This window comes from Centrocercus urophasianus, unplaced genomic scaffold (genome assembly GCF_019232065.1).
Source record: "Centrocercus urophasianus isolate 14NV4802_14NV808 unplaced genomic scaffold, USGS_Curo_1.0 seq_3, whole genome shotgun sequence".
NCBI lineage: Eukaryota > Metazoa > Chordata > Aves > Galliformes > Phasianidae > Centrocercus > Centrocercus urophasianus.
In genome coordinates this window covers 2,364,861-2,436,949 of record NW_024884866.1, presented here as the reverse complement: position 1 = coordinate 2,436,949, position 72,089 = coordinate 2,364,861, and the positions used below count along the sequence as shown (strand labels likewise).

Sequence of the window (72,089 nt, the reverse complement as noted above, 5' to 3'; positions counted from 1 at the left end):
CATCAAATGTCAGAAATGTTGTTAAATGGAAGGTTAGTTAATCATTTCAGATTCCATTTATCTTATCACATGCATTTACATAAAGGTAATTATTTATATGGTACACTAATTTGTTTGTATTCCCTATGGAAAAAATTCTAGTTTAATAGAATGAAACCAGCGGTCACCCAGAAGGTGAATTAATGCTCCAGTGCTACCTTGTGCTGCAGTTTCCAGTGGGATGGGGAGATGCCCTCTGACCTGTCCTTGCTTGCAGGTAGGAATCAAAGTGATGAGGAATTCACGGAAAAAAAAGAAGGAGAGAGCGAGGAAGAAAGAATGCACTCACAAGCATCCTCAATATAGGCTTGTAACCTAAAAGCAGAGTTCAATCTCTTTGTGAATCCTTTGCTATGGAAACCACAATTGAGCTGCTTTCTGTATTTCCCATTCTTGATGGAAAGCCTAATTCTTGTAAGTTACTTTACAAACTGACCTGTCTCTTTGAAGCAGAACCAATGAAGACTACTAACACATGGTAAGTTAAAAAAAAAAAAAAAAGAATTTGATCAGGGACTTAAGTCCATAATGCAAAGATAGAATGTTCTTCATTGTGCAGGCAGGTAAGACGAACAAGTACCCTGGCAGAGCAAGCCTCCTGGGCTGTGATAGTTGAAAAGCCAGGTCTCACTCCAGTGGAATCAGACCATACTCTCAGGAGTGTGGTGATGAGACTTTAATAGCTTGATAAATATTTGAACTATCATTATTAGTAGTTGTTTATACAGCAATAGTCTGCAAGCAACCACCGGTGATTTGGTTACAGATGTTTCAGGTAGCATTTAAAGACTGCTGCTGCCCACTGCCCACATTTCTGAAGGGCATTACCTGCTGCATCTGTGATCAGGTGCCACAGGTAGATGCAACCAGCATCCCTAGGAAGCACCAAGGATATGATTAACCTTATCAAAATTAGTCGTCAAGGCTGCTTAATCATACATGTATTTGGCAGGAATCTTCATGGCTTCTCTCACTTCCGCACACCCCACGTGCCCTAGGCTAGATGTCTAGATAGACACTGAGCTTACATCTGCAGGAGAGCAGCACCCTGGTGTTCAAACACACAGAGAGCCTAGCTGCCTCTCTTATGTGTGTGCCAAACAGCTATGGCTGCTTCATCATCTACACAGCAGCCAGGTCCTAAGGCAATCCATCTCCTGTTTCACAGCCTTTATTCCTTGGTCGCAATCCACTCGCACTTACATGTGTGAGGTCTGGGACAAATCCAGCTGCACACCTCTGGGATGAGGCTCCCCGGGTGTCCCTGTGGAATGTGGCAGGAGCAATGAGAAGCTGCAGTGGGGTACAATTGCCTTTCTTTTTCTTGCTGGCATGATCACGTGTGTTTTGTGTTGCTTCAGGGAGAATGAGGCACGTTCAGGCCTACTGGCTGTACGGGAAGCAACAAACCAGACCCATGAGCCAGCAGGCAGCCAGAGCTATAGCTGCATGAGCCGATGCTCATGTGCTGTGAGAACAAACGCTGCCACAGGCTGCCTACCTGACCTCTGGGGTAGATCAACGAGCACATTTCCCTAGAGATATGACAGGAACAGATAAGGTTCTAAAGAACTACCTCTACTGCAAGGGACTTAGCATGTTCTAAACCTGGAACTGTTTGGCAGGACTGCCCTGTCTTTTCCCCAAGACTTTTCTTCATGAAGTTTCCATGACTCCTTTGTCCTTGGCATGGATGTAACACTTAGGATTGTTCTTGGTCAAGAGCTGCTGGACAGACTTGCCCTTCTGAGATGGATGGGCTAAGGAGAGGTGGGGGCAGGCAGACATTGCACACTGACTAGAACAGGATAGGCTGGTGGCAGGAAACCTGTATTTTGGTAAGCTGCTGGAAGCTCCCAGCTGTCCTTCCTTCCAGCTTTACTCTTTTTTTCCCCCTTTCTGCACTGTGTTGGAGGATGCTCCCCTGGACCAGGCTGTTGGTGGTGGTGGTGTGTGCCTGTGGTGAAAGCCTGCAACATGTCTGAAGAGTGATGGTGAAGTGGGGATCCGGTGCTGGCCAAGTAGCATGTCCTGGGTGAAGACTTTCTGTTAGGACAAAGGTGCACAAGCACACTCACCCTCCAGGTAAGCAGGAGAAGGGGATTAATATGCTTGTGCATTCCCTTTGAGCTCAGGATGGTGCCCTCTTTTCCGCAAGCAGGGGAGTTTGCAACCAGACTGAAAATGGTTGAAATGCAACCAGTGCCTTGTTACCTTGTTTGGGAACAATGTCTGGCTGGACTTCAGTGCTTCAGACGAGATTAATTATGTCCAAGCTGACAATGAGAAGACAAGAGATTAACAAATCTCCTGGTAATGGTAACTGCCAATAACATCAAGCTACAACGTGTCACTTGTCATTAAAAACATTTTGCAGGCTGTAAGGAGTGTTTCCATTCAGGCAGTACTATGTGATCCAAAGCAGAAGCCAAAGTATCCTGAGGTACCTTGGAGCATCACATAGTGCCCACTGAAAGCAGGTCAAGGTGAGGGCTGTTTGCTGTTGGACTTTCCATTAAGCAACTGGTGTGCCTTCTAGCCAGGCAGCAGAGCAGCCTGGCGGGAGGCAGGAGAGAAACTGGATCACACAACTGAATGGGAAATTTACCGTGCTCACTCCCGACTACTGCTTTTCAATGGAGGGGCAAATCACAACTTGCCTCTGCCACCTGCAACTCCTTAGACTAGTCCTGGCACACTGCTGGAAATTCAGTCTGAATTCCAGGGATGTGTCTTTCTTCCTAAAGGCTCCACCTGGCACGTGACAGCTTGTTGGAGCACAAGCAGAATCGCTGTGAAAGTGACCCTGGAGAAGCTGTCAGCATAGGAAAGCTCATAGTCCCTGTGCAGAGCTGAAAAACAGTTGTCAGATGGGAAGGATGGGTGCAAAGTCCTTCTGGGTTCAGCTAGGTGAAGAGGCAGAAGCAGGCTATGCCTTCCTAGCCAGGTGAGGCGGTCATCATCACAGACTGTTTGCAACGTGACTACAATCTCTGCTGGGTGACAGACTGGCTAGCAAGAGGTGACCAATGGTAGGACAGAGGAAGAACTCAGCCACTCTTGCACAGTCACAGAACTGGGTGGATAATGGCATAGATATAAAAGCCTCTCCTCCAAGGTCTTTTCTTCATGTGCAGTTATCAGAACAGGTGTGATAAGGTGCTCTTTTGCAGCCAAATACAATAAATATGAAATATTGCTGTATGTTTGTTTCTAGGAGCACTCAAGTGAAAACACAGCTCAACCACTAGAGAATTTAACTGAAACACTATGTATTTCCCTAAAACTTCCTCAAAAACCAAATGAACCACCATGAGAACAGCTCAGACTGCAGCTCACGTGGGGAAGCCCAGGTTATTCCAGTGACCGTGTCCCTGCCACCCTCAGCTTCCCCTCCTCTCACCCCACCCTGCAGGAATGAGCGATCAGCTAACTGGAAGCAGACACTTATACAATCTCTGCAGCAGAGGTTGGACGAGGCTGTAACGTACTACTCTTAATGAGGTACTTTGATCTTGCCTCTCCCTCTTTTATTTGTTTTACAGTCCTCTGCCTCACTTTCATCCTTTAGCAGACAGCCATCATGGCCCAGAGATCCTCCTTTCGCAAATAACTTTACAAGGAAGGAACCTGTGAAACCAAGTTACATTTCAGGAAACTCGAACTCATGTAAGAAAATACATGTGAAACATCTATAAACTGACAATTCATAGGATTCACGAGAAGCCATTCAGACATTAGACTGCAAAAGTCCTAAACAACACAACTAACTAAAAAAAAAAGTAGTTTTGCCCTGATTTTTCAGAGTTACTGAAGTGTATAATCATAGCTTTACGTAGCCCAAAGATTCCAATTTGAGTGATAATTCTACCATGCAATAAGGACTGAATATAGCCCATTACCTTCTTCATGTGTGATTGAAGATATTGATGTTCAATACTAATAACATTAAAAGCTTGACTGTCCTTTAGCAATTTGTGTTAAATTAAATGTCTCTCATGGGAGCTATAGCCAAATCTGAGATACTATAAATTTAATCTGTCTTAACATCCCTTCCTACACATTTTTATTTACACCTTTATGCTCAAAAGATAATTTTAAGAGAAGGACTAAGACATCTTCTTGGATATCAGCAGGTCTCCAATAGGAGCATTTGCACTCACCATATTGCTGGAACAGATTCTGTATCTTCAGAAATTGTTAAAAAAAAAAAAAAAAAAGGAAAAAAAAGCCAGATCTTGTGAAAAAGACCTCATCAACTACTTAACAGCTCTAGCAGATGCAAAGGCATTGGGCAGTTGCCTATAGCAATTTCATACACATAGAAGTTTGGGAAAATTGAGATGAGACTGAAATGCTAAGTTATCAACTTACTAGGAGGGGGGACGACGAAGCATCACTTATCTTTCCAGACATTTCAGAATCACGGTTTTATAAAGATGTAATGCTGTGTCCATGTGCTTTCCCTGATTGGTGATGCACACAGGTGTCTGCCACCAGCACCAATAAACACCCACTCCTTTGTCAGCATTGGGACACACGCACGCGCCATCTAAGTGATCCTGGATTTGTCTTTCAGTCATACCTAACTGAGCAGCCACATGAGATCTGCGGCCCGTGAGTCACTGTCAGACATCAGATATCACATGTGGGAGAATGGCAAAGTATGACAGATACTGTTACCATTATGTAAACTTCCTGTCATAATCGTTCTTGGATGTTCATATTAATCAGTTACCTTCTGTACACTCCGACATGGAGGTTTGCTTTCTATGGAGGCACAGGCGAACACAATTGTTCCTGGTCAGGAGCTAACAGCTGTCTCTTCCTACCGCTTGGAGTCCCAGCTTTACTTTTATCAAACAAGAAATGCTCTATACACTTAGTTATTGCATGTTATGTTTCTAATGCTAGGATTGTCAAAAGGCTCAATTATTAATTTGCACCTGCTAGTATGGAGACTACATGTGCAGACTGGATATTCAGACTTGAAATCTGCTTGACATGCAAGTGGTTGAGGGGAGTTGTCCTTCATTTTGTGATATTTGTCTGACTTCATCATATTGTGCAAGTTTTTTCCCCTGCTGAATGAAAAGATCTGTAATGCCCTTTGGCACTATTGTTTTCTCACATTAATAAGGAGAGCATCTGTGTGTCTCAGTTCGGAAGATAATCTATACACATTCAGCCTGGTAAACAGAAAAGGAAATTGAGAAAGCCCTGTTTATCTGAAAGACTGTGTTGTATAAGCAACACACGCTCTGAGGCTGAAATGATATTTTGGGGCAGAGACGGATTGATCTGTTACATGGACTGAATGGGGCCAAAATGAGGAACTCTGGATGGCCTTCCACCCTGCAAAGTGTGTACCTATCCAGTCACGCACCATCAGGGACAACCACAGAATGCTCCTGGACCTTAGCAGGCAGACCAGGTAATGCCGAGTGAGTTTTGCAAGCTGGCAGCTTAGGACTATAGAGTCTGTCGAAAGGTTTTGCTCTTAGAAATAAAGTGAAAGGTGTTATCCAATGCCACCAAATGGCATGGAGAAAGGCAAAAACAGCTTTGTTCCTGCAGACAGTCTGAACAACATGTTAATCCTTACCTTTGAGATTCACCTCTAGAAAAACAGAGGAGGCTTCCAATCTCTCTGTCGATGTGAGCCAGTTTTTCTACTATTGGAGCCAAAAAAGGTGCCAAATGATGACAAAATAGGTGTAGTTTTGTGATGAATAGGCTTGGGCAAACCTTGGCATTGTGCATCTCAACAAAATCAGAGAGGTGGAAGCAAAACATTGTTTCTCAAGTGAAGGTGGAAGAAAAATGTATATGGAAAAAAGTGTGGAAAAAAGCTATTATTGGTTCTCTGCTAATGGATGGCACTCCAATGCAGCTATACCAGAATTAATGATGCAAAAGAGGATGCTGCAGCCCTGCCTTTGTATTGGCATCCAATTTGGTGCAGGCAAACAAAAGCTGCCTTAGGAAGGCCACCAGAGGCAGGGAGCTGGTCACCAAGGGTCTGCAAAGTCAGAGAAGGTAAGCTCCTTGCCCCAGAGGAATGGGAAAGTGTTAGGTATCACCTGCAATGTTTTTGATATGGAGGCACTCAACACCCTGCCCACGTTCCTCTCAGGATATGTGGAAACCTGCACTGCTGGAGTGTTCACGCATTTTTATTCCAAAGTTCTTATCCCTAAGGAAGGTATGGGAGGAGAATAGGGTTGTTTTTTTTTTTTTTTTTTTTTTAAACACAGAAATGTTTTGAAACAGAAAGAAAAAAAATCTTTTTGAAATGTTTCTGTCCCATTTAAATATAAGTGTCAAAGAATCTGCTGTTAATTATCCATCCAAGATGATGGCATCTGTTATTTCTTTTTAAATGCTCCATTTACTCTAACTTTATAATGAAATGCAGTAAGTGCATTTGCAGTGATTAACTCTTTGAATTATTGTTCCAAATATTTTGTTTGGTGCAATATTTTTTTTGTATACTTTCGCCTCATATTGACCTGTTAATGGGTTGCCAAAATGATAATCTTTAACATTTCACAGAGGTTTAATTCTGACCTGTTATGAAATTTCTCCTGATGCTTCCTAGCAAAAGAAGAGCTTCAGAAGTTTTGAAGCAAACAAACTATGCCATTCCTCTCAACGGCTTATTTTTTGAATTGCCAACATTTCATACAAATTTGCAGTCCAAAATCTTTCTCTTGGAAGCTATTCACATCAGAAAGAAAGAATGGTGACGCTGGGGGCAGAAAAACAGAACTTACACTTTTTTTCCCTAGCATTTCACACATATTTAGTGGTGTTTTTTTTTTTTCTTTTTTTTTCCAGGTCTTTGTAACACTCCGTGTTTCAGATCTCAAGCTGGATAGATCAGTGGCATGCCCTCTATCTGACATGTCAAATTTCTGTTACTGCTGCCTGCAATACATGGGAGCAAATGGCACTAGTATTTCTTGAACATATGCAACAAATTTCAACCTAGAAGTCAGCTCATGGGTGTCTGCTTTTTTTTTTTTTTTCTTTCCAATCTAGCAATGCCAAAAGGCCTTAGAGCCAATCTAAATGTAGCTGACATCAGGTCTGTGGTTCCTTACTCAGAGCATTTGCAAGGGAACTTCAGTAAGAAAGAATTTTTCTCTATGGTGTGATTCTCTTAGCATATGCAGCCCAAGAGAGCTCAAAAGCTGGGAGAGCTTCGTATGTCTGCTTAAGTAGGCTGACAAAAATTGAAAATCTTACCCTTTGTAAGAATGCATATTAGGTCCCAGCTCTGCAAGCTGGGTAACTTGGTCAAATTCAGCAAAGCTGTTGAAAGAAGCAGGGCTGCTTTTCCCCCCTTGAATGCCCCTTACTTAACATGCCCACTGATGTGCAGGACCGTGCAGTGGGAGATGGTTTCTGAGGGGTTAATATGAAATGAATGCCTGCCTGGAGCAGAGTCTGGGAAGCAAGAACTGGGACATGGACAGGAGCACTGGTTTGAAGGGTTCATAGTCCCCTCTCTTACGGTTAATGATGAATGACTCCTGAGAATGTATATGCTTTCATTACTTCTCTTGATCTAACAATTTATTTTGTTCTCTTGCAATAGCTTGTGTTTTATTTTAACTTCACAGGGCTATTCCAAAAAATATCTCAAAGATACGAATGCTATTGCAAAATCTTGCCATCCTTTTAAATTGGTACCATAAGTTATTTCCTTCTCAAAGCCTGTTGTTATATGTAGGCTGCAATTAATCAAGGAAATAGGTTATCCTTTCTAATGCCAAACCAGTTTAAAAATCCTTCTCATGGGTTTAAAAAAGGATAGCACAAAAAATATCAGTATGGTCTAAGAGGCAACAATTGTGCAGCAATTCTTCTACTTTCTGACTACTGTGAACTGATAACATTGTCATAGTGTTTTGCAGAAGTTCAAAATATACAGGAGGAAAAAGTCTATACTGGAAGGAAAGAAAAGAAAAATAAAATCAATTTTTAAGTTCATTTTTCATAAAAATATTTAACTTGACAATAAATAATTTGTTGAAGTGCCATAAGTGGTTGACATTCACTATGTACTGTTGCATTTTTGCAGTACTGTATAAATCTGAAGAAGAAAGTAAACCTAGCAAAGAGGGTTTTTCTTTCTAAGCAAGTATAAACGATAATTGTATACCGTTTCATAAATAATTTGGAAATTCTCTCCTCACTATGAAGGAGTGTTTTGTCTGGAAAGACGTAGTAGATTGGAGATACTTATGAATGCCTTATCTCCTGCAGGAACAAACCGAACCTGTATTTATGATTACTGGGTGACCAGTTCCTTTGAAATTTCCTCTAGGGCGATGGAAGAACTTTCAGATGTTCTCCCAGTTTTGCTGCTTAGCTTCCAGAGCAGGTGGAGGATGGAGGCTTCTTTTTTTCCCCAGTACTTTCAATTTTCTCCTCCAAAGATTCCTGTTGCACAAAAACTGCAAAGCCAGGGAGATTATTTATTTAAATATGAAAGCTAATCCTACTCAAAGTGGAATTAACTGCTGTGAAAGCCTCTGATTAGCAGCTTGGTGTCTATGCAAAGACAGAAAAATCTCTGATAATTAAAAAAAAACTTTATCTCTCTTAGCTTAAAGCAATAGAATCTCTCCTAGCACACTGAGCTGTTCTTTAAGGCTTTCCCTTTTCAATTCTCTCTCACTCTCCCACCACTCCCCTGGCAGAAGAAGAAGAAAAAAATTTGTTTTAGCAGACATAAACATTGCATTTCATACAATTTGAACCGCGCTATTCAATGGAGGAACTCTTATTTCCTCAGCCCCAGCATGCTGCCTGCCCGTGCTCTGGTTACCCTTGGCTTTCTGCTCAAAGTTTAAGTACACATTTAGTATCTTTTGAATATTTCACGTGCCTCCCATCTGGTGGGCTATGTTCTAGTGTCACAGGAAATGGGCTTAATGATCTAAAGTTAGGTGGCCATTTTTCACTACATTTTGGGCTTTATAACCTGGTCTATTAACATACTGAGCGACTTTTTGTTAATAACTACCTGGCTTTCTTCTTTCTCAGGGTACTGTATGATCACTCAAGTGATGCTACAACCCACGTTTGGATTATTTTTCTTGCAGTAATTATTCTATATTTAGCTGCACTTAAGCGTATTTTTAGCCCATATCTTTCATCAGTTAGAGGATCCATGTCCCTTTAGACCTATTACATTCCTCCCCGCCATTTGCCATATTTAGATAACTGGCATCTCTATGCTACGACTTTTTATTTCAGAAATTGTTACGCTAGTGCTAATGTTTTGCCGATGAACTGTAGCATAAATTCCCTTGCTCATTAATCAATATCAAGAATTATATTCTACGTCCAGTTCAGGATGAAAAAGGATTTCCCCTTCCTACAAAATACGTCAAGGATATATGGATTTTAGAAATTACAGACAGGCATGCATGCACTCCACATAAAAAATGTATTCCCAGGAACCAATTTCCTGGTGGCAAATTATTGGCTGAATATATCAGTACAGATGGCTGTCTAAAATGCAATAATGCTAGGCATGTGTCACCATGATGTGGGAACTCATTCAGAAATGGAATGCTGCAGCATTGGAATAAATAGATATGTAGCTGAAATTACAGATTGTGAAATACAGCATGGGCACAGGCTGCTGCTGCTGCTGCTTGGTACTGAAGCTGTGAGTTTGCTTCCCAAGAAGTGTAGCTCTCTGTCATGGGCATTTTATCATACGTTTGCTGCGATGCCTATTAATTATCTATTATAAAGAGGAAGAAAATAAAAAAATCAAACAACAAAACATCATAGTTTGGGATATACAGAAGCTGATGCTCAAGAACAGTCTTCGTAATTATCAAATGAAATATTTACACAGGTAGATAATGATAGAGCAGTGAGGAACGATTTTAAACTAAAAGAGCGTCAATTTAGCTTAGACGTCAGGGAGGTTTTTTTACTAAGAGGGTAATGAGGTAAAGGAAGAGGTTGGCCGGAAAGGCTGTGGGTGCCCCATCCCTGGAGATGCTTAAAGCCAGGTTGGACAGGGCTCTGATCAGGTCAGCCTGTTCAGCTGGGTTGCAGCCCAGCCCAGGGCACATAGGCTGGAACTAGATGATCTTTGATGTCCCTTCCAATTCCAACTATTCCATGATTCTATTAACTTAGTACGAGCAACACAGAACCAAGCCACGTGACCTGGGATAAGCAGCCAGAGCATGGCACGCCTTGTGATTGGAAAGAGATAGTCTGCTGTCCTGTGGACACATGACACCCACTGTGGTATAAGGCAAGTTTCTGTTGGTGATGTTTTCTATTGTGAAACCGTCTTGAGACGGACAACTCAAATATCCTAAATGCTGATGTAAATGGGGGTGGAGCAGTAAGTAATCATACAACATCAAACATTTGCCAAAAATGTCCTTAAAAACTATTGTAAGAGGGCATGCACAATAAAAAGAACTGTCAGGTGTTGAGAAAGTATTCTAAGATGCCTATGTTCATGTGTTACCTCAGTATGAAACTAGAAGAGCATTAAGTAGTCATAAGTCGAAGTGTGAACTACATTCCTGTCTGGAGAGCAGTCAGAACTCTAAGACAAAAATAAGTACGTGTCATGCGCATTTGTGTGCATGTGCAACCATAGCACAGTGGGGGCACAGGTTTTTGCAGAGCAAGTTTTCTCTATGCACATAACACGGGAGAAGGCAAAAACTGCATCTCACATAACTGAAAGAATGCAAAAATCCCATCATTATTCCTGGCCCCAGTACTCACCTGGGACCCTTTTTTAAAAACATTCGTAACCATGTGCAAACAGAAAAAAGTGGGATGTTCTCCACAGTGCCATGTCTTATAATCTCTAAAAAAAATGTATACATGCAACACTGGTTTTATTTTGAAAGAAAATTAGCTGGTGTTTCTAGCAGCTTAAGCTACCTATGCAAATATATTCCATATATCCCTAGCACAGGAGCGAGAGTGTGGGTGGATGAGGGCTAGTTTGATGAGCACTGTTCAAAACAGGACTTAGTTGAGGAAAAGGTGCTTGGGACACGAACTTCTGTAAACTACTGCTGTATGGCCTCCGAAGGTTTCAGATGATCAGATAGTTCAGCAGTCAGGGATAACATCTGATATGCTTCTTGCATGGGCAAGATGCTACTGGCAGCCTCCACATTCAAAATTGAGGATTATGGTAAGTGTTAATGCCTTCCAACGACTTCTCAAGCAATGACCAGTCAGTAGCCATGAAGGCAGGTTTGGTAATTGTTTCCTTTGCCATTGACGTCTTTCACTTCAGACAACAAGCCTGAAAGTATTGTGGATGTCCTGCATTTTGAAGAAACCCTTCAATTAGGCTGAGTGTTTTTGGTTTAGAAATACAATACTTTCAAAGGCAAATACACAAAATCCTTTAAATGGCAGTGTTTTAAATAGAAAGGGAAAACAATTATTTTCTCAATCTCCAGGTGCTTATACTTTGAACACTGGCTTTAATTTTATGCTAGTAGCCAAAGAGATCAAGTCCTCACGTTGTATTTCTGCTCCTTAACACAGCACTGTAAGCATCTATAAATGCTGTGAACCCTATAAACACAGAAATAATTCCTTGTTCTGAAGGTCAGTAATGAAGCAACTGTTTGTAATCTTGAAAGGCATGCTTTAACAGCTGCAAGACAAATTTTGAGTTTACAAGAAACCCTCTTATAACTTCAGTAAGAACGATTAATGGGGCTCTTACAGCTTTTAGACTTTACTGCACTTCATGCTCCTCAATGACACCACACAATTGGTCATCATCTGCTGCATGAAATGTAATGATTTTACTTTAATTCTTTTCTATTGAATTTTTGTACTCATTCTGTGCTACAATAGAATTAAAAAAAAGACAGATCAGACCTTGACAGCTGTGCCACACTAGTACATGCATAAAATTTCTTTCTTGCTTTTTCAAGATGTGTAACAGTTAATTTATAAAAAAGAGGGTAGCAATTCTGATTAACAATAACTTTTTTTCTGTCTACCTTCGCCACATCCAAAAACAATGGGCAAAACAAGCAAGGAAGGCACAAAGCATGTACATTGTCCTCAACGAGTAAATTGGTGATAGTTACTTTGTTTGTATGCGTACATGGTAAAGGATCTAGTTCGTCTATGAAGTAGAAGTTAAACACCTAAATACAGGATTTGCTTCAATAACTTTTGAACTAGTGATCAGAGGAAATCAATTGTGTCTCCTTAGTATGTGCAACTCACTGTAATATCCTCCTAGTAAGCTATCTTTCTTAATACTGTTCAAATACAAAAGCTCCCTAGTGTTCAAAGATCAGACTATTCACTCCGTATCGGACTATTTTGATATGTTGCTTGTAGATCCGTAAATGGAAGGTGAAAATACAAATGTGTCATCAGATTCAACTTCCATTGACAGATTTATGCTATACATGGGCATCCAAAGTGTTCTGTCAAGAGCAAAATTTTGCTGTCCATCTTTGCTTAGAATAAAATTTGCTTTTTTGAATTACTATACATTTTGGAAAGATCACAAGCTAACTGCAATTCAATAAAGAAGTTCTAAAGTACTTTAACATTTAAACAAGCAAAATGTCCTGTTGGAAGCAGAAACTTTTTTTTTTTTTTTTTTTTTTTCCCCCCCTCTCTCTATGTCCTATGAAGGTTTGTTCTTGAAATGTAGAAGTACAATATGAAAATCTGAGAATTCATGATATATATTTGGGAAACAGCAATTATAATTGCTTTTCTCTTCTTGTATGGGTATACTTGTATACGCATCTGCTAAATGGGGTACATATATTTCACTCAGATTAGAAACAAGCTTGACCTTCATAATCATGTGTACTGCCTAAGGATAAATACATTTTCCTTGAGAACTCTTGGAAGACTTCTAGTTAGTTAGGTAAAGACAATTCATGCTGTGAGAAATGTGCAATTTTATACTCATCTGGAACTCTTTCCACGTGAAATGAAAAGAGATTAATCCATTCAGAAACTCTACAGTTTATTTTCTGTCCTAAACATAAGAATTTGTTCTACTGTTGTTTTTTTTTCCCTCCATTTTGCAAGTTAAAAGTACTTCTAAGTATTAAACCATCAGACGAAATATCACTTTCATTTATTACATCACCAAAAAGGTGTTTCACTAGACCCTTACTTTGTAAGCTGAAAGCTAATTCAGTTTTTTAAGTCTAAGGGTGGGATTTACGGGTTATGAGACACCCTGAACTGAGTGAAAGCAGCCTTAGTAATAAGGACTAAATAATACAAAGGCTTTAATATATGGGTCAGTGGGTCAAAAGACATTCACTACTATTATGAAACTGCTACTCTTCCTCATCCTAGAACACTCCTGATTTTCAAGAGCTGCCGCTAGAACGATTTCTGAGTTGGTCTCCAAGTTGGTTTACATTTTATTAGATTCTGGGTTACTTCGGAATTAGTCAAATCTCTTTTATGGGGCATAGGCATCTTAAAGGTTATTTGCAAACCTTTCAAGTGTCTCTCCAAAAGGTTAAACTTTTAAAGAGAGCTTTGAAAGAGCTTTCACTTCACATGGGTTGGAATAAGAAATTTCTACAAATAAACGAGTGGATAAAACCAGAAATCTGTGCTTGCACATGCACTGTCCTTCTCCCATCCCCACACAGGAGCACACACTGCAGGGTGCATCTTCATCTGCTATAAAGTTAAAAAAAAGTTAAAGTTACATTTTAAGTGTCTCTAGTGCTTTGTTGCTACATCTATAATGATCACTTGGAAAAGCTTCATAACACCCTTTCTATATCACAGCATACAGCACGATGAATAAAGTAAAAGGAATTTAAGGTTGCTGCATCTGGTCCAAGGCAAACTTCCTCCCCTTTCTTAATCGCAGAATGAAAAGGTTATCAGTCAGATATAGCTCCATATTTCTGGGAGCAGTGGCTACTTTTAAGTAGGAAGCGTATAATTCAACTGAAGAATGAATTTGTAGGAAGAAGGGAATAACCTCCTCTGCATTTTTTCTGAGCTTGGCAGAGGTATTTATGGGCTTATTAAAAGCAAACAAAACACCAAACTGCATTCGCCACCTTACACTAAAGAGCTTGATGCTTTCCTCTTAGCTTTTGTAGGCATTTTGCCCAACTACAGAGCGCTGAGGTACTTACTCGTGAATGAAATCTAATTAAATTGTTGCATGTTGACATACCAGAGATTCCGGTTCCAAACTATCCTCTAACGCTTATTGTATTATTGATTTCCTTCTGTGCTCAACTCTTACTGCTTTGGAAGCCATAGGTGTGTGAGTCAACTGGTGACCATTTTGATAGAGCTGATGGAGTATCCTGCTATACCCTATCCCACTGCTGGAGCGACTTACTGCATGTTAGGATCTGTTACATCAATTCTTACTTTTGTCAAATTATCACAGTTACTCAGGTTGGTGGACTTACAGAAAATTTTTTGCACGGCATATTTCTGGATGAAAACATGCTTACTTAGCACATAAGAGACTGCAGAGCTCTTGACCCAGGTACAAAAACACAAGCAATTAATAATGAGAAGAAATACCTTGCTCTCAAACATTATCTAAAAATTGTAATAACCATCAAATATGAAATAATTGTAATAAATATGAAAAAATTTTAATAACCATCAAATTTCTGTGCTCGTGTGACAGCAATTATATATTGCATATTATAACCTACCCACAACATGTTCTCATTCTCTTTGGTGTGCACCCATCATCTCTCATTAATTCTGTAGTCATTATTTCTGTAGGAATCTTTATCCAACACAACAGCGACTGGTCAAATCTCTTACCTTGACATTACAGGTCTTTCAGCAGAAGGCAAAATTACTCTTTGGTGCCTTTTCAAATCTTCCATCCTCAGGGAATTTTTTTTTCTGACTTCATTTTTTGCCCTGAAGTGCAAGGATTGACAGTCATTGTCATTTCAAAGTAACAGGTGTAAGTGAAAAAAACCCTGTTTTAATTCACACCCAGTGCGGCTGTTCCCTGAAAATGTAATTTATGTCAGTAGTATGCTGAAGCAGTGAAGATTTTTTCTGGTTATCCAGTGCAGCAGGAAATTTTTCCTTAGATGTACATCTTTGCCTTTAGTACTTACATTTTCAGAAGCTGTGGGGGCTTCCCATCTCTAAACAGATGCCCCAAGCAATGAGCAATAAACATTTTAAATGAAGAGGTACCACACTCTACATCATTTCTTGAAATCCTTCAGTGGTGGCAAAGGGTTCGGCATATACTGATCTTCATTGATCCTGACTATAGGCCCCCAGATACACTTTTTTTGTGTTCGATTTGTAGGTGTCACTGTGGCCCAGTATGCGTGCTATATTCACAAACAGATTATCAGTATATCTTAGGAGTAGACGGGCTTCCTGTGAGGTCAGGCACCTGGGATGTGCTCAGGATCAACCTTCTGCTGCTCTGCCAGCCCTACAACAACTCAGGATGTGGCCCTAACTCACCACTTCCTCCTTTTCCAAGTAAACAGGAGCCAGGGAACTACAAATCGGATGATGTGACTGCAGACTTAAGTAAACCGAGCTGAAAATTTGGACCAATTTCCAGAAAAGAAGGAATGAGGAAAAGGATTTTTGATTTCGAATTCCATCAAAGGTGTTTTTTGGGGGGAGAAGCTTGGGCTAAAGCATTTTAAGATCTCCACTGTGAGAGAACACTAAGATTGCTGACATAAGTTGTGCCTATGAAACTCCATCTCCAGGCTTTGCAGAACATTTTAGACAGTGCTACATACATGTTTAGTTTTAGTCACTGGATGGTACGCAGAGACAAGGCATTTGTTTTTAGACAGCTTCTTTGAAAAGAAGAGGAAAAGTGCATGCAGGCAAATTTTACTCTGGCAGCACAACATAACAATAGTTTGCTTTCAGTATGCAAACAAATTTTAAACCCTATTTTGCAGTATTAAAAATAATGTAAAATGAACAGTTAGCACAAACAAATAGCCTTAATGGCCTGTGGGACTCTCAGTTGCATCTGATAAAGAATGTAGATGCCCATATGTTTAGATGCTGCAAAGTGAGTATTTAGCCAACTGGTCCCCAAAATAGAAGCAAAAACCTGAAGTTCTTGGCCCATTCAGGCAGCACATAGGCACATCAAAAGAGCTTGTAAAAAAAACCTCAAAACCACCTCACATCTAGCAGAGCAGAGAGATGTGTCTTGAGATAGCAAGCTAAAATGCTAAATATAGGGCTTGGCTGCAAAATTAGTGTACTGTATTTCACATATATGGGTGCTGGGCGTGATGCTGTGGTGCTTTGCTGCGACCACGGAAGCACGTGGCCGCAGCAGCAGTTTCTAAGTTTCCATTCTCCTGTGGTCAGAGCTTGCTAAAACATTCCCCCAGCTTATGGGAGCACTAGTAGGCAGGTTTGGAAAGGAAGCCTGTGTGGTTTCGCAGGATCTTAAAGCTAATAAAATGATAATAAAGAAATCAAGAGAGAAAGATGACTACAGATGTGACATGACTAATCTGATCACTGTGGGAAGACGAGCATGATTTGTGGTTTAAGGTCAGAGGTAATCTTTGTTTATGATAACTGAAAACAAAACTAAATTTTTTCAGAATGAGAAAGCGGGTACTTTGCTGGTGGCATTCAGGAATCATGAAATACAGCACAGAAATATATTAATAACGTTCTGGCCATACTGCTATCAAAGAAGGAAGTACCTGAGTCTCACATCTTAGCACAACTGCCATGAATGAAAGAAAACATATTTACTACGTGCAAAACAACGGCAGCATCCATAGCTACTCAGCATTTCCTTGAGTCCAAAAATTTTTCTCAGCTATAATCACTGAATTACCACTTTCTGGTAAATAGGAAACACATTCTGTTTGGTATTAAAGACTCAGTTCCCTGCGTTAGAAAAATAAGTATTTTTGGTGAAGAATTGGAATATTTCACATTTCCTGAAAGCAGAGCTTGAAGCATCTACGAAAAAAAATCAATATGGCTTGAAGAAATCCCCAAGAAATAATCAATTTACACTGAACTGCCAAGCTATATCTGGTACTACACTGTTTGCTTCAAACAAAAGGATATTCTAGAGAGCATAGAGGCTAGATTTTTGAAGTTTTTTAGATGTGTACTTCCCACTGATTTCATAAGAAACATCTGAAAGTCTTGATTTCAAAGGGAGATCAACACCTTCCTGCTTCAACCAGTATGGTTCTAAATTTCCTGCACATGAAAGCTTTGGCAGAGTTGGGAAACAAAGCAAAACTTCAACCTTCCTGAAAAATCCTTTTGAAACATTCATTTTTGGTCTTTTAATAAATAATTAGAGAGAAGTAGCATGCCAGAACCCAATAACCTGCAGATGTGATGGTATCAGAAGTACCCTGCTGAATCTCCAGGCATTCGCCACATATTTGAACAGCCTAGAAATAATCACAATGTGCTACTTTCTTTCATAGAATTCATGCCACATTTTTCTCAGATTGAGAAGGTTTATTAACAGAAATATTTACTACTATTGTAAACATATTAATGGCATTCTTTCTTATGAAGAAGCTATGCATCTTCTTGTAACCCATCTATTAGTGGCACTGGGTTACACATTAAACAAAATACTTAAAGGCCAGATTTTTGGGGATGAATTTGAAGTACAGAAACATGTATTCATCCTTAAATACTTGTGCTTTCAATGAGGCAAACGTTGCTAAAACTCATTTCTGTTTCTCTGTTCAGCAAAACCAGTTTTTAATTCCGGAGAAGTTCAACTGTTCTCAATCAAATGCATCTATAAGCAATTTGCATCTCACATCTCCATGCATTGGGAAGAAAATCCCTAGCTACTACTTATTCAAGACTTAGTAAGCTGAGGTAATTCAGGGCAAGAAGGAAATATACGGGACTTACACAAATATTCCAGGCACGTGGTAATTAGATTTCTACTCTCAGACATGGGGAGAACGATAAGCTGTAGGCATTTTGAAGTCAATCTGTAGGGGTCAACATCCTACTACTTAGATGCATATGCATGCATGGAGCAGATGAGCAATGCAGTGACACACCGCAGAAAAATGTTACGCTAGATCTCTTTTTTAATTACATACTGAAAAATAGTTACGTGAGCCTCTGCAGGGATTTTTTTTCCCCCCTCATAAATTATTGAGAAATCAGTTTGTTTAAACGTTAAGCTGTTCATGGGAAAGTAAGACCCTGGAGGTTAGAGAAAGTGTTGTCACTCAAATCTGTTCTCCCAAAGAGCAATTACTGTAGTCATTAATGTGCCTTGCTCCAAAATCTAGTTTGACACTAAATACTGCTTGAAATGTTCGACAGGCAGTTAAAAGGTGGGGATGGATCCTTTTCTCATGTAACATGTTGAAAAGCTTCCCTGTGCATTCAGTAATCTGGCTCCACAAATCCTACTGGTACTCTTATGAAACTGTTGTGGAACATATTGGTTGCATATTTCACTTGTTTCTGGCAAGAATAATTAGATGAATGTTTAATTAGCCGTGATTTTCTTTCATGAATCGCAGCCAGCTGACTGAAGGGCTGATGACAGTCTGTAATAACCAATAGTGTGAGTATCAGAATAACTCTAACTTGCTAGTGTAACAAAAATATAGGCACTTTAGAAACACCTCCAGCAACAGCATAAATCCCTAGGTGGCATAAATCAAAGATTCACTGAAGTTGACAGGACTATTGTACTAGAAATGTCTCAAGAATCTAGGCAAAGTTAATGAAACAAACTTCTAAAATCTTTCTGCCTCACTGCACTTCCCAGTATGGATAAAAACCCATGGAAGTCACCAGGTATCTTTCCCCTTTGTGTCACCAGCCTCTCCCTATGCACAGCTGACTTGGACTAGCTGTGCCTGCTCCATTAGTCCTGCTCACCTTTCCCACGTTGGACTGCGTTCCCTTCATCCACTGGGGATGAAGCACATCAAAACATCATACATCAAAGAGCAGACACCTCCACCTTCCTCCTTTATACCTACATATGCCCATAGAGCAGCATGGCCTGGCCATACTCTCCCTCTAAACACCTTCTGCCCATTTGCTGTCACTACTTGCAATTGTGCCTGAAGAACGGCCAAGAAGCTGCATATTGCAAGGGTATGAGGGATCCGCAGGCAGCTAAACCTCTCCTGCATCCCCACGCAGAGGTATTCATACCCTTTTTAATACATTACACGTGGAAGATGGCCAACTTGTCAAAACTGGTTTTGTCTTACTTCGATGCATTAATTTGTTGATTCAGATGTTATGTCTGTATCTTTTAGAGATCTTCCGAAACCTGTTACTTTTTATTTCTACATTTGTAATATGTAGAACATGTATATGTGTTGTTGTAAGCTGGTAAATTCATATTCTTTCATGAAGAAATGGGAAGTTTTTCACTCCATACTTTTTCTTGTTTTTTCTATTGAATTTATTAGTTGGTAGCACTGATATCTACAGGCTTTTATCCAGCCATTACCAATTATTTTGGACCATGGAAAACTTGCTTGTTCTGGGGGTACCAGCAAGGAAACAGTAATTACTGAGATAGTTGCTACTTCCCCTTGAAAGCTAAATAATAGGATTACGCTCTTTTGATAAACTAATAAGCCTGAATCAATTTAATATACTTCATAGGAACCCTTGATAACAGGAAGACACCTCAAAGCTTATGCTGTGAACTTTTCCCATTACTTCAAAACTGCAGACAACGAAGATAAATGAAATTGCACTTCATCAGTTTTAGTAGAAAGGGTAGAGGAGGAAATCTGCCTAGAATCAAAGCATAAGCTGAATTGTGATTTTCTAATTAATGACCATTATAATTCTTCTGACATCTGCAAAACGCTTCACAAACGTCAGCTCTCCCGTGAGTTACGAAGTGGTATTATCCCACTTTTACACGTTAAGTGCAAGCCACATTAGTCTTTAACCCGCTCTTTTCCTCATGTTTTTTTTTTTTTTCTTTCACCTGAAACATTTAATTCCAGATCCAATGAAAGCAATAGGGGTGGCAAATGTGAGGTATTGGTCCTTTTTGCAGAACACGGTACAGAAATAGAGTCGTAGTTTCTGATGAAGCTTGACTGATGTTTGCAGGCTTAAGGCAGTGACACATTTGGCTCAATAGGATCAGTTGTGAAATCTATGTCTTGACCAAGACCTTAGTGCTCGCAGCAGGATTAATTCTAACTGTAAACATTACAATCCAAAACCGTCTTTTATTTTTAGTGTTCACCTGAAAGTGGAACCAACTTAAGGCTTTATGTACATGTGGTTTTCTATTGTTAAGACAGCCAAGATACCTGCATTTACTCCTCCTGCAAACCCACAGTGGACTTGGTCTGAGCAGCTTCTGCCTATGTCGTGTCCAAGAGCAGTCAGTATCAGGGAGTGGCATTTATTTGACATTTTCTAAGGGCGTGCCTCAAACACTGAAGCAACAGGTACCTCACAAATAAAAACCAAAACAAACAAAAAAGTCAAACCAACATAATACAACCAAAAATCCCATAAGGCAAAACAAAAACCCCAAAGCAGTAGCTGCTAGTGCTCTCTCTAGCCTCCTTCATTAGTCAATCAACTATGAAGAGCGGTGAATTTAGTGCCCTTCAGTGGGAATCCCTCAGTCTGCCTCCAGCAGGCAAAAACATGTGAGATTCTGGATGACTCGCTGGCAAGTCTCCTCTTGCAATGACCGAGACTTCAAGAGTGAGTGGTCCTCCTCGGGTAGCTCGTGTTCTTTAAGGCTGGCCTCTCCCCAAGACTCTGAATCCTGCTCAGAGCACATTAAGAATCTGCTCAATTAATGTGGGGCAACATTACACATGGGCTCTTCTTTTACTATGTACTTATTAACCATAGACATAAATCTTCAGATTTCTGTAGGAGCCGGAAGTGGAACTCATATCTCTAATACCCTGAATAAGTTGTCTGATATTCAGAAATACTAGGTATTCACTTCACTCAGTAATTCTCTGTATCGTCTCTTATTCAGTTGCATGTCTTTGTTTGTTGTTATATCTACCTTTATGGTAAGAGCTTCCCCCTCCTTCCTTTTATTTGCCTACTGACTGCCTGTATTTCAGTATTGCTAATAGTTGGCCAAATCCCATCTGACCATTCCAAGTCATTTTAATCAGTATGCAATACTGGCAGAATCTGGAAATTCACTCAGTTCTCCATAATACTCTAATAATGTAGTGCCTTGTTTCTCACAAGTTAAATCGAAGTAGGAACAGTTTGTTACTTCAGAGAAATTTTGTGAAGGTCAATCAGCAAGTGGTCTGAGAATCTACAAGCTGGTGGGACAACACTGATGAGACTGGAAGAACTGAAAACCTAATACAATAGTCTGAATGCTGGGACAAAGCCAGGGAGAAGAGCTATGTGACCCTGAGATCAGGGAGAAATACAGAGCAGTATTTAAACATTTTTGGAAGGATATTTTATCCCTCATGAATAAGCAACAGTGTTGCCATGTGAATATGGGTGGAAAACAGATTTGCTAGGTATTGCACTTTGTCATCTGCAGAAGGGATGGGTTAGATAGCTCCACACAGTGAATTATAGCTTCTGCTTAATTTTGCTGATCATGAATGGGATGAGGAAGAGAAATGATCTAAAAGACAAACAATCAGAACAATTACATAGCTTTACAAGGTTAAGCTAAATGCCTTCAGACAGGAGGGAGAAAAAAACCAACTTATTTATTGCCTTGGATTGCTTCTGTCTACAAATCCCAAGCGCAGTAAAACTCCACCCTGTCTTCTGGGTGAAAAGTAACTGGCATTAGGTACATAAATTTAAAGCTTATGTCAAGTTAAACCCAGAAGTCACTCACTGGTGGGGGTTAATTTCTACTGTGCGTTACTAGGAATAGGACTTTCTCCCTTAAGAAGTGTAAAGGTCTTTCTTTTTTCAGTTCGTGTTTGTTTACTTGTTTTTATTTATTTTACTCTTACTAATATGTAGTATTTCTTGCACACTATAACCTGGGAAAAAGCAGTTCTACATGGTGAGCTTTAACCTGCCATGACACATGACCACATCACTGGTGTTTCTTCAGTCTGCTAATGAAATATTGTTTTAAATTCTCCAAAAGAAGATGCTTTAGCTTATAGTGTCTGAGTGAATTAATATTGTTATGGCCTCCTTTTCCCCACACTATCAGAATCACAACTATCTGTAAGTGAAGTTGGCTTGAGTGGAAAGGAATGGTTGCTAGGTAGCCACTGTCATGATAGTTAAGGTACCAGTAACTCACAGAGAGATGAGTCCTTCATAATTGCAAATATCCATTTTTCACTCTCCTTGAAAAAGAGCCTTTTTTTTCCCCTATACTGATGACAAGATGACCAGATCAGCAAGAAGTCCGCAGAAAAGCACAAGGCTTTACTGCATCTCCTCACAGAAACATGAAGGTTTTCAGATGCTTCCTAGATGTGGGTGGGGAAATGAGGGAAAGAGTCCCTGCATTTCAATTATGATAAGATACAACACCAGTGAGTAACAAACAAGAGCTGCATCTAACTGCTAGCAATGCATGATTATCACTATGAACTGCTAGACCATGAAAAAAAAAAGATAGCTAGAAACTTCAAGAGCAACAAAAGCAGCTTCAGTCTGTGGCCCTCAAGCAAATCCCAGCTTTGAGGTTCTCATTTGGCCGTTTGGACAGTGATGGCTTTAAAGGACATCGAGTTACCTAACTAGGAAAGATGAGAGGAAATGGCCTTAAGTCATGCCAGAGGAGGTTCAGTTAGGACATTAGGAAAAATTTGTTACCTAAAAGAGCAGTGTGGCATTGAAACATGCTGCCCAGGGAGCTGATGATGTCACTTTCCCTGGAAACATCCAAGAAACGTGTAGATGCAGCACCAAGGAAAATCAGTTAGTGGGCAATATTGGTCTTAGGTGGACAGTTGGACTAGGTGATCTTAGAAGTCTTTTCCAACCTTAATGACTCTATGATTCTGTGAAATGAAGTGCTGCTAACCAAGGCATGCCTCAACTTGAGCCTCTGGGCTCTCTGGTGCAAATGGGTAACAGTTCAATCACAGGTTGGCTGGAAATCCTCTCTCTTTCTTTAAATATCGCATTAGTCACGCTAGGCTGGCAACCTTGAAATCACTGCTGGCTATTTACTTTGGTCCTGCTCGAGTCCTCCTTGGAGCAGGGGTTACTACGCCAGGGATTTCAGAGCTACTCAGCTCATACTCTGAAAAGGGGCATTTGGTTCTGCTGATTGTTCTTAAAGAGAAATGAGCTACAGAGAAGATTAGTTCATTCGCCCATATGCAGACAGAAAGTTTGCAACTAAACAAGGAACTGATACCTGCCTAGGACTGGATCTACTAGTACAAGCTATTATTTCTATCTATTTACAGTTCATGTGCATATGTCACATTTTATGATATGTTTTTAAGAGACAGCTGCTTTTTTAAACATTCACTAACTGAAACAATAAACCATAACTGCACTGTCTGGGAACTCCTTACAATGAAATTTGCCATCACACTTAGAGTTTGAAAGATTCAGTCAGATTTCAGCCTTGTAGAAGATAAAAGCCATATATTGATAGCAAATGCAAGGACTCAGGATCGCCTGTGCAGCGTGCGTTTTGTAAAGGTAAATACTATGTAGCCCAAGGGCAAGATGTTGATTACTCAACAAGACAAATTTATCAAATAACTTCACTTTGCAGTGAATGCCTTAAGGTTGTGGGGCTTACTGCAGATCCAAGACTACACTATATTAGAAAAGAAAGCAAAAGCCCCACATTTTCCTTTTCGTGCGCAGAAGGAGCAATCTTCAGAACTTGCAGGACTCAGCTGGGCAGGGATATCTATATCTTTCCTCCCTCAGCACTCAGTTCATATCATGACTGATATATGTTTTTCTTACTTGAAAGAAGAGAAACCAAGAAGTGCAAGACAATAATACATTCACACAAAGCTGACTGCAAGGCTTCTTCAAAAGGCCAGGCACCAACAGTGCCTGAAGTGACAAAGTTATGGGGAGGATTAGGTTGCATATGCCTGCACAGCTCACAAGGATAGGCAAATGTAGGGTGTTAAGGCTGATGCAGTGTGCATAACGCTGGCAAGAATTTTACTCAATAACCATTCAGAAACAGCTGGAAAGGTGTGTATTTGAGGTGGACATAGGACGTTGTTCACTTGTAAGTATTCCAGGTTGATTGGCACACAAAGAGTTAATTAAGTTATCAATCAGTTAGCTTAGTGGCTTTATCAGTTTTATACTGAACTTTAGTTAAGACAATGGTTAACCACTTATCTCACTACGAAGTGTGAGGTGTGGCCTCATGAGCAGTTATTTTCACTGGAAATAGTGTCTAGAGCAAATACATTGATTACACATTTCCAGCAGACAATTCAACAAACAGAGTTAGAACTCTCGCTCTGGCCACGTCACAAAAAAAGAGGAGAACCTGGAGCTCTGCAGGTGGCATGCTGAGCCATGTGCCAGTCCAACACACAACTTAATGGTAAGGTAAAACGGTTTATCAATGTCATTGATCTCTAGCACAGCATTAGAACAGTAATGCAGAGAATATAGTTTTCAAGACACTGTAACGCTCTCATAAACAGTACTCACAACATGACTAAGAGGAGCTAAATAAGCACTATCCACGTTTTATGGTAGATGAACATAAATAGGAGCGGAAGGGAGATACGCAGCACGACACTTCAGGGTCAGAGCTAGGACTGAGGAAGAGAAGAAATTGGCTCCCGCCTTACTGCTTGCCATTTGTAGTGCTATAACATGATAGAAAGTACAACAATAATAGGAGGGTGGCAAAGTCCATAGCTATAGCAAATGAGGACAAGTACAAACGTAAGAGCATTGGGAGAAAAAAGCAGCTTACTTTTGGTAGATCTCAGTTACACAGGAATCTCCTGCAAAATACTTTTGCCTCCACTGCCGACCCTTAAATGAGGTCTGGGAACAGGTGGATCCTGTTGCATCCATTGCATGCACCTGAGCTCCCCTGGGTTGGCCCTGCCTTCCCACCAGGTGCTCAATCACTGCTTCAGGCCATGACTTAGCATTTCTGCCACACCATTCATATCTGCAGAGGACTACCCTCTGCTATCTGCCTTTTGTTGCTTCAGAAGATACAAGATACAAGTGGGAATAGAGGAAGGAACCTCTTGGTGTGACTCCCAGTGTCATCACCATCAGCAGTAAGGGTAGATGGGCTATCTACCATTCCCTGCTTGCTGTGGCTGTGTGTTTCAGCCCACATGGTAGGGAGAAGTTGGGGAGCTGGGGGACACTTATACCACTGGGTATACTGTGCGTGCTGTGCTGTCCTGGTGTCTTTATGTGGTAATGGGAAAATTCACTCTTCTGATATTGCAAAAACTGACTGAAACATCTTACAGTGGGACGCCAGCCTTTTCCCCCTTGTTCTCACATTCCTAGTAGATGAATCTCATTTCCAGAACTCTGTGAAGTATGATATGAGTGTTTGAGGAAAGCGCAAGCAGATGCTGATAGCTGAGGATCCCACATGTAGCAACTTCATGTTTGTCTCATGGGTAAGAGGGGGCATGATTTCTGGTGAGATCAGCTTTTGCACATTTGTGTTGAGTGCCTGCAAGCAGCAATGGCCCAGCTGCTGAGGCAGAGCCTCCCTTTTATGTCATGTACCCGCTGTGAAGCAATGGGTTACATCATGACATCTGTCCAACTCTCTCCACCTAACCACGTATTTTGAAGAAGGCATCCTTTTGATCAAATAGAACCTCCTTGGATTACTGTTGATCCATGTGTGTTTCCTATGAATGAGACTGATGCTATCCAACACAGAGAGATCAAACTTCTCTCAGGGTTGGACAAAGCAAAAAGCATTGTACAATTGGCCAGCAGCATGAGTGCCAAAAGGCATATTTTATAGTGACTTGTTAGCCATGCTGAGTCCTTGCTGAATGGAATCATACGTGATTGATTCTAGCCACACTCCCAGCAGTCTTTGTAGCTGAGGTATGGAGATTTCTGCTTAAGAAACAGCATACATTATGGATATTTGACTGTTTAATCTTCAGAAACAATTATAAAATGTAACAGCAACATTTGACTGTGCTTACTGATGGATGACTAAATAAAACTGAATAACTTCTGTGAGTCTGGGTAGGAAGAACCATAGAAAAATAGTACTGTTAATTAGGACAAAAAATTAGTCTGCAGTCATCACAACATCAATGATTCCTAAAGCTAAAATCTGAAGCTGTTGAAATCAAGTCACACTCTCCTTTAGGAGTGTATAAAACCGAAACGTTTGTTTTTTTTCCCCGCTGGTTCTGTCACAACACTGGGAAATGCACTAAGGTACTGAAACTTTCAATCAAAATAGGAATATCACAGACATGTTCCTCAGCAGCTGGACTCAGAGCAAGAAACTCACTTCTCAACAGAAAAGAGTGATTATCAGAGAATACTAAAGGGTTATAAGTACAGACTTTCGAGATGACGTCCCTCAACATGAAACTTTGTGATAGACAATCTTGGGCACTAGAAATTCATGGAATTTGAGATGAACAAACCTTCCGCAGATGTTGAGCAAGGAAGGTCGTGATCCTGCAGTTATAAAATTTGTTGATTTTCTTGCAGAAAACATGCATACCCCATTATAAAATTGAGGCAGCCAGTAGTGACTGGTGGTGACAAAACATGGAGAGCTCTGAGGGAGTGCCTGCCAAATTTTTTCCCATTGATGTTATCACTTTGAAATAAATGATAGTTTAAAAAAAAAAAATCACAGGTTTTGAAGAACTGAGTTGCTGGGAGATGCTTAAATTACAAATTGAAAAAAAAAAGCCTTAGCAGCTGAAGGATAGAGGAGTTCCCTGCCCCCGGAATACTTATTTAACATTATTATGTGTGAAGTGTGAAGGTCAACAGCTTAAGAGAAGTCAGTGAGCAAGTGGAGCAGGCAAGTTTTGCCTTCCAACAACAGGGAAACTCTAAAGAGGCAGTAAATGATTGTGAAAGCGTTTCATGCACTCCAAAATCTGAACATGTAATAAACCAAATGCATGAAAACGGCTTCTGTACTTTCAATATTAGTGCTATACTCTTAGATATGAATGTGGAAATGAGTCATCATACTTGAGCATGTTTCCCCCTCTTAAAGCATTTTACGTACATTGATAAAAGAAGCCTATTTTTATTAGCAGAAAGGCATGTAAGTTCTTTTTAACATAGCTGGCACTTCCAGGCTGCAGGTGGCCGTGCCCAGTGGCCTCACAGGGGCTGCAGCCACTGGCAACTTTGCCTTGGCTTCCTTGTGCCCTTCCCTGGGGCATCTCTCTGATGCAACAGCATGGTGACAGCGTTAGTTCTTAGATCTGATTAAGCTGCCAGACCTTCAAGCAGTGCAGTTTGGTAGTACAGCCTTCTTTATAATGGTACACAGCACCAGCGTGGCTAAGGAATGCCATTTGCCCACTTTTCAACAGTAGCAACTTCAGCAGAATACAGTGCCTTAAGAATAAATGCTGCACACGGTGCAAGTGGGACGGTTATGCTCCTCCTGAAGTTAGCTGTCATTACTAGTTCCTTCTTTGTCTTGAAACTTTGTAACGAGGCAGGTGGAGATTGTCTAGGACATTCTGTCACATTTTGGACAATATGTATATGCATATAGGCTTCCCTATGACTTTGGCAGCAGTTCCAGCACTGAATTGCTGTGACTAAGTTCAGCACCTAACATCTACTGTGCTAAGGCTTGGAAATCTGCTCCTGGTTACAGTGTGGCTTTTACTGTTTTATCTTTTTCTTTGACATTCCCTAGAGAGAATTATATCTTAGGAAGATTACTGCATAGCATGGAGTACAATAGGCTGAATGCAATCCTTTTTTAGGACAAGGGGGTCCACTCTGCTGTCCCTGGCAACCTCTCAGGAAACTGTACTTAGATGCATGCAAAGAAGTGGATTTCCAGAACTGTTCAGCATCAGCAAGGCCAGTTTTTCAAATGACCTTGCATTTCTTTTGAAAAATGAGGACCTAACAAAAATCATAACTGGAACTACATGTTGAGGGCTCTGCAGAGAATTGCCCGCAGAGTATTGAAACAAGAGGTGAGCTCATCTGAAAGCTCAACTCCAGATGTGGGGCTGAATGCTTGAAAATTTAACCCGGATCTCCTTTGAAAATCTGGTTCTGTGTTGGAACATCTGTCACTGAAATGGTAATCAGACTATTATTTATGTACAATTTTACCACTTACATATTCTAATTTGTCTTGACTCTTTCAAGCAACTTTGAGAATGTATTTTCTTCAGGCGCAATGGATGCATTTCCAAAGGCAAACCCAGGTCAGACATTCAGGCTTCCATCTTCCCCATGGACTTCTGCAAACCAACAAGGGGATATTGCTGGGCACTCTCTGGTTTGCTGATAAGGCATGTGGAGATGAGAAGGCCATATGGGATGTCTTGATATCATCCCTACTCCCTCCATGCCAAATCCCCACCCCGTGGGGATCAGTGGCAGAGCTGTGCCAAGGCCCACCAGGGACATTCCCAGCTTCCTCAGGCTCTCATGGAAAGAGACTGATTCTTGCTTGGTGCTGAGGAGGAGTGACTGCAGAAGGAGTAGGAGAGATTAACCTCATTTACTCCTCCCTGATGAGGTTTTTGTGGATCTCTCCCATCCCCACATGTGTCAGCAAGCAGAATATCAGGCAGCAAAGAGAATAAACTGATTCCTGGAAACTCCTCCCTGTGCATTTCTCTGTATGGGCTTTATATCCTAGAGGCAATCTGGGCCCTGTGTTGGCAACAAATGAGGAAAGTCATCACATCACCTTCCTGAGATATCTGATAGAAACCACAGGCAGGGCTGCCTTTTTTGGAATGGTCTATAAAGCACTGACAAAGCCGAATGCTTTCAGCTGTGTGAAGAAGATTTGCAAACAATGTTTGTTTGTTTAGTTGGTGATGCAAAAAAACCAAAATTTGCATAAACAATTCACTTGTTAAATGCACAACTTTATCCAAAAACGGTGTGCGAATTCCATCACAGCAGGGGATAGGGACATATGGAACAACTTCCATTACTGGCCAGGTCGGACATGGAGACGTCCAATTCTCAGAGGCCAGCTGGTGGGTTCTGAGCTGACGGTTCATAAATAGCACCTTTTTATTTATAAATGCAAAAGCATATTATATCTGGAAGTCATTGAAATATAAACATTAGAACACTAATGCCATTTTTACAATCACTTTTAACCACACTTGAGAGTAAATGATGGATGACTTGCTTCTGCCTAGCTATAAAACAAAAACAAAATGTGAACATATGCCAGTTCTATATGTTTGTTATTGCCCTACTCAGTCAGTGTATTAACTTCTTCAAATGTGCAATTTCATTTATTTTAATGCTTCTTTCATAGTTTATGTTCAAACCAACAGCAAAATTCCCATCAGTATAAATTTGTTTCTTGCATTCACATGTATTTACCTACATCTGATAACCAGCCAGGTGCCCAAATTTTCCCTCAGCACTGGTGTGAAGCCCCATTGCCTTCAGTAGGGCACTGAGCCACGGCATCAACATCTCCTGCAAATGGGTGTCCAGAGAGCATTTGTGAGAGATGATAACCCAGATTGTTGCCAGCTCCATTATTGATGGCTATTGCCCTGATGTAGGCAAGGTGCCAGTCCTTGCTCCAGAAGCTGTTTCCCTGTTTTAAATGAAGTCTTCACCATATCTCCTCCCTGACTTGAGCCTGAAATCCTAGCTTACTTTTGCACACCTCAGTATATTTCCAGCTGAGTTGTGAATGGGCTAGAACTTCTTAGAAACAGGTTTTTCTGTGTGTTTCTTCAGCTTTCAATGGAAGAAAATAAGTTAAAATAACAATATACTTGTGTAGTACAGCAGAAGACAATGGACGACAATAATGAAATGAAGCTCTGCATGAGGGAGTACAAAAGAAAAAGGAATTTGTAGACAGTCTTCAAAATGTGTTAACAGCAAAGAGCTCATTAATTTCAAGTTATCACAGGTCCAAATAGCTGAAAGCTAATATTCATATTTGCACTGCTTTCTCTGAAGTGGTAATATTATTCCTTGATGGCTATTGTTAATAAACAAGCAAAGCCTGGTATTAGTTATGCAATCAGCATGCGGCTGCTTCAGAAACCAAAGCCTCCCAAGTACATTACGTGCAGTAAAAAGAACCTACGGCATTTTTCTTTTGTGGAAGGAAACCCTAACATCCCTGTTTTGGTTTTGTCATACATGACCTGCCACTTGCCTGACATTTCTACTTGAGCGGCATTTACTGTGTAGTCAAAATAACATGACTTGGTCAGCTAAGATGACAGGCTGTCAGAAAATACTGTGAAAAACTACTGCCATTTGATAGGGTTTTATGGAGGGACCTGACCAACACAGGTGCAGAGGCTGAAGAAATATTTTGATCTTAATGAGACAGTATAAGATAAAAGAGTTACAATTCAAGTGCATTTTACAGGAGGAAACACAAAGGTTGCTGGATGCTTAAAAGGTTTCCCTAACACAAGCAAATCTTGTGCTAACACAAGTTTTTCATGAATTATAACGTTTCTATAAATGTCAGCCTCTTGTTATTGATGAGCAATTCAGAGAACAAATTGGCATGAAGCAGAAGCCATGAAGAAAGCCATCAGTACAAAGTACAGTGCAGATCAGCACAGAGAAACCAGGCTGAAAATCTGTTGCTGGTAAACATGCGAAGGAGGTCTCCCATCTCAGCAAAACCTTGGAAGTTCAATGCAGTAGGAAAAGATGCAGCAGACTAAGAGAGTAGCAATAGAATGTTGAAGCACAAAAATCACGCGACCAGCAAAGAGTTGGAGGCAAGACTCCATGCGGGCAGACATGTATTGATCACAAGAAAAATATCTGTGCTTGCTCTGAATGTAGACTTGGAGACAATTAAAATAGAATGAGAGCTCAGGCACTACTTTCTTTGAGGAAAAGAAAGAGCCAAAAAAGGAGTACACCTGAGAGAAAAATGAGAACAAAAAGAGAACACTTGCAAGGAAAGATACAAATGATACTGGAGTTGGCTGACAACTTTTCAGTCAAACAATTTTTTTTTAAAATGTATTTTTCTAATTATGTTATATATTACCCTGTGCACATTTTCCTAGAAAAGTTTATTTTAAAAGCACTTCCTTAATTAAAAACATGCTCTGTCTTCTCCCAGCCAAAATGAAACACATTTTTTAGCAACTAATTATTCCTTTGTGGTTGAGTGAGTAGGAATAGGGAAAGTCCGTGAGGAGCATGGCATGAGAGAAAATACCTTTGTTGAAATTTTTCCTGCATTGTTGATTCTCCATGGTCAAACCTAATCGAAAGTTAAGAGAAATCTTTTCCTCACTGAAGAAAGCAAAAGCTATTTATAAATTTCAAGATCTTTTAGTATTTAAGAAATGTTTTTAAGCTGAAAACAAAGTGACTGAAGCTTTTCAAAGGCAGCTTTTTTTTTGTGTCAATCACACGGTTGAAGACAGACATACTTCCATACCTTTTCCCTGCTATGCACACAACATTGTGTATCTTATGTGAGGTGGGCAAGAAGAATTTTATATCCATTTTTCTTAAGTCTAAGTGCACAGACTAGAGGATAAGCAGAGGAGAGAGAATCAGACTCACAGTATTACACATCCATCCTTCTCATTTGTGTTAGTAAGCCTGTAATGGTGAGTATGTGCTATTGCTAAAACTGTGTAATGGCAGAATAATTTCCGTTTGACTGGTGACGGAGAACACCACAATAACTTATTTATCTGCTCTGTGCACAAGTGAGAAGCAAAGCATATCTATCTGAAGCCGTAAATGGTTCTCAGACTTCAGCAAATTTGACACTCTGTTAAGGTGCTTCAGTACCTCTTGCTGCTCAACAGCTACACAAATAGCCTAAATGCAAACATGTTACATAATCAGGTATCTGTGTACTCAGAGATATCAGAGCCTACAAATATATGCTTTGATAAAGGAGGGTTCATGGTCCAGATATTCATTCTTATAGAAGTGCATTAAATGCAATTGGAAATGAAGAAATAAGCATGTGACCATGGCAGCAAATAGACACAAACAAACGTGGCCTTGAATATACAAAGATGTGTGGACGTGCATGTCTTCCAAAACAGGTCTCTGCTTGTGCTTCAAAAAGGAAACAGCCCCCAGAGGGCAAGGAAGAGATATCCAAAGACTCACAAACAGCTTTTAACACTGGTAAAATCTTCTGGCTGATGGAGAAGCACAGCAGAAATGACGAGGCCATGCATATGATAGAGGAAAACAAAAAGGATTCTTTAGGAACGGATGGAAATTTCAGGAAAAGCAGGAGACTGATACTGAGAGCCACACAGCAACTTCTGCTGTGTTTCAAAGCTCTCCTTCGGACAGTATCTAATCAATTAGGGGCACGTCAGTCTTTATTAATCATTTTCTATCTTCAGCTGATACTTAAACAGAAATGGAGGCCTACAGTGTATTGCTCTTTGAACAAATAAATGCTTGTACCAGCAGAAATGCACATGAATTTCCGCACATCCTTGGATATCAATATTATTCACATTAGATTATTAAAGTGTCTCCTACAGATAACCAGACAGAATATTAAAAGATTGCAAGCTAAATACAAATATAAATGAAGACTGTAACTGCATACAAGGTGAATCTTTCTAGAAGTGTTGTGGATCAAGGGCATTCTATTGATGTTTAAGAAGCACAGAGATTGTAAGAGAAACAGAAGAGCTATTCATGTTGTATCCACTTGCACACAGGACACTGCAGCCATCATCAGGATGTAGGAAGTTCTGTCATTCCTGAATAACATGGCTGCAGTACAGACAACCTTTACCCAAATGCAGCATGTCAGAAAGCGGCCACTAAAAATGTAATCTGAAATAACTATTTCTCCATCACCAACTAGCATGTGACTGCTAGCTTAAGCAGTTTCCGTTTTCTAGCTCCTCATATAGGTATCTATTGACTATCCCTTTCCCAAGATGGATTATTGAACAACATAAAATAAGCACAAATATATTCTTTTCCTTCCACACACACAGACGAGAAACCTTTCTCGGTTCGTTGTAACTCATATTTCTTCTCTCTTAAATAGCAGTGAGCTGAAGAGAACAAAAAAGTGTGTTTTTTCCTTGTTCTGCTTGGCTTTTCTCTGGACCCAGTAAATCCATTTAATACTTTTCTGGGCTCAAAGGCTTCTTTGGCTTTTTTATCCAGGCTTCTGGCTCCAAGACATTTAGCCTCAGGGCCCTGGATGAGGGTTTTCCACGTTATATGACCCTTGGCTTCCTGTTCTTTGCAGCAAAAGGCATCCCAATTCCAGGGGAGTGCTGCCAGCTTGCTCTGTGAGCCCAGCAGGAGCTGCACTGAGTAAAGGGCTGGGTCAGACACCTCCAGTCTGCTGCCCCTGGGACTGCCCGTGTGGTATTCATGGGTCAGGGAGTTCTGGCAAAGCCTTGAGCATCCATGGCTCTCAGATGACTAGGATGCATAGGTGGATAAAAGGCACTGCTGTTTCTCTGCCTGTTCAGGCTACTTCTACTGTCCATAGTGCAAGTGAGGAAAATGTTCTCTGATCAGACTGCTAGTGCTCTTCTAATATTTTTGTCGTTAAAACCATTTTTATTTTTGTGATTCAAGCTAATTTTATCTTTTGAAATGGAAGTCTGAATGATGAATGAAGAATAGAAAGAACTTTATTTAAATTTAATAATTCCCAAAAGTTACAGTTCTAGAAGTTAGTAGCCTAAGGATAAATCTGATGGCTGCAAGCCTTGCTGATGTGTATACAAGTTGATGCAATCAGCCTGCGGCATTAGATGAGTTGTAATGGAAAGAAAGAATCAATGTTAAATAGATTCTACATTAATATACATTATCTTGTCTAAATATTTATTTTTAATAAAGTATTTGTGATACTATTGGGAAAATTTTAGTTACAGAAGATTAAACACACTGGAGTCTGAAGTACTCTGTTAATGTACAAATTGAGGGCTTGATCCTGGAGGACTGAATCTTGCTAGCTTCACTGGGGATAATTCCTACGCATATGAAATGTGTTAGAAAGTACAGAGTTTTCATACACCATTGTGAGATACAGGCATTTTTTATTTCCTGATCAGTTCCTGTAAAATTATAGGACCACACGTGTATGGAACAGCTATTTCACTGTAAATAATTTTTACATTCATCTGTTTTATTTTCTGAAGTACATATGTGTTTTGGATTTGCCCAATGACTACATATCCATACAAACGCATAACGAACAGCCAACTGTCCATTCTATTTACATTTTTGATACTGTGCAAAACGCCTTTCAGCTGGCTGATTTTACTAGACAGCATTATTTTGAAAGCGCTTTGTTGGATTCTGGCATGGCACATGGAAATATTCCTGGTACAAATCATCTCTTCAGTGAACTCCACTGCTGCTGTCAAACTGCCTAGTGGAGGGTGAGTCAAACTGCAGCACCAGGTATGAAGGAGGTACAGAGAAAACAAGGCCACAGCATGCTTGTGTCACCTGGCGTGGGGACATCTGTGGCCACAGCTCCCCCTGCCTAAGCCAAGCAGACCCTGGGTACAGGTCAGGGATGGTCTGTGCAGAGGAGCAGAGGTGTGGAGCTATGAGACCTCTGATTATGTGCACCTGGAAAAGATGCTCTTTGTTACCCTGCCTTGCTGCTTTCCTTCCCTGTCTTCAAGGGATTTGTGCCAAAAACTTCTGCAGAGTGCAGACAAGAGCTGTCCTCAGCTGGGATGCAAGTCTGCAAAAGCAAATGTTTCACATTTGCACTATTTCAAATACAGCTGGTCAAGGTGCCTAAAAATTTTGAATGTGTTTTTACAACATAACTGTGGTTATCTGTCCCCATTTGGATTAAAACTAACTTTTAGATAAAGAACTATATCTGACAGCTTGATTTTACTCCAAATGCAACAGCGTCCGAGTGGAACTGCCATCACAACAATTTTCTGGTAAGCAGAATGTATGTTTGTAACTATCTCGCTGACAAAGTGATATTCTATACCACAGATCACAGAAGCTGCTCATATCTCTGAATACACAGGATAATGGTATCCCCTTACCCAGGCTCTGTGTCCCAAAATATCCATTTGTATTAGTGGTAGGTGATGGCAGTTCACTGCAGCTTTGACGCAGCAAGGTCTAGTTGTGAGACAAAGGAGCTGAGAGCAGCCAGTCAAGAAGATGGGCATGCCTGAAGTAAGGGAGACATGCATTATATAGTCTTGTTTAGTGAGCCTGAGACATAGTATTTACAATGACTGTTTCTCATAATGCAGCTATTTTCACTGCTATTCTTTCTACAAGTTGACAAGAACTTCATTATTAGCTTCCCTAAGAGGAGCTAGCTTTATGTAACATTTAGCTTCATCTCAAATCAGTCTGTGTCCTTTCAGATGAAAACCCTAACTTTTTAGCCAAATTCCAGACGTACAACTAGTAGGAATATTTCTGAAAAACAGAAGAAAAATGTAATGCTTGTTCACACAGCAGGAGCCTCTGGGTCTATATAAAATAAATTTAATTAGGATAAATTCTGAAAATATAATTAAGACGATGCTTAAAGCCCCTCTGACCTCAAATTCAGCTTTATATGACTGTCTGTTGGAGGACAGAGTTACAAGACTTTGGATGAGTGAACAGTCCTGGCTAATAACACTTTGCTAACTATGCAACAGCAGGAAGAGGGCAGCATCCTTTGGTGCTTTCATTGATGAAGGTGTTGCCTACAGTCAAATGACATTTTACATGTCTTTAAACTTGCTGATAATTCTCTGATTAGTTTCTATAGGTCTAATACTAATAGGATTGGATAACAAAATCTTTTTTTTTTGTAATTAAGATTGTAAAAGTCTCTATGATTTTTTAAAAGTCCTTATATGTGTTTCGCTTATTTACCACTGTCAGCAATTAGGGTCATATGCAAAGACATGATGTAAATAATTAATCATAAGATTCTATTAGTCTATTATTCATTCACTTAAGTGAAGCTTCTTTTGTTATGTTTATGGGAGGGGACCTCTCTTAGGTCCTATTGAAAACAGTGAAAAATATTTGAAGGACTCCCTATACAAAAATTTCAGATATGCCACACTACCTCTTGGTTCTGCTACTGGGGAAAGGGAGTGCGTGCAATAGCCAAAGTAAGCAATTCATTTCATATCCTCTTCTACAAGGAGTAAGACTGTGTCAGCCCTTTTTGAGAAGCCCTTTTGAAATCCTTCACAATATTACACAGATGTTGTTTCCACACTTAATTCCTGTAGACAGCAGGGAACTTAAAGAATTAAGAAAAAGGTCTTAATATATTTTCCAAATTCTGTACTAACTTTTTTTTGCCTAAAGCCCTACCTGGAGGAAAACTCTTTGGTAGATATTTGAATATGCAAATCAGATGTTAAACTTAAGTAAATTGCAAAAATATACTTTCATTCAACTTAAATACAGTACCTGCAGAAAGAACAAATCAGTACGACAACAAAAAGGAAACAGAAATGGCTTACTATGGTTGCATGCCATTGCAGTGCTTGTAACTTGGGTGCTGGACATCATGTTTTCTCTAGATGTGAGACAAGTGCACAGTGAGTCCATCTATGTGAAGGTGAGCAGTAGCTCAGCTCTGTACCTATCTGGAAAATCCCTTTGCTCTTCTCAAAAGAAAGGCAAAGTGACCTTTGTTAATGGCCACTGCATTTCCTAAGCAGAAAGTGATTAGCTCTCTCAGCTGTCTGACACACGCATGAATGTGCTGACTCTTCTGCTGGATGAAATCACAAAAAGACCAATGTCTATTCCTGTCATTTGTATGTGAAGAACCAGGCAGCATGTTCCCTGCAAGCCTGCAGGTCTGCTCTGGGCTTCCTACATGGATCTATGATTGAGGGAAGCCAGTGCAACTGCCTTTGCAGACTGAGCTGAGCCCCAGTTCAAGTCCCACCTCACCAAGGCTGAATTTGCAGCAGAGCTGCAGGAAAGAAAGAAAAAAGAATCAATCAATCATATTTTCAGCATGAATGTTACTTGCCTGCTTCTGGCTATACTCTCCTGCTAACACAGCCTTGCTGGCAACTGCTGAGTTACTCTTTGTAGTTTCACCCCCATAAAAATGTTATCAAGATGGAGTTTTGGCTGCAGTCTCTCACAATACCTCCTTCAGCTCCTGGGATGTGGGAGAAAAAAAAAATACCCAAGCAAACATTAGAAAACCAGGAAGCGCTCAGTTAAGATCTCCCCACAAAACCACAGGGTGACTGAGAGCGGGTGCTGCTCAGGTTGGTTTCCCCTCCTAGCTGCAGACATATTCTGATATACGTTCAGTGAGCTGTGGGATCCCTGGGGAGAGATAGCATGGGCAGTGACCTTCTGTCAGTGGGGCTGAAAGCTGGCGTAGGCCATGCTCTGACTGCAGCCAGCAGCGAACAGGGCAGGAATGGGGCACAGCCTAACCCAGAAATTAACGCATTACTTTCTATGGCGATAGCACCAAAGAAAAAGACCTGAACAAACTGTTTAGCGATGGTTTTGCATCCAGCAATCATTAGCTCTATTCTAGCAGGTGAAAGCCCAAGGGTGTTTGGGTGGAAAAGTCCCATTCCTGAGGTCTTGCTCTGTTTGCCTTTGTTTCAAGCTTGCGTGAAGTTCATAGGAGAAACTGTCTTGATGTTTCCTTTCCTTCTGCAGCCTGACTAAGGATAGGGTAATAGACAACAAATGGACAAATGTATATCAAACACCATCAGGAGATGAGTATCTTCAAAAGGATGTTCTGCTGTTCAGCTACTTGCCTGCTTTTTCTTGACACAAGGCAAAGGTAAAAACATGACAATCCAAGAACATTAAGAACAGCTTTGGGCACACTCATGCTATCCCACAGAGCCCAGCTGGGGACAGAGGGGGAGGCCAGGGGCCTTTGCCAGGTCACCAAGTAGGTCAACAGTGAGGACCGAGGGAGAACGAGCTCTCAATCTCCTGGTGAGCCGCTGCTGTTGGAGTGATTTCAGACCTTGTCTACAAAAGCCAGTCCTATGGCTGGTTCAGGATCCAGTGAAGTCATAGAATCATTAAGGTTGGAAAGACCAATAAGATCACCTAGCCCAGTCATCTCATACCTATGAATGCTCCAAACCACGTTACTCAGTGCCACATGTACATGGTTACCGAACACCTCCAGGGACAGCAATTCCACCAGCTCCCTGGGCAGCCTGTTTCACTGCTTCATCACTGTTTCTGAGAAGAAATTTTTTCTAATATTCAACCTGAACCCCTACTGGTGCAACTTGAGGTCATTACCTCTCATCCTATCACTTTTACCTGGGAGAAGAGGCTGATTCCCACCACACCCTCCCTTCAGGTAGTTGTAGAGAACAATAAGGGCTCCCCTGAGCTTCCCCTATTCCAGAGGGAGCAAACAGTTAGCCACTCCCCATAAGATGTGTACTCCAGATTCTTCTCATCTTCATTGCTATTCTCTGAACACACTCCAGTATTTCAATGTCTTTCTTGTAGTGAGTGGTCCAAAATTGAGCGCAGTCACATCATGGTACTGCAGGCTAGGCAAATCGAGGGAAAGATAAACTTTCCATCCTGTGCCTGCTGCAGAGAGGTGACAGGGAAGCAGTATGAATACGTGGAAATGTCTGAGTCCAACACCAGTAATGCTGGAAAGGTTCAGACAAGCCATTCCTCAAGTGAAGGCAAAAGAACGTGCAGATTAGCAACTGGAAGAAGAGCAAGTGAAAAATGTTCTCCCTGGCAGGCACAACTGTAGTATAAACACTGACCTCCCACAGGAAGAAAAAAAAGAATATGGTATGTTCTACTATCTGAAAAAGCATGTATTCTGGTCGTCGGCAATGGTCACATCATTCAGCACTTCACGCATTTCTGCAGTACTGCAGTCTCTCGTACCTAGACCTCTACTGATTGCTTGGGGGGAAAAACATCAGGCACACTTTCTCTGGTGTACGACTGTGCTTCTAGAAGATGCTTTGCCATGGACTGTAGGAGGAACAGGAGTTGCCCAAATGGTTTATCTTCATCCATTTTAAAATGAAAACCACTTTGGCTTTTTGCACTTTGTGGATGCAAAAACCTATTTTTTTTTTTTTCCCAAAATTATGGAAGAAAACTTATTTGGCCTTCAAGACACTGAAAAGTAAATATCTACTGTAATTTTGCTTTCTATTGTAATAGTGTGAACAACAGTGAAAAGATATGCAAATCTATATTTGAATTCCCCTATCAAATGCCATATAAACAGAGAAATTTCAGAGAAGTCCAGCTGTGTTATTTCAGAGAAAAATTGCACTAAGTAATAAGAAAATCAAGTCTGATGGAGTCTGTTTACCATCTTTGTTTACTCCAGTAGCAACACGAGTCATATTCGTACTGATTATTACACTTCTTGCATTGATCAGTCCTTCTTATTTTACAATTTCTTGGAAAACGTACTAAAACCATAGCCTTAATTCCAATACTGTGATATAAGAGCAGCTGAAAATTTTAGACTGTGCTCATTGTCACAGATATTTGTATCTCAGGCTGAAAAGCTAATGCTAATTTATTCTTCTTCACAGAAAGCACTCCACGACCTCAAATTATTTTTCTTTGTAGCTTCTCTGCCTTTACAAATGCATTTCAAAATCAAGAAATGTCACACTCCCACATGCTTCAGGTCTGCTCCATGTCTCAGTCCAGTAGCTTATACTGTGATGGCAGTACAGAATGGAGAGTTCTCAGGAACTGGGAGCTGTTACAACACTGAGAGAGAGGAACATCACCATGGAAGCACTAATATTACTGACTTAACTGGGGCCAGCATCAGGGTGTGAATGAGAAGCCCTGAACCTGGGGCACAGGGCACCCTGAGTTCAGAAGTTCTTCAGGGGTTTGCTGCTCCAAAACCGAGTGGCATGCCACTGGAAGTTAATGCTTTGGAATGCGGTAACTCGGAATCATGGATTCAAGAAGATTTTCTGTGTGTGAGTACAAATACCTACTGATTTACAACACTGTTCACTGTGTTCATTCAAAGTGAATGAAAAAGAGACAATATTTTGCACTGAAAACATCCTACTCATACACAAAAATGTAGGTTAGGTCTTCATACTAATTACAAATACTAGGATGAAAAATAAAGGAAAGGGTTAGGTTTTGGGGTTTTTTTTTTTGCAAGATTTTTTTAGAAGAAGTTATTTGTAGATCCACAGAAATTTGTACTAATATTTGTTTCTGAAGAGACAACAATTTCTGTACAAATTACAATGCAGTTAGCATAATGACCTCTGCTTCAGAAACCTCAACGGCTGTGGATCAGACACTCTCACCAGGGAAAATGGATTCTCATTGTAACAGATCATGCAATCTCTTCAGAGTGGCAAAAAATTATCAATATAAAGTATGGAATGTAACCTCATCGTAGCCGGATTTCACCGCAGTTGAGAAAGTCTGTGTAGGTCACCAAGAAACAGACAATCCAATTTAAACAACTTATTAGTTTATAACTAGAGTCTAACGTATGTAAAGCCAGGTTTTCACATGAGTTAGGCTTTTTCTTTCATGTGATTACATTCACGAAAATATTTAGTCTGAAATATATATATATATAGGCATATCTAATATTTTAGGAATCTTTTGGATCATCTCACATGATCTTGGCTGTTTGCAGCTGAACTGAAATTGCCAGAAAGCTGTCTGAGCTTCATGTGGCTTGGAAAGAAACTGACCCATTACTAAAGTCAGCAATCCAGAGAGAGATAATTTTTTTTTTCTCTGTTCTATGATTTTCCTTCGACAAAATAGGAATTGGGAAGCCACGCAAAAGTTAAAGCTAACGAAAAAAATAAAAGAGAAGAAATTGAACATAAGGCCCGTCCTTCAAATCCTGCTATCAGAAGATTAAAACATTCTATAGAGTACTATGCTTAAGATGTGTATACATAAAGTTGTGCAGTGATTGCATAAAAAAGAAAAACTTGCATTAAAAAATATATTTTTCTTAAAGTTTACAACAATTTTCTGTTGTAAACAGAATGAGGACATGCATTTCTGCCTGCTCACTGTCCTATTTTTTTCCCCACTAAATACATTTATGAGTAATAAAACTATTAGTCTATACAGGCAGAGAATCTAGTCTGTTTCTAGTAGAACTGCCACATGGATGGTGTGTTTCAGTTCCACAGTAAATCCACTTGATGGAACAGTAATTGCTTACACAAGTTAGGAACTCGGATTTATGTATTTTATGGTATATTAAGATGGTGAATGCAGCTGTGCAACTCTTCCACTTAAGTGAAATCTTCCATCATATAAAATCTGCCTGCTCTTTTCTGTGCTTGCTGTTATCCAAAACTGTCATTACCAAGGATTTTATGTCATTCAGGTCCTACCTGAGCAATTCTTGGCCCTAATATTTCATATATTTATTTCATATATTTCATATATTTGTATTTATGGTTTTACTTTGAAAGCCATGAGAACCTGGAACTACATAGTTTCATGGGGCTAGCTTGTCAGGCAAAGAAAACTGATGCTAGATATTGCTTCAGCTACACGGAACTAGGAAACTTGATGCTTATCTCAGGATTTTCCAACCAACTGCAGAAAAGGAGGAGCAGATTCTTTGCACTGCTAGCAGTGGATAGCATTGCTCCATCAGTGGCGCAGTATCTTCTCTCAACAGTGAGAATGGGGCTTCCTTTCTCCTGTGTCTAGAGTCTGTTCTCCAGAGAAAAGGGACAGATGCTCAGTGCAGCTCTCATTGCTGAAAAACTTTGCTTGTAGCTTACCAGAGCCTACTGCCCATTACCTGAGGCAGCCTTTCTCTGTATCAGCCTGACCATCATCTCAACAGAACCCAGGATGCAGCTCAGACAATAACCTATACATTCTTATTTCCTGGCTGATTTCCCTCTGCTGCATGGAAGTTATTTGGCAGGAAAAAGTACTACTTTCTCATTTTGTCTCATCTGACCAAAATTTAAAATGATGTGCTGCTAGTACATGTGCTTTTAAGCATTCAGCAACAGAAATTCAATTTAAGCTAGTTTTGATCTTGCAGATCACATTCATTCCTCTCTTGAATGGATGAGGATACCTGTTTGGAATAAATTTCTGGAGCCAGCACCCATATTTCCAAATTAAAAATTCATTTCCCACATACATTCTCTAATACTTGCTTAAAATTTGCTGTTTCTACAAACATTCTTGCCAGAAAATGCAAAAGCTAGAACATGCACAGTAAGCAATCACAAAGAGGGCATTGAAACAGTTGAAGAGAATATGTTTATAAACTGAAATGAATATTCATTGGAAACTTTTTTAACAGTGCTCACCAGTTCTATATTGGAATACTGTGTAAAGTTTGCACTCCATATAAAGAGTTGCACTGTTCCCTTGTGAAATCCATCTTCTCTACTACCTCCATATTGGATATTTGCATTTTTAGAAATACCATCTGCCAAACCCCACACAGACTGCAAGTGATTTCCTGGTTATATATTTTGGATATTCTGTGGTTAGAAAACTATGGAGCCATATTACATGTCCTACCCTCCAGAACATCTGTGAGACTAAAACCACATGAATGTAAACAAGTCAGCATGATAAAAATGATGAAGAATTTCAATTACATTGCATAGGAATACTTGAAATTTTTTTCTTTTTCTTTTTTTAATTTATCTTTATGTGTTGCTTTTTACTTGTGTGTACAAAATAGCTTTTCCATATTATTTTCTGGTATTGCACCAAAACAGCTTCAAAACTTTTCTCTCTTGATTCTTCTGCACCCCATACCTTTCTGGCAGCATCAGCAAAGGAGAGTACTATTAACGTAGGACTTGGGCTTTTCATTGCCCCATAATTGATCTGACTTCCAATTTGTCTTTTTACTTTTCTACAGATGCAAATAAAAAGTAGAAAGCTTACATGTGTGAAACTGAGCTTCTAGTAGATCTGTTTTACTATGAAAAGTGATGTGACACAGCATTTCAACACACTCTTCAACCAGAACGTTTGCTTTTGCATGAACTGGGTGAGCAGCTGAATGGTGTATATGGGCAGCTAATAGAATAACTATGATGCTTCAGATTCAGTAAAACCAGAGACGAACTTGTATGCTATGCCATTTCCTCCTTATAAGATTGAGAAGTTAGACCTAGTTCCAGTTCTATCGTGACATTGTTGGGTATTCTCGTCAAGTACTTCACTTGTCAAGCATTTTTTTTCTTCAGCTTCCTCATTTACAGGACTTGGATAATATTTATCCTTTTCATAAAATTGCTGGGCTCAATCATCTAATATTTCTCAGTCACTTCTGTGAAAAGATTTGCTATGTTTCTTTGTCAGTTGAACACATTATGCAGTGTCTTGAAGATGGCAAATCGCTAAGGCATAAATAAAATGGTAACTGCAAGAGACCCCATCCTGATGCAAAAATCCCTATTAAAATCAAGTAAACATATGCCTGTTTAAAGATCAAAGGAGCAATACAGTAAAAGTAGCAAAACAGCTAAACACAAGAGCTGCTCTGAAAGTAATGCCTCCTTTTCATTATTTTGGCCCACAACATCAAAGGTGGATGTTAGTGGTATGGCATGCAGGCTCTTGTCCATTGCTGGGGAAAATGCATAGCTAATGATGGTGACTATGTGGAAAAATAGTGTTTCATAGTGAAAAATTGGCTCTATCAAATTAGCATTATTGTGTTCTTTGTGTCTGTGTAACTTCCACGGAAATAAATGGGAGACATCAATTCTGGAGCAACCTACAGATTAAATAAAGGGTTGCTTCTCTCATTTGCTTCTGGGAACATGGTCAAAAAATACCATTGAAAGGTAGGTCATGAAGGCTTTGCAGAAGGCTATAGTAATTCATTATAACAAAGGATCTCCACCTACAAACATGAATATTACTCATTTCACTAATGTGATGAGTCTCTCTGGAATTTATGGTGCTTTTACCAGGGCCTTAAGCTATAATTTTTGTCATGACTGGTTTGTATGATTGAGCCTGCGACCACAGAATAGTTCCTAAAGCTATCGATGGCCATTGTGGTCTCTCCTTGCTTCATTAGAACTTCTCCAAAGAAGTTACGGTACTCAGTGATTTTTTTTTTCTTTGTATTTTACTATCATACACATACTTATGTTTATATGTTAGAGAAAGTCAGAGACATCAGGAATTCCCGCTACTATATATGTACAAACATTGTAAAAAATACACATCCTCACTTTTTAACTAATTTATCCTTAACTGCTGTGGGAAAAAAAATCCCTTTTATTAAAAAAAAAAAAAAAAAAAAAAAAAAGTTCAACCATAAATGGAAAGGCTATGCTCACATGCCTAGATTTCTGTTAAATGTAGTTAAGATGAGAAATATATTTAGTACACACATTATTTTTGCATATTTTGTATTTATATACCTGTCTGTTTATAAATACGTCGAAATAATAGAAAGCTAGTTGCCTGCAACAGGAGTGAAATAGCAAAGAAAGTCAAACCTAGCTCTAGTTAAGAAAGAAAACACCTTCATTTTGACAGACTTTAAAAAACAGTTATTGTTAATAATTTGCTACCCTTATCAAATGGAAGTGCATAAATTACTGCCCTACTGAAGGCCATGGAAAGGCTCCCACTGTCTTCAAAGGGATCTGGATATCACCCGGTGTATTTTCTCAAAGAGAGCTGCCAGTAACATCTGCCAGCTGGAGATCCAGTTAGATGTGGGTTAAGACAAAAGAAATGCATGTCAGCATTTCATTGTATGACAAAGGATAGAGGCTTTGAAAGTCTGCTGTGGTAGATTATCACAGAAAAAGTACTTTTCCCTTCAAATGGGAAGCATCTTCCCATTTGATCTTCCTGGTTTTGTCTATCTTTGTAAGTGTATTCATAGAAGGCACAACCGTGAATTGACTGAACCTCATCAGAGCTACCACATTTCAGACTATTCAGTCTCGTTTCAAGCACAATCTCCATCTGCCAACAATCTTTCCTTTGTTGTGCTCTTCCTTTTCCAGGGCAGCATCCTGTACCCTGCCTCTTACTATCTAGATTCTCAGTGAGTAAGGGTGTTTGCTCTCCCTCATTTTTCCAAGACCACTGGGCGTCCTTAAAGATAATGCTCATTTCCTATCTCCTAGCTGCATTATACCTACTATTCTACCCATCTCCGTTGTTGTTCGTTAAGTAAGCAACATATAAACTTCAGTTGGACAGTGCTGGAACTGCAGCAGATGCGCTCTTGAAAGGGCAATCAGCGATACCCATACTGGGGATTTGGATTTTTCAAGATTATTCCTGTGTGCTCACGGACAATGCTCATGGTGGCTTTCGTATATTTTCCGTTCATTCTCTTTTAAATTCTACACATGGGTAGGAATAGCTTTAAAATATTATTTTTTTTTCTGATTAAGAGGCTACATATGGGTAGGAAAAATTGGAGAGTGTAAAGTCTCTATTCCTATGGGCCATGAATTAAAAATGAAAACCACAGGTGGTTTGGGTTTTCTCCTTCTAAATCAAAACACGATGATTGAGGCTTAGCCAAAACCGAAGTATGGCTGCCCATTGCCATTTTTCAATAAAAGTCTCCCAGATTTGTTATACATTCCAGTGAAAAATCTGTTTTGTTACTGTGCTTGTGTCTTGCCCAGAAAGGAATTCCTCATTTAAATGTTTGTATACTTCTTTCTGCATAGCATTACTAGCATTTTGCAAGCACAGTACTTTTTATTTAAATAGGGTGTATCTATCAGATTGCTCTCTGTATTACATTCTGATATTTCTTTAAGAAAGAGATCCTTGTTTTGGCTTTTAATAAGTGTTATATTATGATAGCCTAAGAACCCTGAAGTCATGCAGCTAAAGCATTACAAAGATAAGAATTCGTTCTTTTATCTTCTCTTTGTAATATCAAAAGATGTTTTGCTTAGTTTATTGTGTCAAACATTTAATAAGATTAATCATTTTCTGACCTTGGAAATTCAAACACTTCAGTACATTGGAAAAATGATCAGGCTTATAAAATGTGGAAAAGATCCACATTGTTTGTGGTGTCCAAGAAGATATAGATCTGTGCAGCAACAAATACCCAAGCTATTTCTCATCATTATGAACAGTAAACTGTAGGCTTTAGAGGGTCAGAAAAAGGTGAGTGTTTACTTATTAAATCCTGCTCCACTGTAAAAAAAAAAAAAAAAAAAAAAAAAAAAAAAAAAAAGTAATCAAGAATTAACTAAGTAATAATCCTGCCTAAGCTAATAAAAAGAAAGAAAGAAAAAAAAACGCTACAGACATTGGAAAAAAGGCATTGTATATATTCCCCTTCTTATTTTTTTTTCTTATTTATTTTAATAGCTCTGAAGGTTTATTTATTTCAAAAGGCCTAGAAACAGAATTACAGTTTTCTGAAGTTTCTCTGTAAAGACTGTAGAAAAATCTGTCAAGTATCTAATAACTGTCCAAGAACGTCAGTGGCAACGAAATAATAAATGAATGAAGAGCCTGAAAGATAGAACTGGCAGTATTTACAAACTGACTGCCTCATTTGGGTTTCTGCAGTAATATTTGGACACAAAAATAGAAGTGTCCTATTTCAGAGAAGTGCCAAACATTGCTCAGTGCAACACAAATGAGATGCGAGAGTGCTCAGACAACTTATCCATCAGCCATGAATTAGGGTCTGTAATCTTAGATGCATGGACATGGTGAGTTTTTTCTTTATTTATTTATTTAGTTTTCAATCAAATTCCTTAGCTAAAGAAAGCAGGTATTAAATGCAAATTTAACCGGGAGAAGTAAAAAATTTTTTGTTTCTCTGAATCCTTTTCAAAGTCAGAGGCTCTCTTGAAACTTGAATTACTGATTTTGTGATCCTGTGTGATCACACTAAGTCTTTATTTCAGAAATCATAATCAGTGTTACACTTTGATACTGATTAAGTAACCAGCCTGTGTTTGCAAAACCTCAGATAGATCACCAAAAATACGAAAGAACTTGTATATGCCCCTTTTTAAAGGTTTCACCCGCATTCTGTATCCCTTAGGATCAGAGCTACTTTGCAAGCAGCTGCCAAGATCTATTCACACAACTTTGTCTGAAATTAATTTCTTGCTACAGGGTCAGCTCAAAAACACACACAGAGTATTGGTTTTGTTCCACTGCCTGACAGCAAATCTAACTTTTTACAGACTTTTAAAACCTCTTTGAAAATTTATCTCTCTGATTTTAGTATGGAGTTTAAGAGCCGATTTTTGCACACAGGCACTGTTTTTGACCTTACTTCTTGCAGGGAGAACTGCACATATAGCATGATGGAAAGTTTCTAGCTGGTGAAATGGGAGAAAATATTTTGACAAAGCACAACTAAAAAATCTGTTGCCATGTCAGTGTCATACAGCTCACTTCGATTGCAAGTGACCACTATACTCAGTCTCCGTATTCTGAATAAATGAAAGTAATTAAAGCCAACAGTTAGTAGAGGGACAAGGAATATCAAAGGGCTTGCAAGAAACCATATTTAGGTTGGACACTGCTAAGATTTGAGGGGGCATGAGCGTCCATCATTGTTAATTGTTATATCTTCTTAACACACTGCATAAAAGATGGCAGTCTTTTGCAAGCATTTCGCTTGTACTGTGATCTCTGACCTCACTGTCACTGAAGAAGGTGCGTGATTTGCAGATAAAGAATTCACCTGTGGTTGGAGCAATAACAAAACACTTTTTTTTTTTCCATTTTATTTTCAGGGTTTAAAAATCAATAAATATACCAAGCTTGAGCCATCAAGTCTCCTCTGCTTTTTAAAAATTAAAGGAACTTTCAGCCAGGAAAAGGTAGGTTTAGAAAACTGACTTTCTTTTCTAATAAATAATTTAAAATCAGCCAAAATACCCTGATGTTTTTCAGATTTTATTTCAAACCGCAGTAATTTGGAAGACAGTGTGCCCAACAATGTATTAGCAGATTTGGGTGGATTAATGATAACCTCTCTTGCTAGAGAAATAAATAATATTTTCTAAACACTGGGTGAAGTTCTTTTTATTTGTCTCCGGTAACTGAATTTTTAGGTGTTAATACTGATACCAACTCTTCCTCTGTAATACGAGGACAAATTGCTCCTATTTTTAAAAAGCTGAAGTTGGAATTTCAGGAGTAGAAACTTCAGAAAACAGCAAATTGAGAGACCTCAATGAAATCCTGGGAGTTGGCAACACCATAGACTTTGATTTAAAAAAGCCTTCTATTTATGAATGTAATGAAATTTTCAAGACGGATGTAGCTGAAACTTCTGTATCTTTTTGTCTGGTGTCTGGTAAAAAATAAGAAAATATTTTTATATATAGGATTTGATTGGTTGTGTTGATAGATTATGTTGTTGCAGGTTTATACAAGTATATGTAGATAGTATAATCTTGTGTTTTAACTATACTGTATATCTACTAACATATGTATTTTTATGTAGTGAGTAATACTGCAGCATATGTTCATGTTTTAATACTTTGGAGACAGTTCAACTGAAAAGGAAATGGGATTTTATATCTCCTGGTTGTTTACTTTGACCTTTATATGTACTTCTGCAAATCTGGGGGGATAAAATTAAAGTTAGATGGGCAGTAGCAGTTGTCTGAGTCACGAGCACCGCCTGAGAGTTAAGAGCAGCCTGTGTCTTGTTTCCATATCTTAGAGTGATTAAGTTTTAGTTTCTTGCATAATATTTTTAAAGCCAATTATCATTTGCAGAATGTTTTAAGGTTGGCTGGACATGGTTAACCTGGTGTGCACGCATCCCTGTATTCTCCTTGGCTGCAGAGCAGGCTGCTGGAACTGCTCCTGGGGCAGGACCCCACACAGCCTTTTCAGAGCCACAAGGACTACATACAACATCCCACTGCTGCTGAAGTCAGCCACATCCTTATGAAATAGACTTCATATTCGATGCATTACTTATATGGAAATGCTGACCAGGAAGACTGCATTTTTATTAGTCACTCAAATAATTTACATTTAGTTGCCTGACATAAAGCCCAATAAGAGAGAACTATGCAGTGCTTAGCTACCTGCTGAAACAAACCAGAACAATATTCTGAGCGCAACACCTATATATACTTTGATGTTGTAATGCTATAACGTGAAGGAAAGCACAGTTATAGTAGTGGGGTAGCACAATCCCAGGTGCAGCAACTGAAAACAAACCCAAATGTAGCACCAAAACGACAAAGAAAAAAAATCTGCTTACCTTTGGAAGAAATCCAGTAAATAAGTAGGGATCTCCAACAAGAAACACTTATAACTACTGCCAACCCTTAAATGAGGTCTAGGAAGGGGTGGACTCTGGCTTCACCCCTTCCTGTCTCTCAGGTAAATTGCATGCACCTGAATACCCCTGGGATGGCCCTACCTTCCCACCAGGTTTTCAATCACTGTTTTAGTTCAGGCTGTGAGTTAGCATTTCCATTACAAATGCACACATGAAATTTATGTAGAAATAGTATCCTGGTTACGTAGTGAAGACCTACAACTTTTTCCAGTTCAACTGTCATAAGTAGGAGCCAATACATTTTAAATTTTTTCAGCAATCCTGAACACATCAAATTATAGATGAAACCTTTTACACCTATTTCTGATCTGAACTCGTAGCTTCACAGCTGAAGAAATTTGCCATCCCTGGTTTATCAAGAGAACCAACATCATAAGTCAAATGAGATATTACTTTGGTTAGCCTCTTTTCCTGGGAATTTTTACAGCAGTGATTTAAAGATTTTCCTTGAGAACGAAAAAAGTTGGTTACTAAAAGGCAAGGTAAGGACTATGGTTAAAACCAAGGCAACCTATATCCCTTTTAAGAACACCTAAATCTTGCATCTCCATCAGTGGTGAGTTCCACTGTCAGGATGTCTTTGTTTTAGGATAGAGAAAGAAGATGCTTTCTATGATCAATCTCGCTGCTGCTAGCAACCTTCATATTCTTTTTTCCAACAACTCAAGCTTGTATTTTGAGAAGTAAAAGTTTCCAAGATGCTTGGGGCCAGGCAGGGGAGTCCACTAGCAATGTTGTTCTTCCTTGTTGTTTTTCTGGCAATCCATGATATGCCCATCATGTTCCCTTAACTTCATCCTAATTTTCTTTTCTTTTAGCCCTCCTTTTTTTTTTTTTTTGACTGAATGTAATTTACATATGCACATACTCATAATGATACAATGCAGAATGGTCATAGTTAAAATGAGATAAATTGAGGTGTATAATAGTGATAAAAATACAGGTATTCTTTTAACATACTGCAGTATTCAGTATGTGAGTTGATTGGCATTCAGTGTTACAGTCAGGCTGTACTGGTTTCCATTGGCAGAGCAAACATCTGCTATTGTTATCTAATTCAGACTTTGGACAATCATTCTTGCACATAAATCATTTTTTGATTAATTTTTTACTTTAGCTTTCATTTTTAATTAATGTCACCACATATTTTACAAGAAAGACAATCGCCTTCAGGAAAAGTCGAAACCTAGTGAAAAACTTAGTTATTGATCTTGTTAAACAAATTTATATAAATGTTCAAATCTAATCAGTGCGACTTTTATATTTCCTGTTCTGATCATTAATGACATTGCTAATACTCTCCAGACAGCAGAAGCAATAATTAAAATCACTTTCTTGATTTGATAGTATGAAGGGGATGTAATGGAAAATGTCTGAGATAGCAAAATGGAAAATGCATTAATCACAAGAAAACAGAATACTTACTGTTCCCTCACTGTGCAGATCACACTATTTAATCTTTTGCTACATGTTGGAAGGGAAGGAGGAGCTGGAATAGAAATTAATCAATTAATTGCTGCCCATGTTCCTATCTGACAGGAGTACTGCTATCTGATTTGGATTTATACAGCTGAGTCCCCTTGTATAATTAAGACTGACAGCACTTGGGGGGGGGGGCTTCTCTCTGTCTATGGAAATCCTTTTGTGATGCACATTTGGAGCTGCAGTTTAACATGTGCATCAGTATTCTTGCTTATGGCCAGTAATATTCTGTATTTCTATCACCTCATAGTAGGACTGAGTCTTCCTTAAGTTAGTGTACCTCTCTGGCTTCCTTTCACCCAGTTTTGTAAGACCTTCCTACTTAACACTGTTGTGATTGGTAGTGAAGAAATTATTGACAAGGAAAAATGTAACCAGGCCTACACTACCGATGTTTTACTCCATGTAATAGTAACAGGAGTGACTGACTGACATACCTGTGTCTGTAAAAGCCCTACCACAATTGTATTTGTCACAGAGAATCTGCATTTCAGCTGCAAGCGATTACCTTGTTCAGGGTGGGCAGGAAGATAAAGTTTTGCTACTACAAGAAATTTTGATCTTGTATCATGTGGTCATAAGCACCCAGACCTGGCCATGGGGGAGAAAAGAAACCAGATGAGAAGTTAACAAGTAGTTGTTGTGACAGACTGGAAAAAAAAAATAATGAAGTGAATAGCTAATTGAACTAATCCTTATTTCAGATTGTTTTTTTCTTTCTTCCCAAATATCATCTATGACTTAAAACTGCTCAACACTATATGCATCATTTTTTTTCTTTTGTTGAAAGAAACTACTTTATGATCTGAAAGCTGTGCAGTTTGTTCACTGCCAAAATATAGAAAACAACAAACTGAGATTAAAAAAGGCCAAAGCAGACTGATTTTCTTTTGATGTTATGCTCAAAATGGTGCTGCACGATGGGATGCTAGCCCTGAAAACAAATCCACTATTCAGAAAAATCAACAGGACTTTCAATGTTGGTTAATTCTTTCCTTCTTTGAAATAAAGGGGATTCCATTTATACATTTCAGTACTGAATATCATGAAACAATGGAATGTGTGTACTCCCTGTGCTACTGTGGGAACTACAATTTAAATAGTATAAGCAAAGAGAAGGCTCACTTGAGTAGAGACCATCTGTAAGAACTGTCATTTTGTTTGGAAGAGACCCCTAAGATCACCTGGTCTAACCAACAGCCTGTCCCCATCCTGCCCACTAACGCATGTCCCTCAGTGCCACATCTGCACATTTCTGGAGTATCTCCAGGGATGACTCCATCACCTCCCTGGGCAGCCCGCTCCAGCACCTCACCAAAAGAGGTACCAAGAGAGAACTTCTTAAGTACAAAACCCTTTGAAGAGGTTTGCCTTTGCAGAGTTCTGCTGCAGAGGAGCTTTCTCTGCAGGCCAGGCCCCTAGAACTGTGCCCTGCACAGATCTTGAGTCTTCACCTCTCCACGTCCAGCTCATTTCCTAATGCAGTCTGGACTGGTTTCTGTTTCCAGGGCAACCACAAATACCTTTGTCATTCCTTCATCTTTGTCATCTAGGTGCACAATTCTTCAAGGATCTGCGCAGGGGATGACTTGAGACCTAGTAAGACTCCAGACAGCAGCAATGAGGTGGAGCATCTCACTCCAAGGTTAAAAGGAGGCCCAGGAGTGGCAGAATTTCTACATAAAGCTCTCAAGCTTCAGTGGCTCTCAGCTGAGCAATAATGGGGTCACTGCATAATTACGGACAGGAGTTGTTATTTGTGCCTTCATGGTGACTGGGAAAAAAAAACAACAAGAAAAACAAAGAAAAAACAAAACCAACATAGAATCATAGAATTGTTTGAATGGGAAGGGACCATTAAAGGTCACCTAGTCCAACTCCCCTGGAATGAAAACCTACCCAAAGCCATAACCCATACTGAGCGCTTTAGGACTATCAGAGAAAGAAGGGATAAAGCTTTCCTATGGCAGCATCCATAGCAGGCAATGAAAAAGTACCTTGAGTTTGTCAGCACATCTGAGCACCAATTCACTATGATACTTACTGCTAAGAAAGCAGCATCAGCAATGGGGTAAGCACAGGGTGGAGACAACACCAGTGATATCTCTGCAGTGTCAGTATTTACTTAAATGCTGTTCTAACACTGTCCTCATAGCACACTTTGAAGGACAACCAAGTAGTTGGGATAACAATCAGACAAATCTGGGAAAGTAATTCTGTACTGCTGAGGTGTATGAACTCTTTCACAAAGGAAGAACGGGGAAAGAGAAGAGGAAAAAAAAAAAAAAAAAAAGACTCCTAAATTTTAGCATTAGTGGTATGCAGCCCAGTGCTGAGATACAGCCTCCATACATGAGCTCCCCACATGTTCCCTCTATAGAAGTAAGCTTTAGCAGATGCGTAACTAAGAAACAACATCAACAACATTCATCGCTAATACCAAAGCTCACCATAAATTACTTTGGAACTTATTGGAACTTACACTAATCTGGAACTCTATTAGAAAACAGGCAAGGTTTGCTTGCCTCTGCAGGACGTGGCAGAAGCAGCAGAGCCTTGCGTGAGCTCCCAGCAGACTGACTGTGACAATGACTGCAATTAGCGGGCAGGGCGCTGCAGGTGACGCTGCATTGTAATGCTGTGTGGGAGGATGCTCCCACTGCTCTAACTGTTGCCTGTAGGAATTGAAAGCAACGCTGAGGAAAGCTAAATAACAAGGTCAAAGATCACTGTAGCACTCGGGTTGGTTGTTTTTTTTTTATTTTTAATCTTTTTTTTTAAAAAGATCTTTTTCTAACTAGTCACCTAGCACTAAGACTTCGAACTGTTCACTTCCGTGGTTAGCTGCCTTTCTAAGAATTTCTGCTAGGAGGAATAAGTGGTGGAAGGGCAGGAGAAGCACTGGGGGCTCACAGAGCAGCTCAGGAGGCTGTGGTGCTCCTGCACCTGGAGGCATTTGGGGCAGGTGGGGTAAGTGCTGCTTCCAATACTGGTAGCCTTCTTTGGAAGCACTCACAGTGCTTGAAGCACAGCCTTGGGTGATCTCAGGCAACTTCAGAGGCAAATTTGCTTTAAAAGGATTAAGGATGTTAACTAATGGAATTATCCCTTTTCTCACTGACCATCTTGGATCCAGACTCTTCTCAACCAAAAGCATCACTGTACAAGCAGTTGCCTTCCTCACCGGTGGATTTTGATGTGACATTCACTTTCCCAGCAACCTCACTCTTAGTGCAATGACCATGTTCCTCAGGCTATGAGGGTCAGTAGTGCAAAGGGAGCAGGAATCTGCAAGACTGTTTTATCGTTTTATTGTTACCAAGAACTTTGCTTCTCACAGATCTGGGATTCACCCCTCTGACTTTCTGACAGGCTTCCAACTCCTGAAACATTTGAGAAAGGTTTTATTATTAACTTTTATTCCTTTAATGAGTTCCTTTAATAAGTTGCTCCTCAATAAATTGACAAGTCTTCCTGAGGTTTAACATTTAACTTGTCAGAATTTATGTGCCTCTCCTTTTTTGGACATGATTTGTCGCTTCTGAAATCATTTTCCCTACGTCTACTTATCCTCTGCCTCCTAAACTCTCCTCAAGCCTTCATGCAGACGGTCACATTGACAGCAGACACAGATTCTGTGCCGTCATTAAGAACATCTCCCGATTGCACGCATTTCACTCTTTTTTTTCACTGCTCCTTTCCCTTCCTACCTACTTTCACTATTATATATAATACTGAGATACTGGATTAGGGAGTGTTTCTCACTTCCTGTGACAATGCTGAACTTGAACTCAGTGTGGCCATTGCAGATACTGGAGTGTATCTAGGCACTTCACCTTCAGCATGGATCTGAGCACTGTTCAAGGCCTAAATCAGGAGAGGTGGCTTCTGCGCTAAGAGATCAGACAAATATCTCCAAACACACAGATTGTGTCTGAGAGTTGTGTGGATACTGGGGATCTTTCCTTCGCTAGGTACAAAACGGTACCCATATTTTGGCTGCAGCCTGGGATGGCCACCCCTACTATCAGATGGGTGGCTTTTGTGAAGGTGGATTCTGCTCAGCCTCCTGTCCTTATGTGCAGCTTTGGTTCTGGAGAAACAGAGCTCATCTCCCTGCTTTGTGCAGTTTAAACACCTAGAGAGCATTGCCAACCTGGTGTGGTGGCACGTAAGGCTAATCCCTGCATGACATGAACATCCCTAAATGACAAGGCCCAGTGCTTGTGCTGAGGTTCTGCCGTTCTCCATCCCTCTAGTGCCAGCAAGCAGCATCTTCAGAAGACAGCTTCTCCTCCTCGCTCCAACCGAAAATTGTTCCCATTTTATATGTCATTCAGAAAATTGAAAAACAGCCAAACTTTTTTTTTTTTTTTTAAACTGTTGGTGATAAAAATCTGTTCCAGGTTGGGATTTCATGCGCCAAGTTTCAGCATAGAGTGAGTTTTTATGGTTGAGTTATAAACCCCCTAAAATATGGTTTTATAATGGAAATGCTGACACAACCTTTATACACACCCGGCCATAATTTTAAATGATGTAAAATACCTTAAATAGAAAGCCAAGATAAGTGAATTTTTGCTATAAAGAGCAACTAGGAGATGAAAAGTATACCTTTTAGCTAAGTATTTTCATTCTTTGTTTTAATTTTGACAAGAGAACAAACCATACATCTAGAAAAGTATTTTTTTTTTTTAAGTCATACTTTATGTTTGTAGAAGACTAAATTATGTTTTTAATCTTTCTAGCTACATAAAGTAATTCTTCCAGGAAGTTTGCTATTTCCCAAGGCAAAAGCAGGTTCGTGTCTGTTTCTGATAAATAGGCATTTTCAAAGGAATTTTATTAAAAATCAGGAGGATATCACAGCAGAAGTAACATTTTCCAATACTAGATACAGCGCTCAGAGGAAAGTGTGTTACAAGTAACAGACTGGATATAATTGAAACTGACCTCATAAAATCTACAATGTATTTTTGTGATGCTGCTTTTCCAGGTCACTTCAGGATAAGCAAGTGCCTGGGAAGTAACAATACCCAACACAGATCAACACTGAGATTAACTCAGCCATAGCATCCAAAACTTGGGTTTTTTGCTTAATGGCTATGTGCATTACCAAAGTTCCTTCAGTTGGAAAACCAACCTAGTAAAGAAATAATAAATTAGAAAAAGGATACCCCTGCAATATTCGGTTCTATGTTTTTGAAATCAAATTTTCTCAGTACTGTATTTAAATATTTAGGTCTGCATATTTTTTCTTTAAATTCAGAAGGTAGGAAATGGGTGTTTTCTCAGTTTTCAACAACTTGTGATGCATAGTTTAGAATTTCACATCTTGAGTTCCCTTGTACCGCATGTAACATCTCTGTTTTTCAGCTGTTCGAGTTCATACTGAGAAAATACTTTCACTATAAAATGATGCATTCATACTTATGTAGATACGTTTTAATAGAAAGTCATACATTGATTTAGTTCATCACATTCGGATGTCAGTAACATTTCCAAGGCTTCACATTTTCATCTTTGAGAGAAGACTCAATTGTGAAAAACGGATTATTCTCAGCTTTCTGACATGCAAGTTTCTGCCATCAGCTTGGTGGAATTACATATCCTCTGCACAGCAGACAAAGAGGTTGAGCTGCTGATCAAGCTACCAGTTTTTTGTTTGACAGGAGGTGAGCAGAGCAGTTTACGCTATGACTCCTCACGTGTCTCTGCCAAAATTAAAAGGGCATTTTGAACTCAAAGCAGCTGAACATTTGATTGCTTGGTGCCTCAAGCAGGTTGTCCCCAGCTGTAATGATTTAGACTATTGTACAACCTTTACAGAGGAGGAAACAGGAGATATCATTTGCCTCAGACTGTACAGGAAGTATGCAGTGGGGCCAAGAATAGGTCTGAGGTACTTGAATTCTGCGCCTAGATTTGTGTCTCAACCACAATGCCTGTTTTTATTTCCTCTCAATTAATGCAATGAGCAATGAGAATGCTGCAAGAGCTAACAGAGAAAGTGTTGCACTAATCTAAGCAGTTACTTGATCTCTGGATCTTGCAGTATGTAGATCAAATATCTCTGCACATGTTCACCAAATCTTCATAAAGTGAACTGACAGCTGAAAATGTTGATTACAGCCATGATTTTTTTTTTTAAAGAAGATACCTAGATGAAAATATTTATTCAAATTAAAACAAAATATTTTCTTCTTTACATGAAGTTTCATTTCTTTGTTTTTGAAGAAAACAGATGCTAACATTGAAAGTAGTATCTTTTTTTCCTGGTTTCAGTAAACATTCCTAAATGCTAGTTTATTATCTCTTTGAGTTAGTCATTATTCACAACAAACAAGGGCTCCTATCTAACTGAATGTTACAGGCATAGCAGAGCCATGGATGGAGTTTGGGGATGCAACCGCAATGGGCATCAGTGGAGAAATAACATTGAAGCAGTGCAAGCTGGGGCAAAATCCAAAGGCTGTTGGACCTACTTTTGGACAATTCTACGTGAGACAGGAAAGCCAACTGTAACTTTTTTATTCCACTTAAGAAGAAGAGAGCTGGCAGGTTGCTGCTCATGAAATGCCTAGGTGTGAAGTGAGATTTACTGTCAAAGTGTTTACGAAGCGCCTCAAGATAATGAGCTACTGCGAAGGACAGGAGAAGCTACTTTTTAAACTGCACCCCTTAGAAATAATTCAGGTTCATAAGCAAACCAAAGTGTTTGCTTATACTTTGAGATACTAAAAAGAAATGTGCAGTTGGATGACACTAGGCATGCAGGGAAGTTATATTCAAAAACGTTACAGAAAATGATGAATCTATTAAATGAGAAAAGCTCTGGGCTGTGTGATAACAGTGCAGGTTTTACAGAAGGCAGACTATAGATATTTCTGACAAATCCAGATTATTTTTCTACCGATGAACATGCCTTCATTTGTTGAAGCAGTGGACCAGAGAATTATAGCTACCTGTTAAACAGAGTCCCACGCTTTGCTCTGCTGAGGCTGCGTGCTTCACTGAAGCCAGCAGTGATGAACATGCTGTTGCATTGGCACGATACTGAAACTGCGTAATTCTTTGGTTTACAAGAAAAATTTTTCTTTATCTATCATTCACAGAAGCTAAGGAGAAAGAGCTTAAGTGAAACCATTACCTTCTGTTCTAACTCGTACGCAGTAATTCAGTTTATTCTGGGGTCAGCACAGACCCCTACTCAATGAAATAGCAGAAGTGTATGTCAGAGCGAGCAATGGTGAAAAGAGGAAGAAAAAGTCTTCCTCTTACATTTCTGTATTTCCTCACTTTTCATGGCACAACATGACTCGTACTGCAGGTGACAGAATCAACCTCAGAAGGAGCTGATATTTGTTGCCATCTATCCTGGAAATGAAAGAAGATGCAAGCTCTAAATACAATAATAATGCTTGTTCATTTTAATTATGGTTTGGAGTTTTTTTTGTTTGTTTGTTTGTTTGTTTTTCATGTGAGGCTTTTTCTCAGTCCTGAAGACTTCAATTCTGATCTAAATATGGTGAGAGTAGTCAGGGATGAAAACCTATGGAGTCTCATCTTCTATTGTTTACTCCATTTATCAGTCAGAAGAGAAGCAGATTTAGGGATATTGAAGGTCTACATGCAATGCAATCAAAGTCTTGCCAACAGTATTTCAGCTTCTTGGTGACCAGAAAAATGGCGTATTTTCTTCCTGAGTTATAGAAAACCATAAGGGATTTGTATCTGTTTTCTTCTATCGGCTAACTTACACTTAAAACCAATAAAATTATAAATACATTTTATAGAATAATGAAACAAAAATAAAATAGATGTTTTGCAGTCTTTGGTGCTGTTCAGAAGACAGCTAAGATTCGGGCAGATTCTTGGATGCTGCCGATTTTGTTCCAGGACTGCTAGAAATGAAGAGTGTTCAGCACCTCCTGGGAACAGACTTGATCCTGAAGTCACTATTTATGCAACACTCCTATTCCAATCTGTGGGAGTTTTGCATGAGTTAAGTGTCAGTCACTTTGACATTTAGCCCAGCTGGTAGAATGATATACCATGAGTATCTGGTGCATTTTCATCTGAATTTCCTTTTCCACACAGTACTTTCTCTCCTGCTTTGCTACCCATCCTCTAGCTATTCTGTGAATGCTAAAGGCACCATGTGGATTCTAATGGTACCAAGTAGTGTGTCTGGTTTAGAAAGCAGCCTTACAGGGAGCTTTCCTGCAATAACAGAAAGGTGGGTAATGTCAGGAATGGAGAGGAAATGAGCGCAAAGAAGAGCCAGGAATTTCTGAATGTAACTTTACCACTAAAGCTCACGTGAGTACATCCCAACATGACATGACAAAGGGGCTGGGACAGCAATGTTTACTGTTGCTTCTGACTCAGAGGAGCATACCAGTTCTACTGCAGAACCCATGAGAAACTGTATCAGTAGCAATAGCTATAAGCTGAAGGAAGTCTTTGTTGGTAAATGTTGCTATATACATTTCTATGGTAAAGTGGTTATTTAGCTAGTTCGAAGTATCTTGGGTTTTTTTGGACTCCACAGATCCCATAGTATTGCACCATACTGGTTCAAGTACATACAGCAAGATACCTCAAAGAAAACCTGACAATATTTAAAACAGAATTAGTGTTCAGCAAACGCTGTCTTCAAATTTTCTTAAAACTATCATCACTGGAAAATTCACATAGAACAGTAAACACTGAGAAATAACCAAAGAGACTTTGATTTTTCTTTCCCAGCAAATATTTCCTAGTTCTTTCACTTGCCAGTCTCACTGCCACAGACTGGCCCAATTTCTTTACTTTTACCTTCTGATTTCCCCTCTCAATCTCAATGTTTTTTGTATTTTTGTCTCTGTTCTATATGTATTTTCTTTGGCTTCAGATTAATTTAGCACTCAAGAACGCTTGCCTTGGAATGCATAAGTCCTATTTGTCTATGGTGGGATTGCTTATACACCCAAGTAATTTGTTTAGCCAGATTTTTGCTTCCACAAAACTATTTCACATAATAATTTATCCATGTGAAAAAGTGTGGTAATTTTCACCCAAATTACATCATCATATTTCCTGTATTGAAGAGGGAGAAGCTTACCAGGCATTAAATGTTTTAGTGCCCAAGCCTCACAACTTTTGCTTAGTTCTAGACCATTCATTAGTTCTGCCACATTTGTTACAGGGAAATTCATGTATACGTACTTAAGAAAAAAAAAAGAAAAAGGGGAAATGAGCTTTCAGGTGACCTGGAGAATTGCTCAGGAGCCTAGAAATATCATCTTCCATCATTTTCCACACAGTCTGTGTTTGAAGTATCTATTAAAGCTGGCAGACACCATAAAAGACCCAAGGGTGGCCCATTCCATAAATTACCTTGCTGGACATTTCAAATAGCTCTAAACAGATGTACTTGGGCATTTACATTCCAACCCAGGTCCATGTTTTAGCTCTCTGAGATCAGTTTTTGTAAAAGAGATAATGCTCATTTAGAGCAAATAGTTAGCATCCTTAATCATTAGGATCACAGAATGTTAGCAATCTCTGACAAAAGCATAAAAATGGCCACAAAACTAAAGATACATAAGCATAACAATAATAAGCATCCCTTTGTTGTAGATTTGCCTGAACATTTTTTTGGCACAACTGCAACGCTTCACCCCAAATCACAGAGAGAATACTTTAAATTTCTGAGTCACACCTTGACTACAAGCTTTTATTAAAGGCGCTGAAATGCTTTGTTCAACGGTGTCAAATATGATGATTTAACCCCCTAAAATGTGTTCAACATCTTGTATTTGTGTATGATTTAGTGAAGGCTTTACAATCTTCCTGGTTTGCAGGAGTTTATGAAGGCTACTTTAGAACTCTATATCAATCTATTCATCAGCAGACTCCAGTGCATTTTAATGCTCAAGTTGAATATGTCTCTTGCACAGCAGGGCTATAAGATACATGTCTTTAAACTCTAGGATCAGATGCCGTTGCAAAAATGTTGATGTGAAAACTCTGAAAGTCAGCATGATAAACCCGAAAAAAAAAAAAACCTCCCCTCCCTAAAATTAAAACCACACATTTGATTCAGTTGTGTATAATCAATGAATATTAAGATATTACAATTACAAAATAAACAAAAGAGTCTGGCAAAACAGATTACGACAACAAAAAGAAAATAGATAGAAAGCTTACCTGTATCCTGGGCTCACTTACAAAACTCCAGCAGAGTAGATCTCCAGAAAAGAACCTACCCCAGTCCCAGTCAGCTCTTAAATTGGTCTAGGAGAGGTGCAGCCAGGCTTCACCCCCTTCCGGCAGCCCAGGTGAATTGCCTTCACCTGTGCTCCTCTGGCTAACACATTGCTTGCTTCAGGTGGTCAATCAGAGGTTCAGGCCGTGACCCAGCAGTTCCCATACAAGTTGACTTAACTTTGTTGCCGCGGTAAAATATCCCATGACTAAAAGTAAAAAAGAAATACAGTGTAACCTTCCATCCATTAAGCAATTTATTAGTAAAATTAGATGCTTTAAACAGGCCTATGTTAAAAGATGAATGCTTATTAAATAGAAGGTTATCTGAAGCACTGTACTAGAATTGATAGTTGCATGGAAAAAGGAAAAAAATAATGTATGAGAATTCAGAAGATTAACGAGAAAATGTGCCATTTAAAAACTTTTTCCTTCTCAGGCACTTGCAGGAACACTATCTATTCGTATTCCAGTAGTAAAAAGGACGAAATATAGTAATCAGATTGCAAAATCTTATTGGTTAAGTGAGTCTTCAAACGCTACAAGAAGTGAGAAATACAAGCAACTGCTGCAATATGTCACCTGTATCAAACCTCCTTTTTTCATCTTTCCTTTCTGTGTCGTTTCCCATCAGTCTTATAAAACTGTACAACTGCACCCTTGTGTAAAGCCCACTTTACATATATTGTAGAATCATAGTATTGTTTGAGTTGGGAGGAACCCTTGAAGGCCATCTAGTCCAATTTCCCTGCAATGAACAGGGATGCCTACAGGTAGATCAGGTTGCTCAGAGCCCTGTCCAGGCTGACATTGGATGACTCCAGGGATGAGGTATCCACCACCTCTTGGGGCAACCTGTTCCAGTGCCTCAACGTCCTTACTGTAAAAAACCCCTTCCTTATATCCAATCTAAAGCTTCCTCTTTTAGTTTGAAACCATTTCTCCTTGTCTCATATATCTATGTCACCAAAAAGATAAATCACAAAAGAATTAACACTTGTGTTTTAAAATAACTATATGGCAGAGAACTAAACTGGGTAGCCAATTTCTGCTGTTTCACAAAAATCTCACAGGCTGCCCTGCTCTGTCCTGCTTCATGCACCCAAGCAGGATGATAACCTGCCAGGTGGAAAAGAGAGTGGCATCCAGAATATGTATCTGTACCGTCTGTTCAGGCCTCTTCAGAAGAGAACTCCTGCTGATACACAGCAATTATATTTTAAACAAAGATATTCTGCAGACCACAAATTCCTGTAAATCTCCATTATAATTCACACAAACAAAATAGAGATGGAGGGTTATACAGATGGCTAGGTACTGCAACGACTTTCTTTAGCACATAAACATTCTCATACTGTTTGAGAAGACCAATTAGGAGCTGAAGTCTCATTTTAAGATACAGCTTTTCTCCCCTACCACTTAAACTCTATTAAATATAAATACTTTATTCTCATTAGTGGCTGAACAAAGGCTTTATTTTCCAATAAAACGACCCAGAAGTCATGAAATCTCAAAATTATGTAGTGTTCTTATCTCTAGTAGATATTGCCTTTTATTTTTTTTTTATTTTTTTTTTTTTAACTTTTCCAGAAATCTATCCTTGAAAGAACTCTGAGCCATAAGTGGAGGAATGCGTTTAATACTCTGATAGTCATCACTCACGTAGCTCTCCATTCTTGTTTACAGGATAATAACCAGTGATCCGCCATGCAGCATGGAAGTTCTGCTGTGAGTCAGTTTCCTCAAGTCAAAGCTATTGGATGACTGATGCCCTGACTAATTAAACAACTAGCCAAGGTTTATAATTCTTGGACAAAACCTGTCCCACCCAGAAGGCTACTCTGCCTCACCCACTGTGAGCAAAGTGAGTAGATTGGATCAGCAAAATATGCAGCTCTGAATTATAGGAGTATCTTTGGCTCAAATTGAAACTAATTCAAGAGACCTGCACATCATGGCACCTCATTTGTCCCCCAAAATAGAAGCTAATGTGAAATATGAATTTCAATATACAGACCTATGGAGATCTATGGAAAGCTTCCTCCCCTTCCTTAGATGAGGAATTTAACATACGTACCATGTATGCATTTGTCTTTATTCTTCCTCTTCTCTGCCACATCTTCAGGCACAGCAAACATAAGGTTTACAGCACTGTCTACCTGTCATGTTTATGGGGAGCCACTCAGCTGCAGAAAGAGTCCACAGAAATGAACACTTGACCACAGTAGGTTTAAACAATTCCTACCAAAAAGTGAGCTTCAAACTTAACACAGAAATGTGCCAGAAAGTACAATTTACATCCTGAGGGGAAGAAAGAGTTGAAACAAAACCAATTTAGATTATTTAGGGATTTATTCTGACCTCTATTGACTTAATTTATAAGGTTTCTGCCTTTTTGCTTCCGCAACTACTGCGATGTTCCTGCAAAGTATATTCAAGCTATCCAGAATTCTGTCTTTCACTAAGTATTTACATTCATAATCGACATGATGAAACATAAATTTGTTTAAAGTGCCACCATAACTCAGAGGCACTACAGTTTAAAACATTAAAATACCGCGTTGAAGATTTTTAAGCCTAAATTTGGATTTTAAAAATCTCAGGCTCAGAATTCCCACTTAGACACATCAGGAAAGAGCCCAGTTTTCAGTAATTGGAAATGCTAATTTTTTTGTGAGTTTCAGAAATGGACCACAAAAGATTATTAGCTGGATAAGGAAGCATAGGGAGGACACTGCAGGCATGTCTATTCCAATAAATGAAGAATGGAGGAGAGCTCAACAATTAATGGGTAAAGTGGTCAAAGTACTTTTAGGAAACAAATTTTCCATCACCTGGAACTAGAAGAGGAAACCTGTTCAAAACATGGAACATTATCTCCTAGCTGCATTCAGTTTTAAAATGGATGACCTGGGAATCCATCTGACATGACCCATGCAGGATAAGGAAATATTTTTCTTCTCAAATTTTCTTTCTTGCCAACTGAACAACTGAATGATGCTCCCCTGGAAATCAAACCAAACCAAAAGAAAACAAAAACCTGTGAGCAGTCCTTATGAGCATTTTTCTGTATTTTAAAAACTTTGCAAAAACTTTATCACTGAAATAGTCTGAGAAAATGCGTAAAACACAATAGAAGAAACTGGAGAAAATGCTTTCAGTTTCTCATGATGTAACAGCTTCCTCATGTGCTTGTCATTGCTCCTATTGTCAGCTATGCATGGCCACTCCTCTCTTTCTGTTAGTCATGTATGTGTCAGCTCCAAATGACAGCATTCCAGCCTTAATGGAAAATCATAAATAGGTTTTCATTCTTCATCGCAAAAATGTAATCATTATTAACGACACTGGCATTCATGTGAGTGTAATAAGCATTTTTTTGTAAGAATCTGACGATAATTTTATATTGCATGAATTTCACTTGGTATAGAACTTTGGTGACAGCTTTGAGAGAATAGATGTTAGAGGTTATTTCTATTGTCTTAGATAATGTTCTGAGCCTTAAATGAAAATTGAGGACTTAATCCTACAGAAGCAGAATTTGTGTCAAAATAACTGGATCTCCCTTCAGTTCTAAGTGGAATCAAGTTCTTTGCTATAATTAATCAAAAAGTTTTCTTAGTGAAAGTTAAGTTTGCTTCAAGAAATCCTAGACAGGATGTTAGAATAATCAAAAGTTCATTGACTACCTCAGAAGAGTGCACAACTAATTACATAATGAGAGCTCACCTCATTTTACCATGCCTAATACTGTAGTGAGGACCATTCATTTTCATGAGATTAAAGTCATGAACAGCTCTGGAAAGAATGAGAAGTGGCTTTGTTGCTACCACCTCTAAAATGGGGGGTCCTGGGTAATCTTTGTTATATATGTAAGTGAAATTATGTCCACATTCACTTCCTTTTTTTCTTTCTTTTAAGAAAACTCCTTGATGTGAGGAAATGGAGAGAATGAAACAGCATTTGCTTGAAAAAGTGAAGGCAAAAAGCAACGTCAGGATGATGCCTATCCGCTTTGACTCTTCTGAAGGGTAGAGTAGCCCTTACAAAGGCACGCATCTGACATTCCAGGGCTACTGAAGGGTTATTCAACAGACTCTAACAAGAATACAAGTGTCAGTGCCAGTAACAGTAACGATCTGGTGGAGACTTCACCAGGAGCTATGCTTTACCCAGTCTTGAGATAATAGACATGCCACCTGCATGTACTACTTCCTTGCATTCTGCCACCATGTCACCAATCTGTGACAACATCATTAGCTCTCTCATTAGCTGACTTCAGATTTATTTCTTTGTGATATCAAAATCCAAATTGCTTGAGAAATACCTGAGTATATACTGTTTAACATAGTATCAAGATTTGTTTAAGTGCTAATAAACATGGATGTAAACACATCATAAGAGTCTCTTTCAGCACACTTTCTGTGCTCTGGTGAAACTTCCCACCATCTGCTGGAAGCTTGCCTATCTCTTAGAGATAACTGTGAGCAGGGGGATGGTGCCATACTGAGGGTGTACAGGGCGGTGAACTGATGGAAGCCCACAGCCAGTATTGGGTTGCCTGCCATCAGCCACCAGAGGTGACATTTACTCTACAAGAAAAAATTATGAATGCTGATTAACACCATCCTGACCTTTCTTCAGGATCTCACGGACAGAAATTTAGAGGTTTATTTCAAACATTCAGCTTAAGTAATTGCATATCTTATTTTTTAATTCCAGAGGTCTTGGGAGCAGTGCCAGAGCTGAGCTAGAGGGGATATCATTCATTATCAGTAGTCTAATCTGTGCTGAGAGACAGAGAGTCCTCTAGCACCAGCGTGTCCAAGTTTCAGAGGATGGTATGGCACTTTCAGCTCCTCCATAACTCAAGCAGTATGAGTTTCTTTCATGAAAAAATAAAGCACAATCTGTGGTGTTATATGAACAAAAACTTTAAATTGTGGTGCTTTTGCCGTCCATGTTTGACTGTTGAGTTGCTGTCAGATGGTGCTTCTGCCAGCCATCAATACAAAGAAATCACCAGTTTATCATTAATTTTTATGCTGTATTTTATGATGTCATTGCTGTCATTACCTAGATCTGTGATGTATCCAAATCTCTTTTGAAAAAAAAGAAGAAGAAGAAGAAGAAGAAGCAGCCAGTAATTCTATCTTAGGCATTCCATTACTTTGTTCTTTAAGGATATATATGTAGTCAGTGAATAGATCCAACTACCATGAGCAAAGAGCAGATGCATGCCCTGCCCTGGCCCATTACCCTCTTATTCGTTTCAATACACTGCTTGATTTGTAACTATTACTCCTTGCTCAGCTATTTATTTTATGGTAGCTCATTGCAATTCCTGTCATTGCTTCCTCCTTTTTTATTTATTTTTTTTTTTTTTTCCATTTTACCTGATGCAGCTTGGCATGTTTGATAAGCGTAAGTGGGCCCAACTCAGTCTAGGCATCTGCAAGCACAATGCAACTGACATCAGTCAGAGACACTAATAACAGGATGGACTTGGCACCACGGATGCATTGCAGGTATCAGTGCAAACCGATGACTTCATTACTGCCTTTATCAGTTTCACCCACCATCACGGTCTCAAAATCTAAAATGTAAAATTCTTAGTTTCAAGAAACATGAGAATTTCCTTCAGTGTTTTCTACCAGGCTCCACTGCCACTCTAGCTAAAGATTTCCATTTCTCTTTGTGTTTTCTGCTGTCATCATGGGACCATATTTGTTCCCATCATCTATGGTCTCAGCACCAGGACTCGAAAAGATGAGGCAGTTTGAGCTGTGCTGTATTATTTATCTCACCTACTTTCCCTTCAGAAAGAAATGACTCTGAACTCTTCCTCCTTCCACTCTCCCCCAAATTTCTTCTCTCCTCTGCTAGATATTAAGAGTCAGCAGAAATAGAAATTCTAGGTATTCGAGTGGTGGCAGAGATATTTTTTTATTGTTGTTTTAATTTTGCATTACATATGTACGTCTATCTCTGGTAAAAGTAAGTTGTTTTTCTAACTGAAAATATGCCCAATATGCTTATCTGTTAATTTTGTATTCGCAAGAAGAATGAAACAAAATGCTACAACTGTTGCCATCTAGAAGGAATAAAATTTCAGACTCTGGTCTCAACTTTATGTATTTGAAATGTAGATTTGAGTATTTCAGTGCTAGCTGGTTTATAGGAAACTCATAGGTAATGCTTCTTGAAAGTGGTGAGGTACATCTATTTGCTTAGTCTCAGAAGAGAGGAAAAATAATTGTAACGCTTACATTTTCAGAGTAGTGGACATACCTTGCTTTTTTTTTTTAAGAATCTTTAAATATTGGATTAATCAGAGTCATCACATAAGAAGTACGAGATTGCCAGGTGTGGCTTCCTCTCTTCTCGACAACCTACTCTGCAGCATCCAGAAGAATAAGCTATGTGAAATAACTAAATTGCAGCAATAAATGTTAGGCATCTAACATTGCTTTGTGAAATTAAAATATAAAAGCAGGCATAGGAAATGTAGAAAATGGAGAAAAATCTGCAGATTTTACAGGAGGTGTGGACAGAGAAGGGAGAACAAGGAAATTGTACAGACTTTTAACATAACTACTTACGACTTTTTCTGGGGGTTGTATTTCTTTGTAGTCTTCCTCTACCCTTCTTGACTCTCCCTATAAAGTATTTTATGAGACATGTTAAGTATTTTATGTAAAAAATAAGTTGTATCACATTGCACTGTAGGTCAAGGCAGGAAGGACACATTGCCTGAATAGCCAGTTAATCTCTTTCATCTTTCTCATGCTGTCATTAATGCTTATCTGTTCCCATAGCTATTGCAAAGTCATCTGTTTTCTCCAGTGGCATAGTGCAATAATAAAATCTTTTGATTTGACATACTAGTTGTTTGTAATGCTAGTTTTATTCATGTTCATTTTGAGATCAGATTTGTGCTTTCTTGGTTTTATCATGTTCTCTTGATTCTACTGTCTGGGAATTCAGGAGCTTAACCTCACTTTTCTGTTATCTTGTGTGAGAGTGGTTTGATGTTGATGCATATATCGTTAAGGGGACTTGTTTTTGATGTTACTGATAAGGATCCTATGAATTAGTTGGTGTTTCTCTGTGGGGCTTTTTACCCCAGTGATTATCTAATAGTCTGTCTTTTGCGTGTAAAATCTGTTTAGGGTTTCCCTGCTTGTTTTATGTTGAAAGGGGGATACATCATGAGCTTCCATGTCCTGGTCTGATGGCAGAAGAGACCTTACCTAATTCAGAGTCTTTGACCAGCTCTGTCAGCTTTCTGAACCTGTGCAGGGAATGTATTTCGTCTGTGATGGTAAAAGGTTCATCCAAACATGATTTAAGGCAAACAAAATGGCTAAGGTTATTAGCAGCCACTCTGTTTACACAACTCTCAAATCTCTCTCATTTCAGGATGTCTAAAATTCCTGTCTCACAAAAAAACCATGCATTTTATTGCTTTTGAAAAATGTTTCTAATATTGTTTATTATGTATAAATGAGAAGCAGAACGTATATAAGTGAATTACCCTAAAAGAAACAATACTGCAGCTCTCTATATATCCTTGGGACTTTTTTCATTTCTTCTGAGCCCTTGTGAGATGTTACATTTTTTTGGGGGCATCAACGAATTGAGAAACACGACCTGCACCTCATCTATTACTGCTCACTTATTTCTCAGCAGTTATTCCTCAAACGTTCAGGACTTTGTGTGGCACATGTGTATATTTATCAATTCACATGCAACTGGAGAAATGCAAAAGAACTGGAGGGTGGGGAGATAAATGCTGACCACACCTCTGCTGAAGGACCTGGAAATGGCCAACTGACAGGAAACACTAAAAACTCTTCTTCAAATGTCTGTCATTGCCAAGGAGTCCAAAGAGAAAAATATCCTCTTTAGTGTATGAATTAAAAAAATTTACACAGAAATAATCCGTTTCCTATTCAAAGTCTTGGAGAGGTCCAGCCGCCAGCAAGGTTATATGAACTGTGCTACAGAGAAATAACATCTGTTTACAGAGAATACATACGGTTTGCCGCTTCAGGAGTTAGAGACATTGCTACAAGGAGCAGCTTTGTGCATGTGAGATTCACGTAAATTCATGTGAAAGTAATTTGATCCTAAGATTCAAGCCTGAGCTTTAATAGATCCAGCCATTCTAAGCAAACAGAACAAATTAAGGTAAATGAAAATTAATTTTGTATTAGAGGACAAATGTCTGTCAGAGGGAACTTCTGCCACCGTCTTGTTTCTTGACTTGAAAAAGGACTGAAGTTGAATATTTTAACACGATTTAGTAAAATTCATAAATTTAAAGCACGAGAGAACTTATTTTTACTTTCTCTGGACTTTGATACTTTTATTTATCATGACAAACTTAACATGATGTTCATATGGAATTCACTGCAAGCATCAAGTGGATATTTTTCCAGTCTGTGCAGTGGCACTTACCTATCTTATTTTTTAGAATATTACAGAAGATATTCTCTCTGAATGACCAAGAAGAACATTTCTGTACTTTTTTTCCACCTTTCCAGATGTAACTAGCTGTATCTAGCTGTAGCCTCTCTTCTTCTATCAGCATCAGAGAAGCATAGTAGCATCAATCATTGCTCCTGTTTTTGATTATATTTTTGGTTGTTCAATTTTAGTATGCAACAAAACAGTAGATGTGGGACTGATTTTTTTCTTTAAGCAAGAATGATTGTGAGAACTTAAGTCAGAGCCCCCAGCACATTAAGAGCATCAAAATGAGTTTTACTGCTTTCATTAGGCTTTTACACAGTAGTTTTCTTTGAAGTGACTTAGTGCATAAATGGAGGAGACACTGCCTGGGGTGCCGGGAACTTATGGCATAACAACACACAAGTATGTAATAAGCAAGTCTACCAGAACAGTACTGGATTTATTTAATACACTATATAATTGCCCACTTGTTCTGTATAGGCCAATATTTTCAGTCTGTCGTATGAAGAGAGGGAGACAACAGTCCCTCCAAAAGTCAGTATGTACATCTGAGAGTAATTTCATGCCCATGCTGTTTCTGAAAGCTGAGCCCATGGGTTGTGTTAGATGGTGACAGAGAGCTGCAAAGCAAAAGACTCTAGCCTGTTTCCCTTCCCTTTTCCCCATAACATTCTTTTGCCAATGACTGAGAGGCATCTTTGCTCAGTCTTTGTTGCCCCAAGCATAGCATCTGATAGACTGAGTAGTACTTAAAACATGTCCATGTCATCATCTCTTTGATTTGGAAAAAGAGAAGGAAATTGGCCTCAGCTACATCATGTTATTTGTGGTAGTTATGCTAAGTTTTGTGCACTTATCGCTGCTTAAAGGGACTAATAAAAGTGTCTTGTTCCACTGCAACATAGCAGTAACCCTATAGGCTTGAAAGTTTGCATTCTTTTTTTTTTAAATGATCATTTTTCATGCAAGTAACATATATTTAACATAAGGTGAAACTACAAATTAGTGAACTTAGTCTAAAGATTGTAATAATATTTATCTTCAGCACTGTTTGAGTGTTTCAATTCTCGTGCCAGTATAACTTACTGCAGCATATCTTCTTTTTAATCCTTTTCTACAGATTATAGTGATGTCAGCCCAACAGCACTAGGTTTTCCTTTGTGATAATGAAAATGACTTACTAATACGCAATATATTATATTCTTTGTGTAAACTCTGCTAGGTTTTACTTTTGACATTTTCTATATGAAGTCTGATTTCTTTTTTTACTCCAGTTTAATTTCTCTTTCTCTTCTTAAGTATCTTGCTATTTTAAGAGAAGTTCTGTATCTGCAACGTGCTTTAAGAAATAGCTGGCTTTGAAAGTGCTTCATGCTGATTTGCCATAAACAAGTTACAGAAAGTAGTAGCATAGTTACTCATGGCTACATTTTAGGAGTTTTGCAATCAAGCAACTATAGTATTGCTTTCAGGAGCCAGTGACCTCAATGAATCATTTATTTCTCTGAAGAATAAATGGATTTGAGCCTGATGTTTACATCAATAATGATTTTGATTTTCCATGAAAGCCTAATAGTCAAATTAAAAGTAATACTCTGTCCTATTTATGTAGAATGTTGTTATCACAAAGTGAAAACCCTGCATATTTAAGCCTGCTTTCTTCATGCAGCTATGTCAACTCTGGATGCAAAATTAATTCATGCAGTTATTCATTACAGTTTCTATGCATTTTAATACTTATGAACTGTGTTCCCCAGAAGCTGGAAGAATAATTGCAAAAGACTGATAATTGACCCTTATGGAACAACGAGTAGATACTCGTATAGATGATCTATACTTAAAGAAAAAGACTTTTAAAATAACTAGAAATCCACTGAGTTATCACACATTATGAATTCTCTCCTTGGGTAAAAACTCCTTGGCTGTTATTACAGCAGCAGGTTCATAACGATGAATCATGGTTGGCAAAGGCTATTTAATCTTTGACTTCAGGACTGTGTTCAACCTTGAACACTTTCATGACTGTCAGTTATATTTATAATTTGCTTTCTTAAATACTGATATATCTGATGCAATTAGGCAACAACAAGTGCTTCCCATTAACTACTTAATCCTGTTCCTATGCTTGCTCATGGCCATTTGAAGTGACTGCCTGGTACCAAACACTGAAGAAAACAGCCTGAAATACATAAGGCAGAACAACACTCAGGAATCATGCTCAAAGAGTCTTAGGTACCTTTTGGCTGTGACTGAAACAGGGTCTCCAAGGAAAATCTCTTTGCATCACAAAAGCATCTTGTGGTTTTACTTCCTTCTACTTGACTTACAGTTTCAACCTCATAAACTAGCAGGAGCTTTATTATTGGTAAGGCAGAGGTTCTGTAGGAGAGCTGTGTACTTAAAAGCTTGC

The 72,089-nt window shown here is 39.2% G+C and overlaps 1 long non-coding RNA gene across 1 annotated transcript; it reads left to right on the top strand.

Moving 5' to 3' along the window:
- The first annotated feature begins 24,479 nt into the window (after window positions 1–24,479).
- Window positions 24,480–65,596, top strand: LOC122165476. Its single transcript, XR_006170494.1, has 4 exons — window positions 24,480–24,574; window positions 47,898–47,984; window positions 62,888–63,065; window positions 65,123–65,596. It is a non-coding gene; the product is annotated as an uncharacterized LOC122165476 (long non-coding RNA).
- Window positions 65,597–72,089: the final 6,493 nt, after the last annotated feature.